This window comes from Nicotiana tabacum, chromosome 17 (assembly GCF_000715075.1).
Source record: "Nicotiana tabacum cultivar K326 chromosome 17, ASM71507v2, whole genome shotgun sequence".
NCBI classification, from domain to species: Eukaryota; Viridiplantae; Streptophyta; class Magnoliopsida; order Solanales; family Solanaceae; genus Nicotiana; species Nicotiana tabacum.
This window is the reverse complement of record NC_134096.1, coordinates 19442736-19514824: the sequence shown is the minus strand read 5'-3', so window position 1 is coordinate 19514824 and position 72089 is coordinate 19442736. Positions and strand designations below refer to the sequence as shown.

General features: G+C 37.2%; 2 long non-coding RNA genes across 4 annotated transcripts; one reads left to right on the top strand and one right to left on the bottom strand.

The window, feature by feature from the left end:
• Positions 1-25709: 25709 nt before the first annotated feature.
• On the top strand, positions 25710-28183 carry LOC107821847 (uncharacterized). The gene is made up of 3 exons (XR_001656254.2): positions 25710-25937; positions 26622-26676; positions 27944-28183. It is a non-coding gene; the product is annotated as an uncharacterized LOC107821847 (long non-coding RNA).
• A 6217-nt stretch (positions 28184-34400) lies between these two features.
• On the bottom strand, positions 34401-45775 carry LOC142171387 (uncharacterized). 3 transcript variants are annotated; one of them, XR_012700950.1, is made up of 3 exons: positions 45678-45775; positions 44966-45106; positions 34401-34576 (listed from the first exon to the last, which is right to left on the bottom strand). It is a non-coding gene; the product is annotated as an uncharacterized LOC142171387 (long non-coding RNA). The 3 variants fall into 3 exon arrangements; XR_012700951.1 differs by lacking the exon at positions 34401-34576 and adding an exon at positions 36119-36934; XR_012700949.1 differs by lacking the exon at positions 34401-34576 and adding an exon at positions 40444-41059.
• Positions 45776-72089: the final 26314 nt, after the last annotated feature.

Below are 72089 nucleotides of genomic sequence, written 5' to 3'. Positions count from 1 at the left end.
TTAGGGTAGATTATACGATTCTTTGTGCCTTGTTGGAATATGTGATGTTCTACTTCATGTTTTACTAGACTTCTGTAATAATATGGATATGAATTTCAATGCTAGAAACCATGATTTAGCTTATTAAAACTTGATTAAAGTTGACGGACTCTTTGTGAAACTTTTAAAGTGCTAATTTTTGTCTTTACTATACCTAATCACGAATACATGTCTATGACCGTAACTTTGAGGTACTTGGGTTCCATACTTGTGTTGAAAAGCATGTTTGAGCTTCTGTCGAAATACTTGAGAAATAGGATTCTTGAGGTTTATTAAATTGTTATTGGTTCTAGAGCTGTGATTAATGTTTATGTGGTGTATTTGCTTACCCACTCTTCTTGATGTTATTCATGCTTCCTACCTTGCTTTTCATTAATATACATGTGCTTGGTAAGGGGATTTCTCGGAGCCTTGTCTAGTAGAGTCCTTCTTATCGACGTGTTGTCGACCACATCTATAATTAGGAGGCTGCTTGGGCATTTAGGAATGTCACCCTTATTTGGTACTCCTGATCGTGCGATAGAGCTCAAGATAGGAAGCTGATTTCCTCCTCATGTCTCATTTTCCAGATGAGTAACCTACGCGTTCGAGGCAGCGGGGAGGGATTGAAAGAACCAGTTGCTAGGGGAAGTGTCCTTGTTCCTATTAATGTCACCTCGTTACCAGATCATGTGGTGAGAGAACCTAAAAAACGAAAGGGGGTTGTTTGTACCAATAAGCCAGAATGTTTGATTTATAAGAAGTGCCACTTGGGGACGTGTTGGATGACTCTTGAAATATGTTATGGTTGTTGAAAGAGGGGGCAGAAGAAGAAAAAATGCCCTAGGTTGGGTACACCTATCACGGTCAACCTGATATGCAGGAAGGAACATTTGGTGTCGTGTTATAAGTATGCTCAAGAGAGTGTTAGGGGTGGTAGGCTTGGGCAATTCCAAAGGCCCACATAGCAAACCGGTACAGAAATTGTTATTCTCGCCATGAAGGCCTGGGGGAAAGATAAGGGGGATGCTTATGATGTATGCAAAAGGGGTAACTATCAGGTCAGTGGGTCAAGTCAGTTTAGCGGACCTCATCCTCGTTGCGAGAAGTGTAGAAGATATCATTTGGGAGTATGTCACTATGGTACCAATATATGTTATGGATATGTATGAGATATCATTCAGGGGTATGTCACTATGGGACCAATGTATGTTATGGATGTGGAGTCGAAGGGCATCAATTAAGGTACTGCCCTGTCTACCTAAAATTACCAAGTAAGTCACTCCTTGCTATATCATTATGAACACCCCAAAATGTTTCCTTGTTATATGTACACCCATATTGAAGAGCCTACGTAAATATGGTCTTAACAAGACGGTGAATCACAAAGCATTGCATGTACTTACTCTTTGAACGAGACGCCTAATTCATGAAGCCTCTTTATCACAATTCTCTTACTTACAATCTCTTGAGGAATTGAGTTCAATAATGATTTCCTCGAATTGAGTTATAACCCTAGGCTAATACTTCTCACTTGCTTCCCTAGTGTTCTCAACAAGGGACTATACCTGATGAATTTCTTACAGAACCTTTTGATTCAAACGGATAACATCTGCTCACTTGTGCTTATGCATGCACCGTCGTAAAGTTTACCTATGTAGTATCAAATCCAATGTAAAGAAGCCTAGTGCTGAGATCCTTCTTGAGCCACTCTTTCTCTCTTTGGTGTATGTGGTTTCTATGGTTTGAATAGTCACTTTACGTCTTTGTGAATATTATCATGAAACCTTTTCACTGTCTAGTAACATGAGAGCATATCTCAGCGCCTATCATAGGTGTACATGTCGATTGAAAGGGGTCACTTGTCCGCATAAAGTTTCTCTGAAACTTGGGATCCTCACGAATTCGTCACAGGAAGATCTTTTTATTCGCCTATCTCAGTATGACTTTGATGTCCACTTAGATCATTCCGCAGTAAGTAACTCACTTTGTTCCTAGTATTGTAGTTGCCCATGAAGTGGCCTGGTATTGCAGCTTGAGAGTTATTATGGCATAAACATGTCTAGCTCATAGAAATATTTTCATTCTCTCTAACCAATACATGATTTCATCCCAATATTAAGATGTCGTAGCTACATGGTTTCACTCGTGTATGGTTGAAAGTTAAGTATCCTTATCGTGACCTTTTCCTCTCCACCTCAGGTGAATGTTTCATATTCTGACACATATCATGAGCATATTGATTTGAAAGACAAGTTTTTCATATCTCTAGTCCTCTCACATATGATCCTAAATATACTAAAAATTAGGTCAAATGTAGCTGGGCTTTTCTCCTAATATATTTGGAATTATGGGATGATAAACCTACCAAAATGAATATCTATGAGTCTCGTTTTTAATGCATTAAACCGTTCATCGATATGATATCGGAGTAGAGAGATATGCGTATTTTCTCGAGACCGCGCAAGCAAATTCCAATGGAACTCACTTAGGCTGTGGATGGCCCTTGAAACTTTTAAAGTGATTGGACGGCTCATTATTGGTCGTTTTCGACTAAGGACAGTTCCCATACTCTCTCAACACCTATCTTACAGTTCTCCAAGGTTCCAAGGTGGTTTTACCTAGACCTAACCTCAAAAGTTAGCCTAAGTGTAAAAACGAGTCATTATGGTGTTGTGATACCATTAAGGGTGCTTGTAAGCTAAGGTAAGCATTGGTTCAGGTTTGTTCTGACTATTTAAGGTAAGTATAACACCCTATTTCTTGTGCTTAAGATTATCTATGTGTTTGTCAAGTTATTTGGATGAAGATTTACATGATATCACTTAAAGTGGTATAAGAAGTTGTTATCTCTTATTGGACTATTTTTGAGTTATATATATTACTTCATATGGATGAAAATTGTGGGGAATAGCTTGGTTATAATGTTTATATTTTTGTTGTGCTTGTAAATATGTTGAGTATGTTAATGTTATAAATAGGAGAACAAGCGACCACACAATACCTAGAAGTTATTTATGTTATTGTTGTTGGATTGTTGGACTATTTGAGGGTAAATTAGAAGATGAATAGGAGGTTAGAAGTCCTCAAATTTTACTTAATATCATGTTGGACATGTTGTCAAGTTAATGAATGAATTACTTTAGGGTTAAAGAGTTCAAAAGGGATTCAATCTGAGCTTGCCGCTCGTCATTTTAAATAGTAGTTTTGTTGGTGACGTTTGCGCACTTGTTGTTGTGTAGATTGATTTGTGTTGTTGGGTGTTTTGTGGTGCTGAAAGTATATAGTTGAAGGTTGTATGTGTTCTTGTTGTTTTTATGGACTTGGTGAAAAAAAGGAAAAGAGGGAAGATGTTGCCCGCTTTAATATAAAATAATACATTTTTTGTAGTTTAATGATAGCGTTATTATCGTTGTTGTAGATTAAAGTGCGATGAGACGATTTCAACATGGTTATTGGACATATGGTAATAATGTATGTTAAGGCTAAATCTTTCCTTCATTTTGGCATGATCACGTAACTACACGCGTTTGGTAACGAGATATAAAGTGAAGTTCGTATTCCTAAATTTATGTACATTATCCTAGTCTCGTAAGTTATAATATTCTCCCTTATTGGGACTTTATATTCAGTTAAGTATTGTCTTGTTTTAGTGAAAGAGCAGAAAATCTACATATATACTCTATTGCAGTATTTTAACCACCACCGAGCTATAATCGATGGGCATGCCCCTATTGGGCAACCTCTAATCAGATGGTAAGTTATATACCGAGCCTACTATGGACGAGCACCTGTGAGCGAACCTAGAATGGTTGAGATACTGAGCCTGGTATGGTCGAGCGCCTATGAGCGAGCCTACTATGGCAGAGCAATTACACGTACTGTGTCTTATAGGGTCGGACATCTATTATACTTACTACAGTGAGAGAGTTAAGTCAGTATCAACAGCTAAGCATATTTTCAGATCATCTTTTACTCCCAGTTACTTTCAGTTATTATATTATCAATTCAGTTTCAGCTTTCACTTACACTCTTGCCTTACATACTCGGTATATTATTTCTTACCGACGTCCCTTTTGTCGGTTATGCTGTATTTTATGCCTGCAGGTCCTGATAGACAGATGGATAGACATTCCCAGTAGACAGAGCCAAATATCAGCTTGATTTGTAAGCTCCACTACCCCAGATTTACCAGGTCTAGACCTTGGAGTCTATTTTATATATACAGGTTTGATGGGTAGGCCGAGACCCTGTCCGGACCATGAGACAATTCAGTTATCTTTAGAGGCCTGTAGATGAGTCCTGTATATTTGTATATCAGTAGATATTCATGGCGGCCTCGTCGGCCTGCACAGTTATATATATATATATATATGAGATTTTGGGTATGTTTACCTCTCAAATGAGAGAGGCATTATTTTCAGATAATTCATAATATGGCCCCGTAAGTCTTGATTGGTATTGTCAGCTTGTAGGTAGGCCTCGTCAGCCTAAGTTGAAGGCTACCCCTCCACAGTTCACAGTTATAGAGTGGTACTTTCGGGCCGAATATGGCACTGGGTGCCGGCCACGCCTCCCCAGGTTTGGAGAGTGACAACAAGGTTAGAATTCTCGCCCCGTCTAGAGTCGTATCTCACTTATGGCTCAAGCCCCTGAAAGGAAGCTTTCTTCACCTACCACCTAAGCTACATAGGAAAGGGTACTGGGCATGGAATTTAAGAAAGAAATGAAGAATTTTGAACATATCATGTCATTTATGTGCTATAAGATTTTTCAAACCCATTTTTAAACGTGTCATAACATTTATATAGCCGTAAAAGCTTGTCATTAAGTGTAAAATGGAAAGCTTATTGTTTTCAAACTTAGAAAGCTATTGTTCTTTTTAGAGTGGGCTAATAAGGAAATATTGTTACATAAACTGGATGGAAGTAATTTATACTGATAGGGAGTTGAATTAACCTAGCTGATCAATAATCTCGCTGTGTTGCCTCGCGGTCTCCCCTCTCTGGCAACCTAGAAACAGAGTTTATGGCTATCTCGTTCGTCATTCACTGTGGTATCAGGACTGACTATAATAGTCTGGCTGATCTCTCTCATGCCCAGTCTAAAAAATGAAAGGAAAAAAAGACCTACAACACAGAATGAAGACTTCAAGAAAGATTTTCCATTTCTCGACTATGTTTTTTCTTTTAATCCAGGTCCACACGCAATGGACTTAAAGAAAAGGCTGCTCTATGTTATTTTTTTTTCCTTTCTATTTTTTCTTTGGGGCAGAGGATCGAATGACAGGAGTCCAACTGCTTCCACTTGAACAAACTTAAAAATTTTAATAAAGAGATAGTCTACTATTGAATTGAAGAGTTAGAAATTCGTTACACATCGTTGGACGTATTAGTTAAAGTCATGATGTTAAGTAATAGTACGACAATTATACAAACTTGACAGATTGAAGCACGCGTAAAAGCACAAATGAATAGGCCTCAGTTAAGTGGCTTCCAAATCGTCGGGATCGGGATAACCGATAAATTTGAACGATACAAAGAATATTAGCATCACCATTGGTCAAGAATAACGTGCACAAATCGACAATTAGTCCAAATTATTTTTTAATAAAAAAAGTGGCTTCCAAATCTAGTTGAAATTGTATATGTTGGGATATATACTTGTTCACCCTAAAAATCGGATAACAATTAAATTTGTAAAGGTTTTAAGGATATGTGATTTCACTTGGCACAAACTGAGAAATATGAGAATTGAAGTTAGAAATTAACTGTAAAATAAAGCAAACCGATATATCATGCAGCTTTGGCCCTTGAGCTAGGTTACCCTCAGACCAACTAAGTGTATTATTGAAGAGTAAGAATTGAACAACTGAATAAGAGAGCTTAGGAGAGAAAACGTAATATATTGTTTTGTTATGCGTGAATGTGATCATTACAAAATGATTGGAACCCCCTTTATATAGTAGAGGAGTTCTACATATGGTAAAATTCTAAATACAGAAGGAAATCTCCTGATTGGCTAATCAACCGGTCTTGACTTGATACATGCCGAGATCTCCGCCACAATCCTCGCCCGGTCACGGATTCCTCGGCTTTCTGTTATTCGACTTAGCAGGCTTCCTTCGATCTTGCTAGATCTCTATCCTTCTCGGTCTCGACCTTATCTGGTCTCGATCTCGATCGATCCCTGAATCATGAGTTAGGCAATATCTATTCATGTAATGATCCAATATAACTTGGGATTGAACCTCGGTCTGCCGCCCGGTCTCGATTAACCATCCCGATTTTGACCGTATACAATACTATTAACCAAGAATTTAGTTTAGATATAATATTTATTATGAAATAATTATTTATTTAGTTTTAATAAAGTTTTAAATAGATCACATATTAGCATGTGTCCTTTGCTTATATAGTAGATGATTTAGTGTATAAAGTTTAGCTTATACAAGGAAGATTAAATCATCGGTTCTTATAAGTATAAAGTTTGAGTTCACAATCTAATGATTGAATTGGGCAAACCATCATGAATGATTGTAGCACAAGATTAAATAAAATTTATCTTGATTATAAGAATGGTTTAATTCTAACTTCTTGTGCTAGTACATTTTGTATGTATTGAACGGACCAAGTAGATATAAGTATTTTATACTGACTTAATAAAATAAACTCTCTAGTCATTAAATGTACTTATACTCTTAATTTTGATATAATTATTACTAGCTGTGTATATTATTATTTTTTAGATTTATTAAAAGGCGAGATCCTTTCGTTGATCAATATGGCTGGTAAATTAGATAATAATAATGTACATTGGCAAAGTAATATTTAGTTAATAGAATCCATGCCTCGGTTTAGAGATTGATGATACACCTTTATGAAAGCTTATAAGTTTTCATGTGTAAACCCGGCCGGTAAATTTTGTATCCGACACATGAAATAAGTTAAGCGAAAGTCTAAAGAAAATAATTAATAAATTAAATTTTCAGTAATTTAATTTAATTTAATTGATTAGTATCTGAATCTTAACATGGGGAGTTAAATAAGATTTAATGGATAAATTTCGAAATTGAATAAGGAGTGCAATTATAAATTTTTAGTGGAATAATTCGTAATTAATTATGGTGGATATTAATTTCAAAAATTAGAAAATTAATTCCATAATTGAAAGCCTTGTTAATTAAATCATGTGGTCCCTGTTATGCCTAAATAATAGGAAATAAAGGAATTCTTTTTCTAATGGAAAAGAAACCCCAATAGGTTTTGAAAAAGCATTTTAACCCTTAAAAATTGTGCTATAAATACATAATATTTTCCAACTAGAGGAAGAAGACATGGTGGCCGAAATTTCAGTTATATTTTCCTAAAAATTTTGTATAACGACCCGACCGGTCGTTTTGAGTATTACAATTCCTTTTTCCCATTTATTGGTCAAATTTGGCTTTACAGTTGTTGTGTGACTTGCCGGGCAATTGGTTCGGGTCCAGTAAAGTTTTGAAATGAATTGGAATACTTAGTTCCAAGGTTTAAAGCGTAAGTTAAAATAATGACCGGATGTCAACTTATGTGTAAACGACCTCGGAATTTAATTCTTATGATTCCAATAGCTCCGTATGGTGATTTTGGACTTAGGAGCTTGTCCGAAAAATTATTTGGAGGTCCGTAGTGGAATTAGGCTTGAAATGCCGAAAGTTGAATTTTTGGGAAGTTTGACCTGAGGGTTGACTTTTTGATATCGAGGTCGAAATCCAGTTTCAAAAATTTTCATAGCTCTCTTATGTCGTTTATAACTTGTGTGCAAAATTCGAGGTCAATCGGACGTGATTTGATAGGTTCCGGCGTTGTTTGTAGAAATTAAAAGTTTCAAAGTTCATTAGGCTTGAATTGAGGTGGAATTCATGGTTTTAGCGTTGTATGAGGTGATTTGAGGGCTCGACTAAGTTTGTATGATGTTTTAGGAATTTTTGGTATATTTGGTTGAGGTCCTGAGGGGCTCGGGTGAGTTTTGGATGGTTAACGGATCATTTGTGGCCTTGGTGAGATTGTTGATATCTGTTGCTGCATTTTTTGGATTTTCTCTTTCGCGCGAGTGGGCCCTCGCGTTTGCGAAGAGGAATTTCAGGCAGGCAGGATTTACTATTTGCGTTCGCGAGGGGGTCTCGCGCTCGCGAAGGGAGGTTGGGTTGTGCATCACGTTCGCAAGCAGTGTCTCGCGTTCGCGAAGAGCAAATGTTGGGCAACACATTTTGTTCTTCGCGAATGCGAGGGACCTGTCGCATTCGCAAAGAAGAGCGGTCTGGACAGAGAGTTTAAGTTCTGAAAATCAATTTTTGACGGGAAGAGGAGATTTTCGGGATTTTTTCAAGGAAAACAACGGGGTAAGTGTTCTTAACTCAATATTGGTTAAATTACCCGAATCCATGGTTGTTTTTATCATTTAATTGGTGAATTGAGTTGGAAAGGTTTGAAAACACACTTGGTTTAAATTGAAGATTTGAGGGTCGAGTTGGGGTCATATTTTGGTAAAATTGGTATGGATAGACTTGTGGTTGAATGGGCTTCCGTATTTTGTAACTTTTGTCGAGTTCCGAGACGTTGGTCCCACAGGTAATATTTGAGCTAATGTTTGAACTTTTATGGAAAATTATTATTTTCTTATGGAATTAATTCCATTGAATTTTATTGACTGAAACGAATTATTTATGGCTAGATTCGAGGCATTTGGAGACCAATTCACGAGGAAAGGACATTGCAGAATAAGAATTTCACGGCTTGAGGTAAGTAACTCTTCTAATCTTGGAGTTGAGGGTATGAACCCTGAATATATGTATTTCGTGAAATTGTTAGGAGGTGACGCACATGCTAGGTGACGGGCGTGTGGGCGTGCACTATAGAAATTGTGACATAATTATTTCTGTGGAATTTTGTAGTTAAATGATCTTGCCATTTTCCATGCTGTTTTATGAGTTAAAGAAATTGAGTTGAAAAGCATATTAAAATCATGTTGAGGTTATGTGCCAGCATTATTGGGACCTGCAGAGGTCATATTATTGTAAATTATTTATTTTAATTAAAAATTCATACTAAGTCATATTTATTTCATTCCATATCATATCTTAGTCTCTGTTATTATTTATTGATACATCATATCATCATTTTGGGCTATTCTCGTGACATTGTGAGCCCATGAGAGAGAGCCTGGAGAGATTGACGACCGAGGGAGACAGAGGGCCTGATTATGAAGATATATATTTTTGGGATCGGGCTGCATGCCGCAGCAGGCCATGTTGGCTTTATATATATTATTCTATTGCATGTGAATTGGCCGTGCAGCATGTGAGTTGACCGTGCGGATCCAGATATTATTATAGCACGTGAGTTGTCCGTGCAACATATGAGTTATCTGTGCGGATCCAGATATGATATTATAGCACGTGAGTTTTCCATGTAGCACGTGAGTTGTCCGTTCTTATAGCGCTTGGGTTGTAGGAGCCCCTCATGAGTCTGTACACACCCCCAGTGAGCGCAACCGACTATAAACAGGGATCAGGCTGCACGCCGCAATAGGTATTGTATAGCGCTGAGTGATTGAGTGTGCTAAGTATAGTGAGAGAGAATGCGAGACAGTGAGATTGAGTACTTTGATAGTGTGAGTACATGAGTACAATCTCTGAGATACATTTCATTGACATGCACACATGACATATATGCATAGAGATGTGCTTTCCTCATGTTGTACGGTATCACATTATTCATGATTTCTCACACATATTGACAGATGGGCATAGTGATGCATTTGTTTTATACTAGTTATCTGAAAAGAAAATGAGACATTTTATTTATTATTGAAAGGATTTTAAAAAAATTACTGTTTTCAAACTTATTCATATTTTTGGTAACTTCGGTAAATGATTTGGGTTTTTTTCACTGATGTACTTGAAAGGCAGAACTATTTTCAGAAGTCAGGATTTAGATGAGCATTTATTCTTTGAGTTACTTTTGATATTACTTGTTTTATATTGTTATGAACCATTGTTGGTTATGGAAGTTGGACTCTGACCTTGGTACAAGCTCGTCACTACTTTCAACCTAAGACTAAGTTTGTTACTTACTCAGTACATGGGGCCGGTTGTACTGATACTACACTTCTGCACATTGCGTGTAGATATTGGCTGTCGTTGTTGATGTGTTCGATGGTTCCCGGATTTGAAGATGCACCTGTGTTCCGGTTGTTGCTGCCTCTTGTTCATGGTAGCCTTAGATTCATGAAAACTCTGTTTATGTACTTTCAAACAGATGATGTATTATTTCATACCAGTTTTGTATACTCTATTCTTAGAAGCAGTTCTTGGGGAAATGTAATGGTTTCATATATTTTTTTTAATAATTGTCTTGTTAAATTTCATTGGAATTGGATAGTGAACAGTTGGCTTACCTAACGGGTTGAGTTAGATTCCATCACGACTAGTTAGATTTTGGGTTGTGATATTTCACCCACATGAAATTGCTATTTTCGAATATTATTTGGGTAACATAGTAGAAGACCATGGAACGTTCGAGGATCATGATTGTGTGGGTGGTGGAGATTCCATTGAGAAGTTATGGAACTGAAGGCTCACGTGATAGAAGAGATTTGTTCACGCTTCAAGAGGTAACCCGTGAAACCCCGTATATGCTAGTTGATTAGATTACATGTGATTTTAATACTGGGATTGCTTTTGCTGCTTATAATGAACCATCAATTGGTATCAGAGCCCACTCACATCTAATTAGCTAACTAGGTTTTTCATAAAACAAGAATATTGCGTTTATGTGCTTTTTTGAATTACAAATATATCTTGTTTTCTGAAAAACTGTACTGCTGTTTTGTGAATTAACTGTGCAAACATTTTGGATTATTCTTATAATCATGATATATAAGTTCTTTATTGATATTTGATTGGTATGATGTGGAATATTTTTTGGTAAACCCTAGAAAAATGCAAAACTCGATTTTGACCGAATTGTCGGTGTTTTTGGAGGTCAACTAACTTGACGGATTTCAATTGAGCCGAAATTTGGTGGGTCCATTGAAAACAACGTGATGAGAAAACCTCATTGCTTTGTAGTGAATCATGTTGTTTTTCGGTGTTTTGTGATCGTTTGGATTGTGTTTTGGATGTTTTTCTATTTTCTGAAAATTATTTCTTAATAATTTTAACTCGTTTTTAATTCAATGGTGGTGGGGTGACCCCCCATTGTCTCCATGATTAAATACTAGTGATATAATAGGTTTACACGTTAACTATTAGTAAATAGATGTGTTGTTGTATTGAATTCAATAACAGAGGTGTAGGATTTTATTGACTAGGTCTTACAAAGTATACTTGCTATTGTGTGATAATATAATCATTTTGTAAGAAAGTGAAATCATCTGTTTGATATCCTGGTTGAATACTGATTGATGCATTTGGCATATATGTGCAAAAAAACTCAAAATTATGTTTATGTTTTCATGCCCTACGTGATAATTAGTTTTGGATTTTCGATGAAAATATTTTTCTCTGGTTGGAGGTTGTAATTAAGTGAAATATGACGATATTTTATTTGAGTTTTATATTATTGGCATTACTTTTAAGTTGTGGTCCATAATCTGCCATAAAATAATTTTATGAGCTACATGTATCTTCACTCGTAAATTGAGAATTTTGTGAGTAATAAATAGTTACCACTAAAGTGGTTTGTTTATTTGAACTCATGAAAAATTCTTAATAAATTTGTACATGTAAAATTATGTTTATTCATGGATTGAACATTATTATTTATAAGTAGGATCCACAAAATGATCTATTTATTTGAGTCATTAAAATCTGCTTAATGTACCATGTGAAAATTATCCTTGATAAATCTACATTAGTGGTGAAGGTTTTTAACTAGAAAAAGAGTTTTATATTTGGATACTAGTGAGACCAACTCCATCCATTAGAAGATATATTGGGGTTTTTGCCGAACGAGAGAAAATATAATATTTTAGGTTCTTGTGTGTTTAATAAAAGAATAATTTATTGCAAAAGGAGATATTATATCCTAGAAATAGGAAGAACATTATATATGCCTTGAGCTCATAGTATAATTATAAGGAGAATGGAAATTAAAATCATATTTATTTTAATTCATGAAATTGCTTAAAATGGTTATTCTCCGAGTTTGGTTACATGCTAGTGGTCATGAATTTGACGAACTCCGATTGACGTGAAACTTGGTAGGTTCATCAAAAATGATCTAGTGAGTAAAACTCACTACTATGCAATGAATTATGCTGTTTTTCGGCATTTTGAGGCCGTTTAGATGGGTTTCAAGCAGTTTATTAAATTGAATTTGTTATAAATATAAAAAATTATTCTTTATATCTCGGCTACATTTGTGTTAAATCTAGAATATTATGACACATGATGATTTAACTTGATATGATATATAGCAAGAATGCAAATCACATGGATTTCATCCTAAATACGCCAAAAATAATTTATTCGAATTTGGTCTAGTGTTTTTTTTGCGATCGTGAATTTCACGATCTTCAAATGACTTGAAACTTGGCAGGATCATCGGAAATGATCAGTTAAGAAGAACTTACTGCTATGTAGTGGATCACATCGTATTTTAACGATTTAGGATCGTTTAGATGAGTTTTCTTTGAGGTTTGGTGGATTAAAATGTGATTTACATACGAAAAGTTATTCTTTCTGTCATTTATGTCAAATCTAGAACATGGTAACACATGTTGATTTGATATAAATTGGTATAAGATAAGAATGTAAGTCATATTTTAAATTCTAAAAAAATGCTTAAAGTGGTAATTTTTCGAATTTGGTCGCAGTTTAGAGATTGATGATACACCTTTATGAAAGCTTACAAGTTTTTATGTGTAAACCCGGCCGGTGGATTTTGTATCCGACAAATAAAATAAGTTAAGCGAATGTGTAAACAAAATAATCAATAAATTAAATTATCAGTAATTTAATTTAATTTAATTGATTAGTATCTGAATCTTAATATGGGGAGTTAAATAAGATTTAATGGATGAATTTTAAAATTGAATAAGTAGTGCTATTATAAATTTTTAGTGGAAAAATTCATAATTAATTATGGTGGATATTAATTTCAAAAATTAGAAAATTAAATTCCATAATTGGAAGCTTTGTTAATTAAATTATGTGGTTCCTGATCTACCTAAATAATAGAAAATAAAGGAATCATTTTTTCTGGTAGAAAAGAAAACCCAAAAGATTTTGGAAAAGGGTTTTAACCCTTAAAAGTTGTGGTATAAATACATAATATTTTCTACCTAGAGGAAGAAGACACGGTGGCCGAAATTTCAACCGTATTTTTCTAGAAATTTCTCCCATACGAAATTGCTATTTTCGGATACTATTTGGGTAACACAGTAGATACCGTGGAACATATGAGGATCATGATTGTGCGGATGGTGGAGATTCCATTGAGAAGTTATGGAACTGAAGGCTCATGTAATAAAAGAGATTTGTCCACGCTTCAAGAGGTAACCCGTGAAACCCCGTATATACTAGTTGTCTAGATTACATGTGATTACTTCCGCTGCTTATAATAATCTATCAGTATACCGCAGAAACATCTTCCTGTTCATACATGTCACAGGCATGCTTAATTAATCAAGTGGTACAGGCATGCTTATTTAATAAAGTGGTACCGTAACATTTTTGGTTGAAAAATGGATTCCATGTATAGTTAAATTAGAATTTAGGACTTTAACTTCCATTTATATATATATATATTAGACTATTAGGTGATATAAAAGATAATCACTTCCTATAATAATAAATGGATTGGATAACCTGAAAAATAAACCCAAACAATAGAAGACACCAACCCCGAGTTTGAAACACGCTGACACATAATCGAATCCTCAGAACTGATTTCCTCTAAGTCAACTGAGTCACACAGACTGCCAAATCCAAAAGTAACACAATCTGAAATGCTCGCTCTGAAGGAACCTTCTGCAAATCCGAAGTTGTTTCCTTGCATCTCTCTAATACTGCTATGTAAAATCATTCTTGATATTGAAGTACCGCAAATCCGGACAACATTCACTACTGATCTTGAGCTTTAAACATACACATATCCGAAAATTCTCAAATATCACATACGAATATCAAACTCATCAGAACATTTTTGGTAGTTACCCACCTCGCTCTAAATCATCCCCTATGAAACCTTTCTCAAATCATAGCCACTATGAAACCTTTCTCAAATCATAGCCAATCTACAAGCATATCCTCATCTGAGAACTAATATAACACATGAACGTGCAATCCGATCGTCAATAGAAGGCTCCCCTACTTGGCTCGAAGCCATATAACACATCGTCTATAACCTATAGCACCCCTCCTTCGTAACTACCCCACTTTCACACTGTTAATCATCTTAATACTTCGTAAAATTATGTAACACTAGTCATAAAACACTCCGAAGACTCTTCCGAGCGCATACTCATCCTCGCAATAGTCAAACAAACTTTCCCAAATGCTCTGAAATGGTAATATATGCATTCCACCGAATGTAAACCATATACGAAACACACGAACTAAATTTATCACGTAGGATATAACCCACTAACCAGACTCAAATCAATACCTTACTATGATACCACCATAGTCACAATAACTAGCCAACCAACCAGTCTTCCCAAGTCCGTACTTACCAACCAGATACAAAAATCTCCTACGTACCACATCGCGCATACTCCCAAGACTAGACAGCATATCGCGACGATAATCAAGCATCCATAATCCTTCGTAGTTCATCTACAACATCACAAATCATCGGCGCACAGTTGATACCGAGTGCCCAACAACGCATACGAGCGAATAGGAAGAAATCAAAGATATAGGCTCCAAGTTGAAAAAACGCCGAATGATGAGGAAAGAAAGAAAGGAAGTTTCCTGGATGCCTTGTAGCCTCTCGATGATAGGTATGGACGTCATTATACATATCCGCAAGACTCTATTAGATACTTGCTCATGACTCGTGGAACCTACGAACCTAGTGTTCTAATACCAACTTGTCACGACCCAAAATTTAACTAGTCGTGATGGCACATAATCCAACCCGCTAGGTATGCCCAATAACAGTCAACATAGTTCTAAAAAAAAAGGGGGAACAACAAATGATATAACTTAATTCCATACAATATCCCAAAGACTAGTAGTACAAGTTATGAGCCACTAAGACTGGATTTTTACAAAAACGTGTATGAAATAAATACAATGTCTATTTGAAATATACATAAACAGAATCTAAGTCTAAAACTACCCACGGATAAGTGGTAGCTAACTCCAAAGATCATGTACATCTTTGGTGCCAGCTCCCGTTATCCACCGCATCTCAGCTCCAAGATCTGCACGCAAGGTGCAGAAGTATAGTATGAGTGCAACCGACCCTATGTATCCAGTAGTTATCTTGATTAACCTCAGTGAAGTACTGTTGAGGCTTTTTATTAAAAGATACTGATTGATATAACCTGTACAGTAGATTTGTAATAGAAACAATACTAGAAAATAATGGATACTAGAACAAATATGCGAAGAAGTAAATTATTACTAGAAGAAATCACCGTCAATTTTCTCGATATCACAAGAAATCCTTTTCTTAAAGAAATAACTATAAAAAAAGTGGTAAATTGACAAACTTTCATAGATTGAGGAATGTACTCAAGATATCAAATCAAATGGCATGACAACACCCTTCGTACATTTATCTCATCCTCACTAGATATATAAATGTATGTCAAATCAAATGGCACAGCAGCACCCTTCATGCATTTTTCTCATCCTTACCAAGCATATATATAACGGTACCAACTAGGCCAAAGAAACGCCAACAATAGTAACTATGAAGTAGAGAGTACACAAATAGCAACAATAAACAACAAATAAAAGGAACAGATAGAACAATACCAAATAAGGAAAAGGAAAGAATGTGACAACCACATGCAAAATAGAAAACATAGGCTCAATAGTAACAAGTCAAGATGGAGGCATAAACATATATACAAAGAAAGATATCATAATATAATGTATGTCTCTTGTCCTCGCCTGCACGGAAACACACTTCGTGTCATGAACACATGATAAAATAAAAACAATGGCATGACATCACTCTTCATTCTTTTACTCTCGTCCTCACATGATAATGTAGATGAAATAGCACGGCATCACCCTTCGTGCTTTTACCCTAGTCCTCACATGATAATGTAAATAAAATGGCACGACATCACCCTTCGTACTTTTACTCACGTCCTCATAAGATAATGTAAATGAAATGGCACATCATTATCCTCCGTGCATAATAATGTATATGAAATGGCACGACATCACCCTTCGTGCTTTACACTCTTGCTCATATTATAATGTAAATGCAATGGCACAGTATCAGTCTTCCCGCTTTTACTCTCTTCCTCACCAAGTACATGCATATCAATGACAAGCAAGGTAGGAAGCATGATTAATATTAAGAAGAGTGGGTAAGTAAATACTTCACGTTAACATCAGTCAAGCTCTCGAACCAATAACAATTCAATGAACCGCAAGAATCCTATTTATCATGTATTTTGACAAAAGCTCAGAATGCTTTTCAACACAAGTATGGAACCCTAGTACCTGATAGATACAGTCATAGAAATGTATTCATGATTAGGTATAGTGATGACCGAATTTAGCACATTAACAATTTCACAAAGAGTCCTTCAAAATTAATCAAGTTATAATAAGCTAAATCATGGTTTCAGCACTAAAATTCATATCCATATTATTACTCAAAGTCATCAAAAAGTCAACGCAGGCCCGTACCTCAGAACACGATGATACTTATGAATTCTGATAACCCATTCGAATACGAGCCCAACCATACTAATTTTACTTAAATATGACTCCGAATCAATGTTTAAAACCCAATTATTCAATTTAGAAAAGTTTAGACAAAAACCCCTAATTTCTAGTTTTGGATTCATCAAATAAAATGCCAAAATCTAAGATGGAATCATGTAATATAATCAAATCTAAGTAAAAAATACTTACCCCAATCTATGTGGTAAAACTTCCTTTCAAAATAGTCCAAATCAGAGCTCCATAACTCAAAATATGATAACTCAAGGTCCGAAATAGAGTACTTCTAGTACCCTCGCGATCGCAATGCACAAAAATGAACTCAGACAAAAATACGTTTTGCGTTCACGGCATTGACCTCACAAACTCGATGAATACATGCACCACAATTACGCGAACACGTCCACGACCTCGTGAACGCGAAGGCAAAAGTCCCCAGCTCCCAGATGAACCGCGATCGCAAATCATTACCTGCGAACGCGTTGAACAAACCCCTCAACCCTTCACGAACGCGCTTCTCCTCCCGCGAACGTGATGAATACATAACTAGAAGCTCCCCAAAAGTCTACGTGATCGCGTCCTTACCTTCATAATCACGAAGAAGGCTTGAAACACCAGAAAACCAGTTGTGCCAAGCATGAGGAATAGGGTCCGAAATCAATCCGAGATTCACCCGAACCCCTAGGGACTCCATACAAATACACTAACAAGTTCCAAAATATAAAAAGAACCTACTCAAGGCCTCAAATCACATATAATAACACCAAAACCATGAATCACACCTCAAATCAAACTTAATGAACTTGTAAACTTTTAACTTCTAAAACGCGTGTCAAACCATAACAAATCAACCCGGAATGACCTCAAATTTTGCACATAACTTACAAATGACATAACAAACCTATTCTAACTCCCACAACAACAATCAAAATCCTATATTATCAAAGTCAACTCCTAGTCAAACTCATGAACCTTCCAAACTATAAAATTGCCAACTTTTGCTAATTATGGCCAAAACCTTCTAGCAACCTCCAAATGCCAATTCGGACATACGCCTAAGTCCAAAATCACCTTCCAAACTTAACGGAGCTAACAAAACTCTGATCCGAGGTGAAATCCATAAAAGTCAAACTTGGTCAACTCTTCTAACTCAAAACTTTCGTGTGAAGAATCATTCTTCCGAATCAATCCCGAACAACTCAAAAGCCAAAATCGACCATACAAATAAGTCATAATACACCATATGAAACTACTCATGACCTCAAACTACCGAACTGAATTAAAATGCTCAAAATGACCGATCGGGTCATTACACTGTTGGAGCTTCGGTTCAAGTGATGAAAATTCGAACATAATCTTATAAACTTTTAAAAAATGCACATGAATTGAACGTGCATCAATGTGAAAAAGTTGGTAATAATAATATTATTTGGAGTGCTATAATTTTTTCACATCACATAAAGGCAGAGTTTCTATAGATATTTTCGTGTATGAGAGATGTGAAGATATTTTCGTGTATGACTTATATGACTCCTTCGAGTTCTTTCTTCTTGCGATAACTTATATGACTATAGTTACTTTGTTTGTGGAAACACTCATATGTATATCACCATTGTTACATCCTTGAACGGATGTCGACTGGAATATATTCATATGCTTTCACAAAAAAAGTTAAATGTATCCCAATCATTTAATTATATACTTTTGTTGTCTATCTAAAAATATTATTTAAGACCCATTAGCAGTAATAGCTTCCTTTCTATCTCTAAATATTCCTCTGCAAGACGCAAAATTAATTTCTCTATTAGACTTTCGGATCAAGAGATAAAAATTCAAATATAATCTTATAAAATGTTAAAAAATGCACATGATTTGCACGTGTATAAATGTAATATTAATGGTAGTAATAATATTATTTGGAATGCTATGGTTTTTTCACATTACATTGAGGCAGAGATTCTACAGACATATTACCTGTCAGATCTAACAAAAGCCGTCATTGAGCTTATATTACTATTTTGACGTTGTTATAGTATTTTTTTATTACTTTATCTTTGTATTCATAGTCTCCGCCATTTGAAAGGAGGAGCAAGATGCTCCTCTAGAGGCTCATGATGTTTTTCAAGATGCGCATGATGCTCATCCAGATGTGTATCGTGCTCCTCCAGAGGTGTTTTTTTTGTGGAGAGGAATCTTGAGCTTGATGTCATACACATTCACACTAATTTCATCTTCTTATAAGAGATGTGAAAATATTTTTGTGTGTGTTATGTGTCAGGTCGATTATGACAATGGAGGCTCCTACGAGTTCTTTCTTCTTGTGACCACATAAATCACCAAAGTTGCATCCTTGAATGGATATCAAATGGTGCTTTTCACTCCCCTTTGTTGTTATGACTATAGTTCTATTCCCTCCGTTTCAATTTAGATGAGCTAGTTTAACTAGACACGGAGTTTAAGAATAGAAAAGAAGACTTTTGAAACTTATGGTCTTAAAAGTTTAAGGGGTAAAAACTTTGTGGGGCCATGATATTTGTGTGGTTATAAAAGCTTCTCATTAAGGGTAAAATAGGTAAAATGAAAAGTTTAAAGTTGAATTATTTCCAAATTCAGAAATGTGTCATTTATTTTGGAACAGACTAAAAAAAAAAGTAACTCATCTAATTTGAAACAGATGGAGTATTATTTAGGGAATATATTCTTATGTATATATCCAAAGAAAGTTAAATGTATCCACTCATTTAATTATGTATTTTTGTTGTCTATTTGAAAACTTAATTAAGACCTCTTAGTAGTAACAACTTCCATTCAATCTCTAATAGTTATGCTCCAAAGATACAAAATTAATTTTAATGTTGGAGCTTCGGTCAAAAAAAATGAAAATTCAAACCAAATATTATAAAATTTTAAAACATGTACATGATTAATGCATCAATGTAAAAAGGATACTATTAATAATATTGTTCAGACTACTACAATTTTTTCATGTCATATTGATATTCTCACGACCTAAAATCTCACTGGAGCAGTGATGGCCCCTAAAACCGTTTGCTAGGCAAGTCAACAATGAAGATGTGAAAATAAACTTCAACAACAATAAGAAAATAGTCTCAAAAAGCAGAATAACATAAATAACTAAAACTAAAATGGTAATATAACTGAAAACCATCCAAAATCTGGCGTCACCGAGTGCATGAGCTCTATAGAGTACTAAAAATAAAGTCTAAACAAAATACATTACTATTTGGAGACTAAACAACAAGAACATAAGATAAAAGAGGGGACTTCAAGGCCTACGAACAGAACAACAGTTCTACCTCGAAATCTCCAAGGAAATCCGGATACAGGTCACTGGGAACCACCACTACCGGTAACAGCTGGATCTGCATATGAAATTCTGAGTGTAGTATGACTACAACCGACCCCATATACTAAATAAGTAGCAAGCTTAACCTTGGCTTGAAAGAAGTGACGAGCTTGGCAACTCCGATGCTCATCGTCAACAATCAACAACCACAGTAACATCATAATAATGGAAAAAAGAAAAGCAACTCAAATAATATCAGGTTCAACTCTATCACAATAAAGAGGAGAAATAAACATGACTTTCAAGTATATCAGTCAAGGCATCAACTTTTCTAGAGAAAGCACCTAGATAGGAATTTATCCAAGTAAACTGCGATTTCAAGATCTAAACATCAAATACAAATAGCATGAGAAAAATATAACTCTATGCTTGCATGACAAGTAAACATACCAAAATTAGCATCACAATTTACTCATTAAGTACATAAACATCTCAACACATTAATAGTGCTTGACACATGTATCCCTCAATCATACTCTCAACACTCACATGGTACTTGGCACAATGCCCCTGAATCATCACACACACGCTTAGCACCGTACAAGTGTCTAAAATTAGTCCCTCACTAAACACATACCATGTGTGTACACTTACAAGGCCCAAATTAACATGGGTTATCACTTGACTCTGGAGGAGCGGATCCTAGCCCAAGCGCTGATCGGATCAAAAGTCAACGATCAATATCATTCAGCCTAATATAGGGCCTTGACGCAAATATCACCTCACAATGAGTATCAACACGGTTCTATGGCCCAAGATCAGTCACCAATCCACACAATATGGCTTTATGGCCCAAAATCAATCATCAATCCTCTCAAGTCTGAGTATACCAATATCTAACAATACCGTAATCAAAATACCGCACGAAATATACCAACATACCACAACTCAGCTCAAACTCGTATTAAACATACAATGACACTAATAACATGTGAGATAACATAGAAAGAGTGCACACAGATAGATATATAACACACTTCTATAATATCACGATTGAATAATATGACTACGGGTACGGTAAATAGATCAATATAGAAAATATAATCCTACCATGTATCAAACAGATAAGTAGATATTCTAGACATGATTTTCAGCATGGATAATAGTTCACGTAGTCAAACAAGTGGAGAAAATATGGTATCGAAGTGGCATGATAACAGACAAGGAATATATAATAGCCTAAAGTCTACCCGGATCATGAATAACTACGAAGCATACACATGTGCTCGTCTCCTTGTATATGTGTCACCCCATACATATAACAAACATCATAGCCCCTGGGGAAATACCCTCAATCCAATACTAGTCAAGATACATACCTCGAACGAATATTCCAAGGATCCATTGCCTCTAAAATTAGCCTCCGAACGGGTCAAATCTAACCAAAAGTAACTCAATAACGTCAAAAAGGTTATCGGAATCAATTCCAAATACTAAAGCTTCAATCATTAATCAATTACACAAAGTCAACCAAAGCGTCAATTAGGGCCCACTTTCTGGAACTCGACAAAACTCACAAATTCCGACTACTCATTCGAATACGAATTCAAATATATAAGTTTCATCCAAATCCTACTTCAAATGGGGATTCAAATCTCAATTATTCACTTTCACAAATCTAGCACAAAAACCCCCCAAATTTATTTTTCAAATCACATAATCTATGTGTATTAATCCATGGGAAAACAAGACATATTATCAAAACTAAGTAGAAATCACTTACCCCCAAAGTTGTGATGAAAAGCTCCCCCAAAAAAGCCTCTAACAAGCTCAAAAATTCAAAATAGTGAAAATAAGCTAAATCCTCTAAATATATTCTCCTTCCAGTGATTCCACATCTGCAGAACACTTGGTCACTTCTGCAATGTTGCATCTGCGGCAAAATCCTTGAAGATGCGAGAACCACTTAACAAGCCGGCCTTCGCTTTTGCGACAAACTTCCACATCTGCAGATGCACTTCTATGCAAACACCTCGTACAAGCTGCCCCGCAACCACAAAATTTCAACACAACTGCGATCCACTTGGGCCACCTCTCTTCCCACTTCTACAAACAAAATACCGGACTTGCAGCACGCAATTGCGATGCACCTGGCTATAGGGGTGATGCACAAGATCCATGCTTTAATTAACCAATATAGCCTAGAACTAATCCAAAATACACCCGAGCCGCCCTGGGACCCCATCCAATTATACCAACAAGTCCGAATACATTATCCAAATTTCTCTACGTGCTCAAAGAACTGCGAATAACATTAAAACTATGAATCGATGATCAAAATCAATCTCTTAAGTTTTAATCTTTTCAACTTTGCCAAACATGTCTGAATAATTCCTAAACATTCTGTATTTCAACCACACTTCACACACAAGTTGCAAAATACTGAATGAACCTATTCTAAGTTCCAAAATAATAATCTCAGCCTGATATAATCAAAATCAACTCTCGTTAAAACATATGAACTTTCTAAACCTTCAATTTTCCAACTTTAAGCAATTAGAGCAAAAGCATCTTAAAAACCTCCAAATCAAAATCCGGACATACTCATAAGTAAAAGATTACCATATGAACCTATTGGAACCATCAAATCACCAATTCGAGGTTATCTATTCGAAAGTCAAATATGGGTCAACTCTTACTACTTAAGCTTCCAACAATAGAACTAAATATTCTAATTCACTCTCAAACCTTCCCAACTATCCTCGTAAGTCACAAAATACAAATAAGCATACGAGAAACATCAAATAGAGAAACAACTTACAAATATATAAAAATGACCAGTCGACTCGTTACATTCTCCCCTTCTTAAACAAACGTTCATTCTCAAATGGGTTTAAAATCCTACTGGAATGTAAAAAGAGTGAGGATATCTTCTTCGCATATCATGCTCGGTCGTCCAAGTTGCCTCGTCGACTTGTTGAACTCTTCACTAGACCTTCATCGATGCAATATTTTTAGACCTTAACCGAACTTGCCTACCAAAAATGGCCACCGACTCTTCTTCATAAGCTAGATTCGCATCCAATTGCACTGAATTGAAATCCAACACATGTGACCGATCCGCATAATACTTTCAAATCATGGAAACAAGAAATAACAGATGAAGTCCAGGCAAGCTAGGTTGTAAAGCAAGTCTGTAGGCCACCTCACCAATTCTCTCTAACCCCTAAAATGGACCAATACACAGAGGGCTCAACTTGCCTTTCTTCCCAAATGTCATCACGCCTTTGTAGGTGAAACTCAGAGAAGGACCTTCTCACCCTCCATGAAAGCTACATCAAACCTTCCTATCAGCATAACTCATTTACTTGGAATACGATGTACGAAGCCGTTCCTGAATCAATTTCACCTTCTCTAAAGCATCACGAACTAAATCTGTACCAAACAACCTAGCTTAACCGGGATCAAACCAACCAACCAATGAATGAAATTTCCTCCCATTCCTCATACAGAGCCATCTAGATACTCAATTTATAGTTGTTATTATATTCAAAATCCGCTAATGGTAGAAATTGATCCCACTGGCCTTCGTAATTGATAACACATGTTATCAGCATATCCTCCAAAATTTGAATAGTCCGCTCGGTTTGTCCAAACATCTAAGGGTGAAATACAGTGCTCAGCTCAACCTGCGTGCCCAAATCATGCTGAATGGCTCTCCAGAAGTGTGATGTAAACTGAATGCCCCGATCTAAAATGATGGAAACATGCATACCATGCAAGCGGATAATCTCTCTAATGTAGGTCTTAGCCAACTGTTTTGAAGTGTAGGAAGTCATGATCGGAATAAAATACGCAGACTTGATCAATCTATCCATAATGACCCAAACAACATCAAATCTCCTCAAAGTCCATGGCAATCCTACCACAAAGTCCATAATAATGCACTCCCACTTCCATATCGGTATATTAATCTTCTGAAGTAAACCACCCGATTTCTGATGGTCATACTTGACCTGTTAGAAATTCAAACACCACGACCCATGCCCAACAATGTCCTTATTCATCCTCTATCACCAATAATGCCACTTTAAATCATGATAAATCTGTGTAGCACCAGGATGAATAGAATACCGCGAACTACGAGGCTTTTCAAGAATCAACTCTCTCAAACCATCCACATTAGGAACACAAATTAGACCCTGAAGTCGCAATACACCATCATCACCAATAGACACCTCCTTAGCACCACCTCGCAACACTGTTTCCTTAAGGACAAGAAAATGGGGATCATCATACTGACGAGCCTTGATGCGCTCAAGCAAGGACCATTGCACAACAACACAAGCGAGAACCCTGCTAGGCTCGATAATATCTAATCTCACAAATCTGTTAGCCAAAGCATGAACATCCATAGCCAAAGGTTTCTCCACAACTGGAAAAAAATTCTAAACTCCCCATACTTTTCTCCTTCCTACTCAAGGCATTTGCTACCACATTTGCCTTTCCTAGGTAATACAAGATAGTGATATCATAATCTTTCAACAACTCCAAACACCTCCGCTAGCTCAAATTCAAATACTTTTGCTTGAACCAATATTGAAGACTCCGATGATCAGCATAAACCTTACAAGACATGCCACACAAGTAATGCATCAAAATCTTGAGCACAGAACAATAGCAACCAACTCAAAATCATGAAAAGATAGTTCTTCGTATGGGGATTCAATTGGCATGACGCATAAGCAATCACCTTATTGTCTCGCATCAACATACACCTAAATCTAACGCACGAAGTATTACAATAGACAATATATATCCCTGATCCTGAAGAAAAAACCAAAATTGGAGCAACATTCAAAGCAGTCTTGAGATTTTTAAATCTCTCCTCACACTCGTTAGACCTTCTGTGTTACATCCCGTACTTTTGTACTTTGAAGTGTGTCATTAGCGAGTTAACTTAATCCTGTAGAGAAACACCATTATCAATTTCATAAGTGTTTAAAACCACGTATAGCACATTGGACGGTTTAGAGGTTAAATGAATCGAAAAAAATAAGTTTCGTTCGAAAATCGGCAACTTGGGAACGTTATAACCCATATGTTTGGGGTAAGACTAGGAGTTTTTAACATTCTAAGAAGTTTATGTTATGAGGTATTTTAATCATATAATCATCGTTTGTTAAGTTTTTAAGTTAAGCAAGTTGTAAAACAAAAGTCGACAAAAGTTATCACAATTTACGTTCATAAGTTTACTTAAATTTGGGTGTAATATCATTGAGCTTTTCTTCAAATATACTTAGAGTTGTTAGGTAAATCCACCCACAAAATTCAAGGTCTATGAGTCTAATTTCCAACTCATTAAATTGATTATTGATACAACATTAGAGTAGAGAAATATTTATATTTTTGTGAGACAGCGCAGGCAGCACCCTTGGGAGCCACTTTAGGTGGTGGAATTTTCTTGGTTCTATTTAAAGTCGGGGCCCTTCTATTTTGGGTCATTTTTAACCATAGCGGAACCTATACAACCCCTAAACTCTCTCTAAACATTCCCCAGGATTCAAGAGTGAATCTAAGGCCAAACTACCCAAGTCTATCATCAAAAGTCTCATTAAACTAGCGGGGAGTGCTTCTATAGCATTGCTGTTGTGTTGAGGATTCCTTTAAGTTAAATAAATATTTGGTTGAAGGTTATTGTTTCTGTTTGAGGTAATTATTTTCCTCTTCTACATGGATTTGAGTTCATACAAGTTGTAGCTAGATTGTTTGGCTGAGAACTTGTGAAATAAATATCGGAAATCGTATATGATGTAGTTGTGAGTTGTTGGACTGTTTTGAAGTTGTTCTAAGTTAATTTGTTGCTTGTTTTCGAGATTTAAGGTAATACTATCTATATTATTCATGTGTATGATTTAGTTGAGGTTCTGGTTTTGTTTAATTATTGAGAAGATACGATATGTCGGCTAGAAGTCGTAAACTAGTTGTTGTGCTATGTTATTGGGGCTGTTCTTGTTGTGTTGATTTGCTTGACATGTGGTATATTTGAATTCATGTATTTTTAATGTTGTTACCAGGGTGATAAGGGAGATATGCTTGAATAATTGCCGTAGAAACAGTGTAAAGCAAGCTTGTTGCTCATTAGTTAGTTAGGATGTTTCTCTTATTGATATTAGTATTGTTTTATTTGTTGTGTGACATGTTGGGACTAGTTTTGTGGTGTGGAGGTGGTGGAGATATTTATTTATTTGTATTTATGTGCTATTGATGGTTTTATGAGGATTATACGGGAGTTAGGTGAAGATATATGTAGTAGAATCATGTATAGAGCGGATTGCCGTCTGTCGGTTAGGTGTTATGTTTCTCTTCATTAATAGTAATATTTTTCTTATGTAGCATGATTTGTGGAGAATTATGGTTCCGCCAGTTCCATGGAAAGGTTGACTTAGAGGTATGTAAGGTTATTAGATATCCTCTTCCTTAGCATGAATCTATAGTAGGTCTCCCTCAAGAAGTGAGTTCCAAAATGAAATGCTTATAAATGTTATACTCGTGTATTAATCATCTTTCTATATTCTTAATTCATGTCGCCCTGATAGAATGTGTTTCATATAGCTCTTCACAACCCATGATCTTTTTCAGAGAGTGTAATTGAGCTGTAACGTTTCCCTCGTAAAAACCTCCTTGGTATAACGACTATTAATGCGAGTTATTCTACCCATGTGCTAGCTAGATGCATACGTTCCTTATTTGAGGTTTCCCCAATGTCATGAGTTCCATATGTACAGTAGTAATCCCTGTTTTTTTTTTTTTTTTTCTGAAAGTGCATATGAACCACGACGGCTCCCTCGTACATATATAAAACCGACCACCGCTAAGGGTTGCTTAACTCATGCCTTTAGTTGCTCGTACATGTCTTAACTGATAGCATCTTGGTAGGTTCAATTTCAAATGTTTGTTAGTAGGTTCTTACCCTATATAGAAGGTGTCTATGAGCTACAATGACTTCCTTATGAAGACTCCGCTATCATGACGACACAAGTTGGCATTATGCGAGCTATTGGTTGTAGACGATTGTAGAGATGATGGTATTTCCTTTTGTTGATAGTTATTTCTTGTAGTATGATTTGATGACCTTAGTAGAAGTAATATGAGAACTCTACTTTTTGATCCATGTTGTTGGTACAATAGATACGTACATCGGAAGGTCAAGTGACCTGGTAGTGCAGGAGTGCTAGCCTGATAGATAAAGGATACACTATTCCGAAAGTACCGTTTACTGGTTGGGTATGAGATGATAGTACCGGTACCCAAGCAGGGAAAGTAAAGACTTATGAGTTTGGTAGCTAGCATATACGTACGAGACGATATGAGTAGTTAGCATTTAAAATTTATGTGTTCGTGCGACTAATGTATGATAGACTAGACATGGTATGAGTTGTGAGATGTTGTTACACAAAGTTCAGGAAGACAAAGCAACAGAGAAATGCTACAGGTCCCATTTGGTAAGACTATGGTATATGGCTTTCTAAACTTATTGTATGGTGTGAGCTTTAACCTCCAAGTGATCTTGACCCTTGTTTTATGCGGTTATCTTACCTCATCACTATTTTTTTTTATTACAGTACTTATTTATGATTATTTAGTTGCCTTACATACTCGATACATTATTTCGTGCTAACGTCCCTTTGGCCGGGACACTGTATTTTATGTTGCAGGTTTGGGTAGGCAGTTTGACGGACCCCTAGAGTAAAAAATTTCAATTCCAACTGTTGATCGATAGACTCCATATCATCCACAGTGAAGTCGAGGCTAAAGGTCCTTATGTTTTGATTTTATATATAGACTAATGGGTATGTAAGGGCCTTGTCTCAACTATGTTATGTTAGTTAGATACTTTTAGAGGCTTTTGTGGACCTATGGATACCTATGGTCAGTTACAGAGGGTTAGTCAGAAGTGTGTAAACCAAGGGGCCGTATATATATATATATATATATATATATATATATATATATATATATATATATATATATTTATATATATATATATATATGGTATGTTTATCGGGTTTTTTATGGAATGGTCGTACGCATACATAAGACATTAGATGCATCTCCACCTTACCTATGTTGGGGTGTGACAATCTGAACGGAACGCTCTTCTGAGTCAACTTGGTCAATGGAGTGATGATAGTAACTAGTCAAACCTAAGAAACTCGTGCTCTTTATTGTGGTAGAAGGTTTGGGCCAACTCTGAGCTGCCTCAATCTTCTTCGGATCTACCTTGATTCCATAATTAGATACTGTGTGGCCCAAGAATACTATTGAGACCAACCAAAATTCACAAATAAAGAACTTAACATGCAACTTCTTCTCCCTCAATTTCTGAAGCACAATCCTTAAATGCTACTCGTGCTTCTCCCTACTATGGAAATATACCAAGATATCATCAATGAGTACATTGACAAAAGAATCCAAATACGGCTAGAACACACTCTTCATCAAATGCAACCAAAAGACATCACCAGAAACTCATAATGCTCATAACGAGTCCTAAAAGTTGTCTTAGGAATGTTTGAAGCCCTTATCTTCAACTAGTAATACCCCGATCTCAAGTCAATCTTTGAGAACACCCTAGTGCCCTGAAACTGATCAAATAAATCATCAATGCATGGCAGTGGGTACTTGATCTAGACAGTAACCTTGTTTAACTACATTTAATCAATACACATTCTCATGGAACCATCCTTCTTCTTCACAAACAAAAGCGACGCACCCCGAGGTGATATTATATTGACCATATAGGTCATTTTGAATTTTAGCTCCCTATTTCATGATTGAGACCATTCATAGCAATATTTGATGATCTATGACTTGTGTGTGTGATATGTTTCGATTTTTAGAAAGTTTAACTCTGAATTTTCAAAGAAAATTTGAATTTTGAACCCCTCCATTCCAACCATGGCAACTCCGGCATAGCCAACGTCATGTTCTTAGCGTGATAATCAAGAATATCATGGTACGAAGATAGCTAATCCGTACCCAATATCACATCAAAGACTACCATATCTAATAATAGAAAGTCCGCTCTCGTCTCAAAAACACATATAGTGACCATAAAGAACCAATAAACGTTATCCACCACAATAGAATCCCTAACTGGTGTAGATACATGGAAAAGGGTAACAAGCGAATCATATGGCATATTCACACAAGAAGCAAAGTATTATGACATATATGAATAAGTAGAGCCAGGATCAAACAATATCAAACCTTCCACGGGGCACACATAAACAATACCTATGATAACTGCATCAGAAGTGACAACCTTGGTCCTCCTTGGGAATGCATAGCATCTAGCTTGACCTCCACTTGACTGAGCTCCTCCTCTAGGACCACCACGTCTTATATGATCTCCACCTCGAACTGATTGAGCGGTTGGAAATAGGTGCAGTATTTCTTGATGTTCCCCAAGTCCCCACACTTATAGCAACCTCTGCCCGGAATGACTATGTGGCATAAAACAGACCCCGTGAACAAGAATATCCACCAAAAAAAGTTGGTATAGATAAACTCTAAATAATTGGAGCACGATGAGAAATCTCTGCTATAAGTGCACTGAATAAATACTGCACTGGAGCTCCTCGACAAGGTGGTGGTGCATGATAAGATGGCCTCCTAGAATGGCCTCTCCCAAATTGACCTCGGCGTCCACATGAGGCACCACTGAAGCTACCTGAATGTCGGGACCTCTTTTCCCTGCCTTGCATCATCTCTCTAGTCTCATTGCAGATGCGCTAAATACGATGTTCTATCTCCACATCCTAGTGAAATGAAGCCTCGATATCTGCCTCCCTAGCCATAGCGCAAATGCCGTGGTGAATACCATCAAAGAATCTCTTCACTCTCTCCTCATTAGAGAAAACCAAAATAGCAGCATGTCACGACCCAAATCTCAACATGTCATCGTGGCGCCTATCACAAAACTAGGCAAGCCGACAATCACAAATAACTATACATTTTGAATTGAAAATATGATGAAATAAGTTTAACAGTGACAATTCTCATAATAACCGATAAGAATATACCGTGACTCAATAAAACTCCCCAAAATTCGGGTGTCAATGAGTACATGAGCTACTAAAATGTCAACACAGTCAGAACTGCTAATACAACTGTCTAGAAAGATAGAACAGTGCTAAATAAACTAAAAAGAAGGAGAGTCGAGGTGTGCGGATGCCAAAGCAGCTACCTTAAAAGTCTTCAAGCAGATGAAGCTCCAGATCTAGCAACGCCATGTCTGGATACATATGGATATGCACACGAAGTGCAAAGTGTAGTATGAGTACAACCGACCCAATTTACTCAATAAGTAACAGGACTAACCTTGAGTTAAATGCAGTGATGAGCTCAGAAAGGTACAGTCAAATCCAGATAATAACAATGCATATATGACACAAAAATGACAGTAATAACTCAAAGAAGATCTCATAATCAGTTTGGAAACAGTATAAAAATGTAGACATGCTTTCAAGTTTTTAATTGTTTGAGCTCAACACGGATAAAATATGCCAAGTATGACCAATATGAGGTATGTTACATCTCGATATCTACATGTCAAATATGCATGTCAATTGTAATGCAACACAGTGATAAGGCCATATACTCATACTCTCGGAGTATTCAAACTCACTCAGCACGCTCAATCACTGAGCACTCCCAATCACTGAGCACTCTCAATCACTCAGCACTCTTAATCACTCAGAACCCACACTCAGCACTCGTCGATACCTGCCCTCACTGCTGGTATATCAGACTCTAGAAGGGCAGATCCTACCCAAGTGCTATTATAAGCTAATAATGGCATGCTGCGGTGCGCAACCTGATCCCATCATGAATCAATAAAGCCTACTGCGACATGCAACCCGATCCCATAAATATCACTCACAATCAGGCCCTCGCCCTGTAACATCCAGCCGGTCATTTTGAGTATTATAGCCCTGTTCCCCCATTTATAGCCTATTATGTGTTTGTTTGCTATTATGCAACTTTTCGGGATGATTGGTTTGGTTACGTGGATGTTCAGAGTGAGTTGGGACCCTTAGTCCCAAGGTTGGAAGCCTAAGTTGAAATAATTGATCATATGTTGACTTAGGTGTAAATGGCTACAGAATGGAGTTTTTATGGTTCCGATAGATCTGTATAGTATTTTTGGACTTAAGAGTGTATCCGGATAGTGATTTGGAAGTCCGTAGATGATTTTGGCTTGAAACGGTAAAAGTTGGAAAATTAAAAGTTTGGAGAGTTGAAAAGTTTGACCGAGAGTTGCCTTTCTGGTTACCGGGATTAGATGTTGGTTTCAGAAGTTGGAATAGGTGCTTTGTGTCATTTATGACATGTGTGAAAATTTTGAGGTCAATCAAAGTTGATTTGATAAGTTTCGGCATCGATTGTAGAAGTTGGAATTTATTAGTTTTCTGTAGGCTTCAGTTGGGGTGCGATTCATGTTTTTGATATTGTTTGATGTTATTTGAGGCCTCGAATAAGTTTGTATCATTTTTTAGGACTTGTTGGTATATTTGTTTAAGGTCCTAGAGGCCTCGGGGATGATTTGGATGGATATCAGATTGGATTTTGACTTAGGAGAATTTCTTAGCTGCTGATGTCTGGTGCGATCGCACCTGCGGAGGATTGGTCACATGTGCGTGACTGCAGAAGAAATCCAGTGGTCGCAAGTGTGGTTTGGGAGAAGTTGGGCAGTGGTCGTAGGTACAAAAAGAAGGCTGCAGGAGCGGATGCGTTTCTGCGCATTAGGGTCCGCAAAAGCGGAGTTGAGCTGTGTAGCTGGTGATCACAGAAGCGAAGGTTTTGTCCGCAGATGCACTCCCGTAGGTGTAAAGAGGGGGACCATAGGTGCGCGGGGTTGGGTGTGTAGTGTAATTCCGCATGTGTGGATGTTTTACCGCAAAAGCGGCTAAAAGGTCTAGAGAAGTGAAAAGCCTGGTAGTGCATATATTCGAAGGGTTTCAACTTTTTATTCATTTTGGACTTTGAGAGCTAGGATTAAGATGATTTTAGAAGGGTTTTTGCTGGATTTTTAAAGGTAAGCAACTTTTAGTCATTTTTACCTAATTATATTTATTACCTATCGAATTTCCCACCTAGTTTATGTATTTTTAAAAAGAGAGTTTTGGGCTAGGGATTGGAGAGTAAGAATTGGGGATTTGTGTGATGATTTGGTGTAGGATTTGAGTAATTTTGATATAGTTGGACTCGTGGTTGAATGCGTGATCGGATTTTGTAACTTTTATTAGATTCCGAGATGTGGGCCCGGGGGGTTGACTTTTTGAGTTGACTTTTTGACTTTTGATTAAGAACTTAGCATTTTCATATGGAATTGATTCCTATAGTTTGTTTTGATAGTATCAAGTTGTTTGTGGTAAAATGCAAAGCGTTCGGAGGATGATTCGCGAGGCAAGGACTTATTGGAGTAGAGAATTGCACGGTTTGAGAAAGTAACACTTCTCAAATTGATTCTGAGGGTATGAATCCCTGAATTATGTGTTATGTGATTGGTGTTGGGGTGACGCAAATGCTAGGTGATGGGCGCGTGGGCGTGCACTGTAGGAATTGTGACTTGGTTGATTCCGTGGAACTGTGTAGTCAAATAATCTTGTCATTATCCATATACTCCCCATGTGTTAGAGAAATTGAGTTGTGATTCATGTTAAAAATCATGCTTAGGTTATATGTTGGTACTGTTGGGACCCACAGAGGTCGTGTTATTGTTGAGTTATTTGCTTAATTTGCAATTATGTACTCAGTCACAGCTATCATTTGTATATCATATCTCAATTCTCTTGCCATTTATTGATACATCATATCATCATTGTTTGGGTTGATTATCATGATACTTGTGAGCCCGAGAGACTGGAGAGATTTATGACTCTGTGAGGCTGAGGGCCTGATTGTGAGGATGTTTATGGGATCGGGTTGCACGCCGCAACATGCTTTATTGATTCATGCCATGATTGGCTTATTTTAGCGCTTGGGTAGGATTCGCCCTTCCAGAGTGTGACTTACCAGCAGTGAGCGCAGGTACCTAGTGAGTGCGAGTGTCGAGTGCGAGTGCTGAATGACTGTGACGTTGAGTGACCATTAGGATTGAGTGATTTGAAGGACTGAGTGCATTGATACTCTGAGAGTATGCATATGACTTTATCTCTGCATTGCATTACAGTTGGCATGTATAATTGACATGTAGAGATAGAGATGTTTCATTCCTCATTTCAGTCACACTTGGCATATTTTATCTGCTTTGAGCTTAAATTGTTGAACATGAAGCATGTCTACATTTCTGTATTGATATTTCTATATTTGGACTGTATCTATTGAGCTCGTCACTGCTTTCAGTCCAAGGTTAGTCTTATTACTTATTGAGTACATTGGGTCGGTTGTACTCATACTACACTCTACACTTCGTATACGGTGGTTGCTAATATTGGAGCTTTATCAATTCGGATATTCTTGAGGTAGCTGCTTTGGTGTCCTCAGACCTTGACTCTCCTCCTTTATCTTTTAGTTTTATTTATATTGTTCTACCTTCCTAGACAATGTTTCAACAGTCAGACCATGTTATTGTATAGATTCTCATGTACTCAATGACGCCCGAATTTTGGGATATTTTATATTGAGTCATTGTATCTTTATATCAGTTATTTTATAAGATTTTACTCTTAAGATCATTTTATAATGTGTGGTTTATTGTGATTGTCGGCTTGCCTAGTTTTGCGATAGACGTCATCACGACATGTGAGATTTGGGTTGTGACACGGCCTTACTCAGTCATAAATCTTTCCAGTCTCTCAGGCTCACAAAACTCATGCCAATCAGCCCAAAACAATGACAAATGATGTAACAATGAATGATAACAAAGACTGAGATATGATATGCAAATGATGAATGCAACTGAGTACGTAGCTACAATTTAAGCCAATAACTCAAGAACAAAAATGACCTTCGTGGGTCGCAATAGTTCCAACATATAGCCTAAACATGATTTCTAATATGAATCACATTTCACTTTCTCTAACACATGGAGAATACATAAATAATAACAATATTCGATAACTACATAGTCCCACGGAATCAACCGAGTCACAATTATTATGGTGCACGCCCACACACCCGTCACCTAGCAAATGTGTCACCTCAACACCAACCACATAACATGTAGTTCAGGGATTCATATCCTCAGTATCAAGTTTAGAAGTATTACTTACCTCAAATCACGCAAAATCCCTACTCCAACAAGCCCTCGCCTCGCGAATCGGCCTCCGAACGACTCGAATCTAGCCACAAAGAACTTAGTACAATCAATACAAGCTATAGGAATCAATTACATATGATCAAGCTAAGTTTCTTAATTAAAGTCAAAACGTCAAACACAGGCCCATATCTCGGAATCCAACAAAATTTACAAAATCTGAACACACATTCAATAATGAGTCCAATCATACCAAAATCACCCAATTCCGACCACAAATCGACACTCAAATCCTCAAATCTTACTCTCTAATCCCTAGTAAAGAATTCCCCAAATTCCACCTTAAAAACACAAAATCTAGGTGGAAATATTCAATGGGTATTCAATATTAATGAATAAAAATAATTAAAAGTGGCTTACCTCTTGAAATCTAGTGAAACCCCTCTAAACAATCGCCACTACCCTAGCTTGCAAAGTCCAAAAATAAGAAAAACCTCAAAACCCTCGATTTTCTTCTTCCTAGGCATCTTCGCACATGCAGACTACCAGCCGCACCTGCGGCTCCACTTCTGCGGAAGAAGGTCCGCTCCTCCAGAAGTCATTTAAGAATGCGACCAGCCGCACATGCGACCCAAAACACGCAACTGTGAGACCGCTTCTGCGGTCCGTGCTTTGCTTCTGCGCATCCGAGCCTACAGATTCCAATCTGCTTCTGGAAGGCTAGCCACAACTATCAAACTCTGCATCTGCAGAGACTCGTCGCATCTGCGGGCTCGAAGATGCAAAAACTTCCTCGCACTTGCAACCACTGCCCAACACCCACAAGACTGCTCCTGCGACCCATGATTGCTTCTACGATCGCGCACATGCGACCAATCCTTCGCAGGTGTGATCGCACCAGACCAGCAGCAGATGTGCAAGTCTAAGTCCAAATTTCAATCTATTAACCATCCGAAATCTACCCGAGGCCCCTGTGACCTCAACCAAATATACCTACAACTCGTAAAATATTATACGAACTTAGTCGAGGCCTCAAATCATGTCAAACAACATTAAAAATATGAATCACACCCAAATTCAAGACTAAGGAAACTAATGGATTCCCAACTACTACAATCGATGCCGTAACCTATCAAACCAACTACCAACTCTGATTGACCTCAAATTTTTCACACAAGTCATAAATAACACAACAGACCTATTCTAACTTTTGGAATCAAAATCCGAGCCCTTTAACAACAAAGTCAACTCTCGATCCAACTTCACAACTCTCCAAACTTCAACTTTTTCAACTTTCGCCAATTCAAGCCAAAATCATCTACGGACCTCCAAATCAATATCTGGGCACACTCCTAAGTCCAAAATCACCATACAAAGCTATCAGAACCATCAAAACTCTATTTTGGGGTGATTTACACACAAGTCTACATCCGATCAACTCTTTTAACTTACGTTTCTAACCTTGGGACTAAGTATCCCAACTCATTCCGGAACATCCCCAGAACCAACCCCACCACCCCAAAAAGTGACATAACAACAAATGAGCATATAATAAGCAATAAATAAGGGAACTAGGCTATAATACACAAAATAATCGGTCGGGTCATTACACAGCATGACGGGACAATTCGTTAAATATTATCTCATAACTTGTAACTAATATCTAACCCTAATGAAGATACTCAAACTATCTCCTCAGCTCATCTCTCCTAGTGTGAGGCACAAAATTCTCCAAACGATCCTGGAGAACTTAGCCAAAGTAAGAGTAGGGAAACTAATTGCCCTGCCCTACTCATATGATTAGCACCACCTCTTGGTTAGCCTTCTAAGCTAAAACATGGTGAAATACACTCTGTTGTACTCCACGAGTCTGAGATTCGAAAGAATCTCACAGAAATCATTTAGGAAATCCTGGGGATCAGTTATAGGTCGATGATCAAAACACAGAGGATCCATCCTCCGGAAACTCTCCAACATCTTTTGCTTACCCCAAACAAAGGAGGCTCAACAAAAGGTCTGACAACAACTACTGGTTGCGGTGCAATAATTGGGACCACTCTCGGTGTCTTAAAACCTGGATCACCTGCTTGGGGGTATGTAGCTTGATTTTACACTCGGTGCCCAAATGGAGAAGTAGCCAGTGCAGTAGGAAACACCCCGTCCTGAGCCAATCTCTCGAATAAACCAACCATAAGGACCAAATCGTCCTAAAAACTATCATAGCAAATAAACCTTGGGGAACCTGAGATGGTCCCACCAGCTTCACACAAATCTAGGCCCGCTTATCCACTAGAGTAAGTGGTGGATTCCCAAAAGGTGCTCTGGCATGCCCTCTAGTTGGGGATATGCTCCACCTCTAATCGCGCCCCCTGGCCCTATCTCTCGTTGCTCCAGCTCTAGTGACGGTCTCCTGATCTCCAACTGATGCATGAGTCCTTACAATCTATGAGAGAAATAAAAATACATGGATTAGACTTGGATCAATCAAATCGCACAATATGGACTGAAAGAAAGGGAACTTTTCATAATGCCACATAGCCTCTTAAAGATAAGTACAGACGTCTCTGTACCAATCCTTAAGACACTACTAGGCATGCTCATGACTCGTGAGATCTAAGTAACCTAGTTCTCTGATACCAACTTGTCGCTAACCTAAAATATCATCGGAGCTGTGATGGTGCCTAACCGGTTGATAGGTAAGTCAACAATGAATATGTGGAAATAAATTTCAACAACGATGAGAAATAGTCTCAAATAGCGGAATAGCATAAATAACTAAATCCAAAATGATAATACAACTGAAAATTACCCAAGATCTAATGTCACCGAGTGCATGAGCTCTATAGAGTACTAAATACAAAGTCAAAACGAAATATAATCATGTCTGGAAGACTAAACAGTAAGAACATAAGATACATGAGGGAACTTCACGGCCTACTAACAGAACAACGGTACTACCTCAAAATCTCCAAGCAAGCTGAGATACAACTCTCTAGCAATCACCACTATCAACAATACCTAGATCTACACATGAAGTGTAGAGTGTAGTATAAGTACAATCGACCCCGTGTATTCAGTAAGTAGCAATCCTAACCTCGGCCTGGAAGCAGTGACGAGCTTGGCAAGTCCGATGCTCATTTTCAATAGCCAAAACGACAATAACAACATAATAATGGTAAAACATAAAAGAAGTTCAGATAATAGTTGGTTCAACTCTATACAATAAGAGGATAAATAAACATGATTTTCATGTATATTAGTCAAGGCATCCACTTTTCCATTGAAGTAACCTAGACAAAGATTTATTAAAGTAAACTTTAATTTCAAGCTCTAAACATCAAATGCCAATTATCATGAGAAAAATGCAACTCTATACCTGCATGACAAGTATACTTGCCAATATCAACAACATCACAGCTTACTCATCAGGTACACAAAAATCTCAGCATATTCAGAGTACCCGGCACAAGTATCCCTCAATAATACTCTCACTACTCACACGGTACCTGACACAATGCACCTGAATCATCTCTCTTTCCCTCTCTCTCTCTCCTCTCTCTCTCTCTCTCTCTTTCTCTCTCTCTCTCACTCTCTCTCTCTCTCACACACACAAACACACACACACAAAATAATATATGTGTACCTGACAAAAATCCCTCACCAAGAACATACCATGTGCCTGCAGTCATATGGTTCAAAGTAACATGGGTTATCACCTGTCTCCGGAGGGGTGAATCCTAGCCCAAGAACTCATCGGATCAAAAGTTAACGATCAATATCACTAAGCCTAATATGGGGCCTTGATGCAAGCGTCATCTCATAATCAATGTCAATATGGCTCTATAGACCAAGGTCAATCATGAATCCGCTCAATATGGATGTATGGCCCAAAATCAATTATTAATCCTCTCAAGTCTTAACATACTAACATCTCAGAGTACCATAATCAAAATACTGCACAGAATATACTAGTATGCCATAACTCAGCTCAAATTTATGTCACGCACAAAAGGATACTAATAACATATGAGATAACATATAAAGAGTGCATAGAAATAGATATAACACACAGATATAATATAATGATTGATTAATATGACTAGAGCTAAGGCAAATAGATCAATATAACAAAAATAGCCCTATCATATCTCATATAGATAAGTAAATAATCCAAACATAATTTCTAGCATGGATAATAGCTCACGTAGTCAAACAAGTGAAGAAAATATTGTATCAAAGAGGCATAACAAACAAGACATATAATAGCCTAAAGTCTACCCGGATCATGAATAACTACAGTGCACGCATATGTACTCATCACCTTGCATATGAGTCACTCCAACATATAGCAAATATCATAGCCTGCGTAGAAATACCTTTAAGCCATGCCTAGGTAAGAAACAACTCAATAACGGCAAACAAGGCTATAGGAATCAATTCTAAATAATAAATCTTCAAACATTAATCAAAAGTCAACTCGATCTCGATCCTCGAAATATAACAAAACTCATAAATCCAGACAACCCCTTCGAATACGAGTCCAAATATACAAGTTTCATCAAAATCTAACTCCGAATAGGGGCTTCAAATTTCAATTATTCACTTTCAAAAACTTATCACAACACCCCTTAAATTTATCAATTAAATCCCATCATCTATTTGTAATAATCTGTGGAGAAATAAGATATATTATCAAAATCAAGTAAAAAATCACTTATTCTCAATGTGGTAATGAAAATTTTCCCAAAAATTGCCTCTAACCGAGCTCCAAAACTCAAAATAGTAAAAATAAGCCAAACCGTCGAAATATATTGTCCTGCTAGTGATTCTACATTTGTGGACCACTTGGTTGCTTCTACAACATTACATCTGCAGAAAAATCCTCGTTGTTTTGAGAAGCACTTAACCAGCCAAACGTTTCTTCTACGACATACTTCCGCATCTGCGGATGCGCTTCTACAAAAACACCCTCGCACAAGCGGCCCCGCATCTATGAAACTTAAATGCATGTGCGATCCACCTAGGCCATTTAGCTTACAACTTATGTGAACAAAATCCCACACATGCGGCAACATAGGCAGTGGTGGAGCCAGAATTTTCATCAAGGGGTGTCAAAATATAAATAATTAGATACATCGAAAAGTCAAGGGAGTCAACGTATAGTAAATATATATAAAATAAAAACTTTCTCTTGCAACATAGTGTAATTTTCCGGCGAAGGGGTGTCGCTTGACATCCCTTGGTTCAATGTGGCTCTGCCACTGACAATAGGTGCGATGCACCAGATCCCTGCCAAAATCCTTCATGCTATAATTCACCAACATAACCCGAAATCAATATGCAACATGCTCGAGCCCCTAGGACCCCGTCTAATCATACCAATAAGTCCGAATACATTATCCAAACATATCCAAATGCTCAAAGCACTATGAATAACATTAAAACCAAGAATCGATGATCAAAATCGATCTCTTATGTTCCAAACTTTCCAACTTCGTCAAACATGTCCGAATCATGCCTAAACATTTCGATTTCAACCAACCATTACACACAAGTTCCAAAGCACTACACAAACCTATTCCAAGTACCAAAATAACTATATGAATATGATGTTATCAAAGTCAACAATCGGTCAAACCTATGAACTTTCCAAATATTCAAGTTTTTAACTTTCGAAAATTAGAGCCAAAACATCCAGGAACATCTAAATTCGAATCCGAACATATGCCTAAGTCCAAAATAATCATACGAACCTATTGGAACTATCAAATCTTCAATCTGAGGTTATCTACATAAAACACAAACCTTGATCAACTCATACTACTTAAGCTTCCAACAATAGAACTAAGTGTTCTAATTCACTCTCAATCTTTTCCGAAACCAAACCATTCATCCCCGCAAGTTACAAAATATAAACAAGCATAGGGGAAGCATGAAATATGAAAACGGGGCTCAAATATACAAAACAACTAGCCGAATCATTACAGATAGAGTTTGTGTAGACAGATTACTAGTCAAAACCGAAAAAATCGTCATTGGGCTTATATTACTATTTTGGAATTGTCATAATATTATTTTTTTTACTTTATATTTTCTTATTTTCCACCATTACTATGAGGAGCATGATGCTCCACTAGAGGCTCTTAATGCTCCTACGCAGGCTCATGATGGTCATGTAGTGGCTCATGATGCTCTTGTAGAAACTCAGGATGCTCTTCTAGAGGAGTAGGATACTCTTCGAAAGACACTTTCTGTGGAGAGGTATTCTAAACCTTGTGTCATACACATTTTCCATTGATTTCATATACTGATGAGAGAAGTGCAGATATTGTCGTGTGTGTTATATGTCAGGTCGATCTTGACGGAGGAGGATTACTCCCACGAGTTGTTACTTCTTGCAGCCACATATATCACCATAATTGCATCCTTGAACGGATGTCGACGGGTGCTTTTCGATGTCGTAGTTGTCGCTATGACTATAGTTCCTTTGTTTGCGGAATATATTCATATGTATTCATCCAGAAGTTCAATGTATCCCAATCATTTATTGTGTATTTTTGTTGTCTACCTGAAAAATTAATTAAGACCCCTTAGTAGTAGTAGCTTCCTTTCTATGTCTAGTAATTCTACTCTAAAGACGCAAAATTATTTTTGTTATTGGGGCTTCGATTCAAGTGATCCAAACATGATCTTACAAAATTTTAGAAAATGCATATGATTTGCACGTGCATTAATGTGAAAATAATAGTTATAATAATATTATTTGAAATGCTATGATTTTTTTCTTGTTACATTGAGGCAGAGGTTCAACAAACAGGTTACTGGTCAGGTCTACAAAAGCCACTATTGAGCTTATATTACTATTTTTACATTGTCGTAGTACATTTTTATTACTTTATCTTTGTTTTCTTAGTCTCCGTCGTTATAAGGAAAATTATGATTCTCCTTTAGAGGCTCACGATGCTTCATAAAGAGGCCCGAGATGCTCATCTAGATGTGTATGATGCTCTTCCAGTGACGTTTTTTGGAGAGGAATCTTGAGCTTGGTGTCATACATATTCAGGCCGAGTTTGACGGTGGATACTCCTACGAGTTTTTTCTTCTTATGATCCCATGTACCACCAAAGTTGCATCCTTGAATCGATACTAACTGGTGCTTTTTATTATCCATGTTATTGATATGACTATAGTTTTATTATTTAGAAAATATATTCTTATGTATTTATCTAGAAAAATTTAATGTTTCCCACTTATTTAATAATGTACTTTTGTTGTCTACAAGAAAAATTAATTAAGACCGCTTAAAAGTGACAACTTTCTTTCTATCTCTAATAATTTTGCTCCAAAGACGCAAAATTATTTTTACTATTGGAGCTTCGGTCCAAGTGATAAAAATTCAAATCTAATATTAGGGGTGTAAAAAAAAACCGATAAACCGCATCAAATCGATAATCCGAGTCAAACCTGAAAAATAAATCCGATGTGGTTTGGTATTGGAAAATAAAACCCGACCATAATTGGTTTGGTTTGGTTTTAACTTAAAAAAGTCAAACCGAAACCAAATTTTATATAATTTTTTAAAATATTTTATACATATAAATATTTATTGTAATGTAATTTATAAATATTTCTTAAACTTTTTCACAGTTTTATCTTTTAAAGTATTATTTCAAGTTTAAACTTAACATTCTTGAATGATATATAAATTTTAAAGCCCATAAATATAGTAACTCAAACAAAGTTCAAATCAATACTAATGCTAACAAAAGAAATTCAATTCAAAACTAGGAATCATGATAGTGTTGGATAATTATTTTAGTTTACATTGGTTTATAATGAAAATGCATAACTTAGTTTATCTTTTTCTTTAGTGCTTAATTATGTAATTAATATTAGTACTTATTAGCTATACTTATTTTAGCATGACCTATATAGTATTTTTAGATTATGTTAATTCTCATTATGGCTTATTAATTAGCAATATTTATTTTATGCAATTTTATTATTTTATCTTTGTTATTGAGTATTTTAGTATAATGTTATGACTTATCTCATATTATTGTGTTAATTTCTTGAAAAATACATTATATAGTTGTAATTTACTAGGACTTAAGAAATATTTGGAGCACAAGTTACATATTTTATGCTATGAAGATTTTACCAGGAAAAAAACCCGAAAACCCGAAAAAATCCGAAAAACCGAGATTGAAAAACCCGACTTTGTTGGTTTGGTTTGGTTTATAACTTTAAAAACCCGATACCATTGGTTTGGTTTGATAATTGAAAAATCTGAACCAACCCGACCTATGTACACCCCTACCTAATATTATAAAATTATTAAAATGCACATAATTTGCACGTTTATCAATGTAATATAATGCTATTAATAATATTATTATAACTGCTATAATATTTCCATATCATATTGATGCAGAGTTTCTGTAGACAAACCTAAGCCTTATGTCATATACATTTCTATTGATTTCATCTACTGATGAGAGATGTGCATATGTTGTTGTGTGTGTTATATGTCAGGTAAATCTTGACGGAGAAGGAGTACTTCCATGAGTTGTTCCTTCTTGCAGCCACATATATCACCTTAGTTTCATCCTTGAACGGATTTCGGATGGTGCTTTTGTCTATCTTTGTTGTCGCTATGACTATATTTCCTTTGTTTGCGAAATCTATTTTATTTGTATTCATCCAGAAGTTAAATGTATCCCAGTCATTAATTATATACTTTTATTGTCTTCCTAAAAGAAATAATTAAGACCCCTTAATAGTAGTAGCTTCCTTTCTATCTCTAACAATTCCACTCTCAAGACGCAAAACTATTTTTGTAATTGGAGTTTCGATTCAATTGATGAAAATCAAAATATAATCTTATAAATTTTTTAAAAAACCATATGATTTGCACATGCATCAATGTAAAAGTAATGGTAATGATAATATTATTTGGAATGCTATTATTTTTTCACGTTACATTGAGGTAGAGATTCTACAAACAGATTACTAGTTAGATCTATAAAAACTGCCATTGAGCTTTTATTACTATTTTGACGTTGTTGTAGTATTTGTTTATTTCTTTATCTTTGTATTCTGGCATCGCAAGGAGGAGCATGATGCTCCTATAGAAGCGCATGATACTCATCCAGATGTGTATGATGCTATCCTATGAGTTCCTTCTTTTTGTGACTACATATATCACCAAAGTTGCATCCTTGAATAAATATCAACTGGTACTTTTTACTATTCCCGTTGTTGTTATGACTATAGTTCTATTATTTAGGGAATATATTCTTATTCATTTATTTAGAACTTGAAAAAATTAATTAAAACCCCTTAGTAGTAACAACTTCCAATCTATTTCTAATAATTCTGCTCCAAAGGCGCATAATTAATTTACCATTAGAATTTCGGTCCAAGCGACAAAAATTCAAACCTAATATTATAAAAAAATTTAAAACGCACATAATTTTCACGTGCATCAATATAAAAATAATGCTATTAATAATATTATTATAATGATCCGACAGATCATTTTGTATATTTGAGTCGTTGTTTCCCTATTTGATACTTTCCGTATGTGCATTTGTTATTATGTGATTGCGGGGATGGTTGATTTGGTTTCGGAAGGTTTTGGAATAAATTGGAACACTTAGTTCCAATGTTGGTTTATAAGAGTTGACCAAGGTTTGACTTTTATATAAATGACCTCGAAATAGTGTTTTGATGGTTTCAATATGCTCGTATGGTAGTTTTGGACTTTGGCGTATGTCCGAAATTGGATTAGGATGTTCGTATGTTGATTTGGCTTTAATTGGTGAAAGTTGAAAATTTAAAGGTTGGGAAAGTTCAAAGGTTTGACCAGGAGTTGACTTTAAGGCTATCGGGGTTGGATTGTTGTTTCAGAAGTTGGAATATGTTTGTTATGTCATTTGGAATTTGTGTGTGAAATTTAGAGTGATTCCGAGTTCGTTAGACGTGGTTCGTTATGAGTTTTGAAAGTTGGAAGTTGATTAGTTCATTAAACTTGAATTGATGCGCAATTCGTAGTTTTAATGTTAATATGTGTGATATGAGACCTCATGTAGATTCGTATTATATTTTGGGACTAGTTGGTGTATTAGACATGGTCTCGGGGGCCTTTGGTAAGTTTTAGATAGGTTTCAGGTCATTTGAGCTTGGTTGGACAGTTGAAGTTTGCTGGTGTCTGGTGTACTTCGCAATTGCGGAGTAGGTCTCGTGATCACGACGGCTTACTTTGGGCAGAGGAATATTTGTTCTACGAATTCGCATTGGGGGAGTTGCGTTCGCGATGTTTTGGAGATTCGTGGCCTTTGCGTTCGTGGCCTGGGCGTCGCGTTCGCATTGAGAAAGGTAGGCTGAAGGTTGGCAGTTAAAATAAAATATGTTAAAAAAAAATGATAACTCTAGCAGTTATAAATCAAGAAAAATATAATAAACACATTACCAATCTTCTTCGATGAGCCGCCATATTAATTGAACCCCCCGTGTGCACAGAGCCACCCTTATCGGACATACGGGCTGCCCTTCCCTGGCGGCTCTTCTTCTCAAATTCCGGAGATTTCCAATATTCAGGAGTGCATCTGATCTAACCAAAGACAACCAAACAAAAAATCACAATTTACATTTAAAAAATCAGTTTTTTTACAAACAATAGTCCTGTTGAACAGCATCATTAGAGCACCTCCCAATGTCATGGTCATCGGGTATGTCAATATAATAAGATGACAAAGCAGAATTATACCAGCAAGTAAATGTATCCAACAATAGTTACAAGCACATGTATCCAATATCATTATAGCATCGCTAACCAAAATGGTAAATCTCGTTGATGCATTGCTGAAAAACTTCAAATCATAATCCAATATCATTATAGCATCGCTAACCAAAATGGTAAATCTCATTGATGCATTACTACTAGAAATTCGAATCTCGTTGAAGCACCAGAAATCTCGTTGACGCATTACTACTAGAAACCAAACTCAACATTCAAACCTAATTTTTTAAATTTTTAAGACGCATTAATTTCTTAAACCTAGGGTTTGAAACAGTATAAAATCCCTAAAATTCGAAGTTTTTTGGGGGAAATCAAAAACGAAAAAAGGAGATCGATCGGGTGAGTGAGTGTGTGTGTGAGAGAGAGAGAGAGAGAGATTTACCTGGGAATGGAGTGAAAACTCTTTGTGCGTGAAGTGAGAGAGACGACACAGGGGGCCTAAGTGAAAACCCTTTTCTAAATAGACCAAATGAAAACCTTATGTGAATGAATATATTAAGAGAAAAGTTATAAAACGTTAATAATAATAAGTTTTCCACTACTGCCGTGGGAAAGTTCTGCGGGAAATTTTTTCTATAATTATAAAAATAATTAAAAATTTAAAAACTTTCGTACACACTGAGGCTGTGGGAATATTTTAAAACTTTTTTTTATTTGTTGTTTAAGTTCCCACTATCTTCTCTGGGAATTGTTTTTTACTTTTACATAATTATTTTTTAATAAATTTTCCCACTGAACCAGAGGGAACTAAAATACACGCATTTTTGCGCCACCAATTTTCCACTGATAGTCAATGGGAAATGTTGTATATTTTTTCTCGAACGGATATTTTAATTTTCCCATTGCATTTCGGTGGGAATTGCCAATAACAATTTTTTCGTGGGAAATTTCGGTGAGAAAATGTTATATTTCTAGTAGTGACGGTTGGAGCTGCTGGTTATGCTTCGCGAATGCAAAGCTTGGGTCGTGTTCACGAAGTGTATCACTGTGCAGAGTTTTAAAGACTTGTATTTCGGGACTTAGACCCATTATTTTTTATTTTGAGCCCTACAATTGGAGAGAGGGTGATTTGTAAAGGGATTTTCACACAAATCAAGAGGGTAAGTGATTAAGACTTGATTTTAATATTATATTTTATTTATCCATGTATTATTACATATAGATTATGGGATTTGAAGGTGAAAATTGGGAATTTTTACTATGGTTTTGGGAGGGTGACAAATTGAGATTTGAAGTCGATTTGGAACTTATATATTTGGACTCGTATTCAAATGGATAATCGGGATTTGTAATAGTTATCGGGTTCCGGGTGGAGAGCCCGGGTTCCAAGGGCAATTGTGCCAGGCACTATTCATGTGCTGAGATATGGCATACTTGATGAGTTATATTGCGATATTGCTGATTCTAGCATATTTACTTGTCACGCAGGTACTAGGCTGTGATTCATCCTTATGTTTGCTGGTACTAGATGTTTTTATTTACTATGCTGGACTTGGAATTATTGTTAAATTGATAACACCATATTTAAATGACTTCTATGACAGAATTCATGCTTTAACTGTTATTCTTGAAAAGCATGTCTATTTTTCTACTATTTGTGAAAAGGTTGAAGTTAATATTGCTTGAGCTACTTTTCTTTGTCGTTATTATTCTGTATTGTTGTTATTAGTTATTGGTATTGAATGTTGGACAATTGCCAAGCTCTTCACTGCTTTCAGCCTGGGGTTAGGCTTGTTACTTATTGAGTAGATGTGATTGGCTGTACTCATACTATACTCTTTATTTTATGTGTAGATCCGGGTACTGCCGATAGAGGTGATTGCTAGTTAGAGACACCAGTATCAATTCATGGAGATTCTACGTAGCTGTTGATTCTGTTCGCAAGCCTTGAAGTCCCCTTATGCTTTGTTAATGTTATCACTAATTTATCTTTCAGACAGTTCTGTATTTTTGATTAGACACTGTATTTTAATTTCGTAGTGCTCATGTGCCTACTGACACCAGATTATGGGATTAATTATATTACGACTTATGGCTTCAGTTGTTTATGATTATTTTTGTTGGTGTGACTATTTTATTCTGTTATTTTAATTTATTGTTGTCATTTAAGTTGTTGGCATTTTTAGCAAGAGGTATTAGGTACCGTCACGACTCCGATGGAAGTTTGGGTTGTGACAAGTTGGTATCAGAGCACTATGTTACTTATGTATCACGAGTCATGATCAAGTCTATTAGATTCTTGCGGATAAACAAGGGGACGTTTGTATTTATCTTTCAGAGGCTACAAGATTGTTAGGAAACTTCACTTTCTTTCATTCTCTATTTTGCGGGTTTTTATCCTTAAATCCTTTATTTTTCTATTTTCTCATAGATGATGAGTACTCAATCATCAGGTGTGTTGAGCAAGTTCTCGTACCCCTAGCTAGGGCCATGAGGGGTCGAGGCAGAGGTAGGGGCGGATCACGTACCATAGCTAGAGCCCCTGCTTGTGCAACTGCTGTTGAGCCACCGGTAGTTCCTGTTGAAGAGCAGGTGCATGATTATGTGGAGCAGGAGGTACCAGCTCAGGTTCCCTAGGGCTTATTTGTTTGACTAGCTATTCAGGATGCCTTAATTCACATGGTTGGTTTGTTCAAATGTTTGTCTTGGGTTAGGGTATATTCTACTATGCTAGCTACTTTCGAGGTAAGGGGCTGAGCGCAGACTCCAGCTACCCGTACCCAGAGTAGGTGGCACATGGTTATCAGACTCCTACAGTGTTACCGGTTGCGGAGTTCAGCTTACTATTGTCGCGCAACTTAAGGATAGGCCCACGATGTCTGATGATGAGCTGAATAGGTTAGATAAGTTCATCAAGTTACATCCCCGTCACTTCAGTGATATACCTTCCGAGAATGCCTAGGGATTCTTAGATCATTACCATGAGATTCAGTGCAACTTGGTAGTAGTTGAGTCTAATGAAGTTTACTTCACCACCTTCCAGATGCAAGGTCCGTAAGAAGTGGTGACAAGTTTATGACATGGGTCGATTAGCAGGATCACCTCTTCTCACATGGGCTCAATTCTCTAGTCTTCTTAGAGCATTTTGTGCCACGCACCAGCAGAGAGGATCTGAGGAGGTAGTTTTTGTCTCGTCATGTTATTGATTTTGTTCCCACTAAGGAGGAGAGATTGATGAGATTCACTGAGGGTCTTCACCCTAGTATTTTCCTTCCTATGGCTAGAAAGACCGAGGCCAGGACTTCGTTTCATTAGGTGGTTGAGATAGCGCATAGTGTGGAGCGCATCCACATCAAGACTAGAGAGATGATGTTGGGTAAGGAGGCCCCGTATTTCAGGTAGTTTCAGTGGTACCTCATCTGGAGGTCGAAATCGATTTGTGAGAGGCCAGTCTAGTTGGGCAGTTTATCATTCACCACCACCCATCCAAGGAGCTTCAGTGCAGTCTTCATTCAGCACACCCCTAGATTAGAGCTCTTACCGCACTCCATCAGTTCAGGGTTCATCGGTACCAGGTTCTTGTATAGACTATTTTGGTTCACAGGGTTTGACTTAGGCCTTACAGTTATTTCAAGTCAAAAGTTGCTATGAGTGTGAGGAGTTGGGCCATCTCAGGAAGTATTTCCCCAATCATCGCAGAGGTCCAGTGCAGCAGGGAGATCAGACTATGATTCCTGTACCAATTGCTACACCACTCTCTCAGCCAGCTTGGGGTGAATGTCATTAACGACGTGGTCGTCCTATAGGGGGAGCTTAGATTAGTGGAGGTCATGCCAAGTGTTATGCTTTCCCAAGTAGTACCAAGGTTGTCTCTTCTGATGCAGTGATTATAGTTATTATTTTTGTGTGCCACAAGGATGCTTCGCTATTGTTTGATACAGGTTCTACTTATTCATATGTGTTATCATACTTTGCTTCTTATTTGGATATGCTTCGTGGTTCTCTTGATGATCCTGTGCATGTGGCTACACCCGTTGGTGATTCTATTATGACAGATCGAGTTTATCGGTCGTGTGTGCTCACTACTTGTGGTTTAGAGATCAGCGAAAACTTCTTATTGTTAGATATGGTGTATTTTGATGTGATCTTGGGTATGGATTAGCTATCTCCGTACCATGTTATTCTTAATTGTCATGATAAGACCGTGGCGTTGGTGATGTCAGAGTTTTCGAGGTTGGAGTCGAAGGGTTCTCTTGGTTTCACTCCTAGTAGAGTGATTTCATTCTTAAAGGATTAACAGATTGTTGAGAAGGGATGTTTGGCGTATTTGGATTCTGTCAGAGATTTTAGTGTTGATACTTTTATTGTTGAGCCTGTTCTTGTAATGAGGGAGTTTTTCGATGTGTTCCCAGCAGACCTATTGGGCATGCTACCCGACAGGGATATTGATTTCGGCATTAATTGTGTACCGGGCACGCAACCTATCTGTATTCCTCTGTATCATATGGCTCCAGTAGGGTTGAAGGAATTTAAGGAAAAATTACAAGAGTTTCTAGATAAAGGGTTAATTAGGCCTAGTGTTTCACCTTGTGGTGCGCCGATGTTGTTTGTTAAGAAGAATAATAGGTCTATGAGAATATGTATTCACTATCGGTAGCTAAACAAAATCACCATCAAGAATAACTATCCACTATCACACATTGATGACTGATTTGATCAGTTTCAGGGTACCAGGTATTCTCGAAGATTGATTTGCGTTTGGGATATCATCACTTGAAGATCAGAGCTTCAAGCATCCCTAAGACTGCTTTCTGAACTCGTTATGGGCATTATGAGTTATTGATGATGTCGTTCGGGCTGACTAATTCCCCAACAACCTTCATGCATTTGATGAATATTGTTTTCAGTCTATTTGGATTCTTTAGTCATTGTGTTCATTGATGATATATTGCTGTATTCCCGTACTAGGGAGGACCATGAGTAGTATTTGAGAATCGTGCTCCAAACTTTGAGGGAGAAGAAGCTATATGCTAAGTTCTCCAAGTGCGAGTTTTGGTTAGACTCAGTGGCTTTCTTGGGTCATGTGATATCTAGTGATGGGAATGAGGTGGACCCGAAGAAGATTGAGGCAGTTTAGAGTTGGTCCAGACCTTTTTCCACTACAGAGATTAGGAGCATTTTGGATTTGGATGGTTATTACCGTCGCTTCATAGGGGGATTTTCATCTATTGCACCCTATTGAGCAACAATCGAGTATTCTGATTGATTCGTATGAGGCCTTATATGGGAGGCGATGTCGGTCTCCGGTTGGTTGGTTTGAGACGGGTGAGGCTAGGCTATTGGTCATAGATTTAGTTCGTGATGTTTTGGAGACGGTGAAATTAATTCAGGAGAGACTTCACACAGCTCAATCCAGGAAGAAGAGTTATACTAATAGGAAGGTTCGTGATGTGGCTTTCATGGATGACGAGAAGGTTGTTCTTCGAGTTTCGCCTATGAAGGGTGTGATGAGATTCAGAAAGAAGGGAAAGTTGATCCCTCATTATATTAGTCCATTCGAGATGTTGGAAAGATTTGGTGAGCTTTCCTACAAATTTTCTTTGTCACTCAGTATATTGAGAGTTTATCCAGTGTTTCGTATTTCCATGCTTCGGAAGTATTAGGAGGATTCGTCACATGTATTGGATTTTATCTCGGGGAATTTGGACAAAGACTTGACTTGTGATGAGGATCCAGTGACCATCTTGGATAGGCAGGTTCGGAAGCTAAGGTCAAAGAATATTATATCAGTAAAGGTTCAGTGGAGAGGTCAGTCGTTCAAGGAGGAAACATGGGAGGACGAGCATGATATGCAGAGAAAATATCCTTACCTTTTTTAAATCCCAAGTATAATTATAGACTCGCTTGAGGATGAACGTTTGTTTAAAAAGGGAAGAATGTAACGACTCAGCCGGTCATTTTGTGTATTTTAGCCCCCATTCCCCTATTCAATGCTTTCTGTATGTTCATTTGTTGTTATGTGACTTGCGGGGATGGTTGGATTAGTTTCGGGAAGGTTTTGGAGTGAATTCGAATACTTAGTTCCAAGGTTAGAAGCTTAAGTTATCAGAGTTCACCATGTTTTGAATTTTGTGTAAAAGACCTCGTAATGGTATTTTGATGATTTCAATAAGTTCGTGTGGTGATTTTGGACTTAGACATATGTCCGAAATTGGATTTGGACATTCCTAGATTGATTTGGCTTTAATTGGTGAAAGTTTAAAATTTTGATGGTTTGGATAGTTCATAAATTTGACTGTGAGTTGACTTCAAGTCTATCAGGGTAGGATTGTTGTTGTAGAAGTTGGAATAGGTTCATTATATTATTTGTAACTTGTGTAAAAAAATATGGGGTGATTCCAAGTTAGTTAAAAGTGTTTCGGCATAAGTTTTAAAAGTTAGAAGTTGATTAGTTCATTAAGCTTGAATTTAAGTGCGATTCGTAGTTTTGATGTTTGTGTAATTTGAGACATCAAGTAGATTCGTATTATATTTTAGGACTTGGTGTGATTGGTCGGGGTCTGGGGGACCTCGAGTGAGTTTCATATGGGTTTCAGGTTATCTAATCTTGGTTGGATAGCTTAAGCTTGCTGGTTTCTGGTTTGCTTCGCGATCACAGAGCAGGTCTTACGATTGCGAAGGCTTAATTAGAACAGAGAAATTTTTGTTTTACGCATTCGTGATGCTTTGGTGATCAGTGGCCTTCGCGTTCGCGACCTAAGCATTGCGTTCGCATTGAGGAAGATAGGTTGGAGGTTGGCAGGCTTTTCTGCTTCACGTTCACGTGAAGGCAATCACATTAGCGTAGGATAGTGGGAATATGTGCTCCGCATTCGTAGACTGGGGGCCCGCCTTCGCGAAGAATTATTTCAGGGCTGGAGCTAGTTGTGCTTAGCAAACACGAGGCTTGAGCTGCATTCGTGAAAGGTATCACTGGGCAGATTTTTAAAGACTTGTATTTTGGGACATAGACTCTTTTCATATTTTGAGTCCTAGACTTGGAGAGGGGCAATTTTTGAAGGGTAGTTTCACATGAAGAAAGAGGATAAGTGTTTTTTTACTTGATTTTAACATTATATCTTGTTTACCCATGGATTATTACAAATAAATTATGGTATTTAAAAGTGAAATTTGGGAATTTTAACCATCGTTTTGGGAGAGTGAAAAATAGAGATTTGAACCTTGATTCGGCGTCAGATTTGGATAAAACATGTTATTTCTCCCAAGCGCATGCAAATATACGTGGTCGTACAAGTAATATAGAATTGTAAGTACAGATATCATACCTACAAGGACTTGTCATTAACTATCTACTAAATTAAACTAGACAATCAATCTATTCAATCGATTTTCTGAAGATTATTAACTACAACTAATCTAGAGTCAAAAACCAAGAAATTAAAGAAAACAAGTCGGCAATATTAAAGACGGATTCGATGAGAAACGATATTCTAGAGCTATAAGTTAGCTAACAATCCTATTGAGTCTTCCACTCAAATTGTCTAATAAATTTATTTGGTTTATTAATTGACATGGTTAATATTACTCGTAGTATTCTCCCAAATTACTACTCGCCTATTCAAGCTAACATAACGCTTATGTTCCTATGGAATTAGGATTAACAAGAACGCACTAATAATTCCCGTATAATAACCAAGCAAGGCGATTAGGTATATCCTTATTCTAACCGCAAATCTGTTCCTGATGCTCGAGTTCAAGAACATGCTCTACTCAATCCTATATGTAATCTAGAATTCCCTCTTTCTATTTCAATCTTAGATTCGTAGATAGTATTCAATTAGTGATTAAGCAATCAAATAATTAAGCGCAATATTGAATAAATAAACCAATATCATAAAATAATAAAAATAATTCAAGCTTCAACTACAACGTTCATGTAGCACCCAAAACTCTAGAACTCATACACTATGAAATTAAAGAAAGAGAAGAGAAGAAAAACTACTTGAAAGCCTCCTCCAAGCGCGGTGTATGTTCTCCCCTCCAAAGTGACCTGTTCGCTTCCCAAATATATGTTAGATCCCCTCCAACTTAGGTTTAGGACCCTTTTTATACAATTTGGGACTATGTAGGATTAAAATAACCTTGTCCCGAGCTTACTAGTAAAAGTCCCTGCCGTCCAGGGAAGCACATCGCGCTGACCCTGATGCATATACCGGTACGCTTTTCATCTCAATTCCTTCTACTTTTTTGCGTTGCATCTCTTATTCTTTTGTAATCCACTTGGGGGACAAACACCAAAAGGTGTCCCCCCTTGTCTCTTTATTTTTTTATTCGTTTAATTTCCTTTCTTTTTTTCCGTATTTTATTTAATTTTGCTCCAAATCTCTTCATCTTCACACCGCTTCAATCGTACACAGTTAAAATATAATATTAAGCATAAAGTAATACAATTAGTACTCAATAAACGATTAAAAGTATTAGAATAGGAGGCAACAACAGTTAAATATATGCATTTTTGGCTGAACATCTCAACCCCACACTTAAACTATTGCTCATCCTCGAGTAAGCATTAAAACCACTCTCAATAAATTAAGCCTAGAAATACCACCACTTCGGTTGATACTAACAATTAGGTCCTATAGTAACTCAAATCATCAAATATACACTTCTTATTCATCGTATAAGATATACAAATCACAAACAAACAACAAACTTCTAACCTCCTAATATCAGAGAGGGATTCTAACTCACCAAATTTAAGCTCGCTCACCTATTCTTTCAACTAAAGCTAATAACATCACCTATCTATCATAAAACCAGTGGCCTCACAAAAATAAATAGTCCATATATTCATATTAAAGAATGAATATAATTTAAGGACTTAACATCAAAGAACAATTGTCGCACTCACAAACAAATTCACATGTATGCACAAAGAACCATAGGCTTGCCCATTATGTACATCTCTACTAATAAAGTGTGCTCGAATAGAATCAAATAGGACTTTAACGGGTTGTAATGTTGGCTAGGGGACGGGTAGGAGAACTATATAATAGTGACTTACACTTCCCTAAGCACTTTGCACGTTTAGATTTCATCACCCATTATTTTTATCTCTTAATTTTATTTTTCAGCACTCTCTTCATCAATTAGTTCACAAGTATTTCCCTCATATCAAGAAAATTTCATTTTTTTTTCAAAGCAATTTTTTTTCCATTCTCTTTTTTTCATCATGTCATATTTCTTTCAAGAGGGTCTTTTCATTACTTGTCTGCTATCATTGTTGTCATGACCCAAAATCCGTTAAAGGTCATGATGGCGCCGGACATCACTGTCAAGCAAGTCAACACTAAATAGTTAATTAAATTCTCATTTTAAAATTTTTAAAATCGTAAATTTACTTCAATTTATTTAGTAAAAAATAAATTTACAGAATAAATAACAATGTTTCCAATTCCAATATTGAACATCCCATAATCATCCCAGAACCCGGTATCATAAGTGCATAAGCCTTTTTTAGAAATTTAAAATAAAATACAATAACTGTCCGGAATATAAATTTGGACAAGAAAGAAAAATACAATACTCTGAAGGAGACTCTGCTGGCTGCGGTGCGTCGTATAGAATGCAGCTCACCTAAGTCCCCGCCATAATCGCGCCTCTGCGCCCACAAGGCTGCTTAACTTATGTGTGCCTGCACAAAATATGCAGGACGTGTAGTATGAGTACGTAAATCAATGCGTACCTAGTAAGTATCCCGCCTAACCCCGAAGAAATAGTGATGAGGGTCGACTTCGACACTTACTATGGGCTATAAATAGGATATCAATGATATAATTAAGTATGTATTATATGAACGGTTGCAAGCTCAATATTTTGAAGTAAGTAAGCAGTTTTATCATAATTAAGAAATCTCCAAATTCATCTCCTATTATTTAACAATTTAACTCAGGCCGAGGAGGCAATATCATTATTTAAAAATTTCAAGGCAAGCAATACAAGCATGCGCAAATCATGCTGAGGTCGTACGGCCCGATCCAACAAACATTTAAACTATACACTGCCAGAGGGTCGAATGGAAAGAACCATAGATGCATCTATTTACTACTGAGGCGCTCGACCCGATCCACAAATAACAATTATTTTCAAGAAAATACAAGTTTCTCATTTACAGTCAAGTATCTCATACAAACCTTCAAGTAAGTGAATTTAACATTATACAATTCTTTTATCAATTTCTATCATGACTAAGTGATTATAATAGCAAGTAAGGGCACAAACATTCCAATTATAGCATGATACGGGTCCTAAACTACCCGGACAATAGCATCATAGTAGCTACGTACGAACTCTCGTCACCTCGTACGCACGTAGCCCCCACAATTAGGTACAAACATTTATTTAATTCACCTATGGGGTTAATTACCTCTTACAATGTTAGAAATAAGACCTACCTCGCTCTGAAGTTTCATAACCAGCTCCCAAGCCATTCAATCAACTCAAATCGATGCCCAACGCTCCAAAACTAGTCAATAAGTAAGAAAATCCATAAACATATACTCTAATACTCATTATAATCCTATTTATCATAATTCCCAACTCCGTTCGGAAAGTCGATAAAATTACCCTCGGGCCCACGTGCCCGGATTCTAAAACTTTTCGAAGATAATTATTACCCATAGTCTTATGAACTTAAATATATGATTTATTCCAAATTTCATGCCCAAAATTCGTGGCAAAAATCCAAAATACCAAGTTCTAGGTCTTTCTTCAAAATCTCAAATTTCTACTAGTTTTCATATCTAAATCCGTATATAAACCTTGTATTTAACTTGAAATAGGCGGGAATCACTTACCTTGACATAGATGATGAAGTTGGAGCTCCAAAATCTCTCCAATACCGGCTCCCATGGAGGAAATTAAGTGCAAATGAGCCAAAACCTCGATTTTAAAAGAACACTGCCCATGTCTTTCCCCTTCGCGATCACGGAAATCCACTCGCAATCGCGAAGGCCAATCAACAGCTGCTTAAAGCTTCCCTTTCGCGAACACGATGCCCAGAACGCGATCGCATAGAACAACTTTCACCAAATGGGATAGCTCCATTAATACAGCGCGCTCGCCATAGCCCCGACACGAACGCGAATAATCTCCCGCTCGACCCTCCGCGAACGCGAACCATTTTACGCGATCGCGTAGAGTAAAAATCGCACCAGTCCACTTAACCTTTCACGATCGCGGCACTTTCTTCGCGATCGCGGAAGAGGAAACCTGATGCACAGAAACCAGCAATTCCTCAAAGTCCAATATTCGTGCGAACTCAATCCGAGACACACACGAGGCCCTCGGGACCTCAACCAATTATGCAAACACATTCAAAAACACATTACGAACTTAGTCGAGCCTTCAAATCACATCAAATAACATCGAAATAATGGATCGCAACTCAATTTAAGCTTTATGCACTTTAAAATTTCAACTTCTACATTCGATACCGAAACCTATCAAATCACGTCCGATTGACCTCAAATTTTGCACACAAGTCACATTTGACATTACGGACCTACTCCAACTTCCGGAATCGGATTTCGACCTCGATATCAAAAAGTTCACTTCCGGTCAAACTTCTCAAAATCCTTCAAATTTCTAGCTTTAGCCAAATGACTCCAAAATGACCTACGGACCTCCGAATCCACTTCCGGATGCGCTCTCAATACCAGAATCACCATACAAAGCTATTTCCAGACTCGGAATCCCAAACGGACATTGATAACATTGAAATGCATTTCAACCCAAATTTATGAAATTCTTCCAAAATGCCAACTTCCTCAATAGGCGCCGAAACGATCCCGGGTCATCCAAAACCCAATCCGGACATACGCCCCAGTCCGAATTCATCATACGAACCTGTTGGAACCTTCAAATACAGATTCCAAGATCATTTACTCAAAATTGCAACCTTAGTCAATTTTTCCAACTTAATGCTTCCGAAATGAGAGTTTTCTTTTCAAATCAACTATGAACTTCCGAAATTTCAATTCCGACCACGCGTACCAGTCATAATACCTGAAGTGAAGTTTTTCATGGCCTCAAACTGCTGAATGACGTGCTAGATCTCAAAACGACCGGTCGGGTCGTTACATTCTCTCCCACTAAAACATACGTTCGTCCTCGAACGTGCTAAGAACTGCTCTGGGGTTATCCGAAATCATTGTTTAATACCTCGTGCACTTACCTGTGCTGCCATAACTCAGTTGAGCACACTAGCTTGAGCCAATATGAAGATTCTCCCTTTTTACTTAGCCAAATAAGCCTTAGAGTCCAATTCCAACATCCGAAATTCTCTGCCAGGCCTGTTCCCATCATACGAACACCGCATCAGTCACTACACGATGCACTGATACATGATTGCATACCTTTACTGAATTCACACTATGTACTGCATAACTCACATGACCATAATAACATCCTCTAATAACAATAGCCGAAATTTCATGAAGATGATGCTCACAATGCACCTCATGACATATATAAGTCTTGTTCCAACTCTTGCAATACCTCCACGACGGAAGAGATGTGTAGAAATTCATAACCAACTGCAGAGTCAACAAATCATTGAATCTCTCCCTTTGACGAGTATCATCACCCCATTATGAACCAAATATTGGTATTTTCTCTTTAATATACTTCATATAATCTGATCGCACTAATCCCAGATCTAAAAATCTCGTCTCACCAGTATAAGCTGCTCAGGCAACAAACCACCCTAGACATGACCAAAAGTCTCATATGATGCCGCAATGTGCCAATAAGCTACAAACTCAAACGTGATACATAAGGAAAATGAACTCTAGAAAGGATTACTCAACCCGTGTAACTAATTAAACAATTGAAAAGGCGTTATGAACCTTCCTCAGGAAATGAGAAATAAAACACACAAGAACAGATATAGGGAACTGTACTCGACATCACATTGTTGTGGGGCACAACCCGATCCAAACAACATGCCTGTGGCGGCGTGCCACCTGATCCACACATAAACTCTATATAAGGACATACTTACCGAGCTAGAATGTTCATTATTACAAAATAACCGAATATCGGCCACGCGCACGCTAAGTGCATAATACCATCCCTGGGGAGACAGATAGTGCCATACGCTGCAAAAGTCAAGCACAACTAAGGTGTGATATATGATCTGAATCTCGAGAGCCATCCTGCTCACATAATATCATCACTACGCGGAACCTCAACCCATAGGAAATTTATCAAGTCATTTCAGAATTCTCACGACACAATATAGTATTACATGAAATAGCAGACGACGAAATAACATCCAACGTCCGAATACTCCTCCATAAGGAGCGCTAAGCTAAAATGAACACATCTAGCCCGATATAAAGCCCACAATCATATCTAGATCCATCCACGGATCTCATGCTGATTCGGATCGCATCGTACTAGACTAATAATATTTCAAGGGTTCATAATAACCCTTTTTCCCTACAACACACAAAAACAACCATCATATCCGGAACAAACCTCCACAGTCCACAATCAAATGAACTGAGCGCCCTCCAAACTTAAATTCTCACATGAACAATAATACCGTAATATTCATACTTGGTTCCAATCTTCGATCAATCAAGTGACTACATGTCACACTTATACAATCTTCCCGTGGAACGTGCTCCCACGACTTTTCGCACTAGATAACAAGTCTGCACATTCATACCACCGGCCGTACAAACGCTGTAAAGCAAATCAAAAATCCGAAATCACTACTCAAAGCCTCTTGCACAGGACACCGATATCAGGTGACGCTAAAGACAATATCAGCTTACTCTAACCATATGAATCATTTCCCGCTCATCCAAGCTCTTGACATTCTTGTCGACACCAAACTGCAACCTTGATCCTCAACTTTCGAATCCCATGCCGATCACTGCACTTAATCATGCCAATGCGCAAGAGTGCAAGAATTTCATCTTAACTTCCGAACTATTAATAAGGTAAACACTTCATCACATATAAACCTTTTACTTAACTCATTCTAAGAGAACCATCGCAACACGCGACTGAATCCTCGTATCCGCAGAAAATACTAACCTCAAGTAGTCGTCTAAACTACCATTAACCCCTCCGGGATCCATCTGCACATAACAGGCCATAATACTTGAAAGCCTCCAAATAAGATCGGTTACGGCGACCGTCAAACCTCGCACGTACCGTCATAAATCACATGAACGACCCAACACACTTAAAGAGCTGATCATTGCCATCATTATGCCAATTCAACCATTGCTAACCAAACCCAACTTCTCCTAATTTACTCTGGATCTTCCTTAGAAATAACAACAACTCCTTTATCAATATAACAAACTCAATCCACATTCATCCTGAGTGACCCCATTTCACGAGACCACATTTTCCCCAAAACCCACGAACCATTTCATACCCTCCTTGTGCGCATAATCGCGTCTTCAACTGATACACCCATTCTGATGATTCTTCTATAAATCCAAAGTTACATTCTCCCCTTCCTCTCATGATTCCCCGTAGACCAAAGATAACACAGAACACTCCAAGCTCCTTTATCATAATCCGCTGCAGAAGCTCGATATTCAACCATACTATGGACTAGAAATCCTTAGGCACCACCCTTAACTTTTGAATCCACTAGGACTGTTATTGAGAGTCACCCACTCTGACTTAGTCTCGAATATAATCAACTCCAAGGCTCTGCTAGCACATGAGCACCCTCTCAAGGAAGAACCTAGCCGAATTATCTTCTTTGTAACTTGCCTCTACACGAAGCATAAATCCTGAATCTTCCCAAAGCCTGAGCATGAATCGATAAGTCCAACTATAGCACACATTCCTCAAATCGCTTGCTCAAATTATCACTAATGTTCTCTTTCCTTAGTCGTAATAACCCATCAATATGCCGATAACCAGAAATCTCACAATAAGCCGACCATGCAATCCAACCGTAGGCGGTGGAACTCTCCTAGTTAGCTTGAAGCTACCATTGCGTAACTCTAGAACTGCCAAGATTCTTTCTTCGTCATTGAACTGATCTTGCACAACCAACTTGCCAAATTCCTCGAAATCTTTCCATTTGACCTTTCATGAACACTCTGAATCACTAACCACATTTACATATTCGACCTCTTATCGGATAACCAGTAGAATTCTTTTGTGACAGCCCCATCAACACCACGCAGCCACTAACCTGCTCACAACAGATAACCCACCTGTGGAAATTCCATGCCGATGTTATCCACTGCCACTATACTAGGTACAATAACTACAAAATCAGTAACCCATCCTGAGCTCGTGCTCAATCACCAGCTGTACAGGTCCGTTCACTCCTCATGGACATTAACTAAAGGTGCGACAATAAATTCCAATCCAAAGTCATGTTGTATCGTTCTTCATATCAAGCAACTCCCTCCTGTCATACCCATTCTTCCTCAATATAGCAACCAATATTCCAAATTAAGTTCGTAGACCCAATCACCGTCCACCATCATTCCCAAATCACTCTAAACATTCCTCAAGGCGTGTAGCTATCCTATCACAGAACCCACATGCTAGTTTGTCACTCTCCCACTTTGGTCAAACTCACTCCTTTAAGTAACTACCTGACTCTTATTTCTCACGCTTGGCCTTCTATAAGTTTATCCACTGCAAGGCACCTCCCGCATGCCATTCCTCATTATTCGTTGCCCAGTTGTTGCCTTAAATCAAAATCTACCTCTGTAGCACTTGAACCGATAGATTGCTACCAACTTTAAACCTTTTCGAAAATCATCTTTCTCGAGCCATCAATACCAGGAATGCCGATTCAATCATGAACCCCTGCATACTGCGACCTCTGACAGCCGCTTTCTCTGTAGCATTTATAATACTCTGCTCCAAGGCGAATTGAAGGAAACCATAACACTAGCAAACTTAACACATTATACCCAATCAAGGACGATGATGCCACATCACAGGCGAAGATTCCACCATGCTCAAAAATATCGAGTCCTGCTACTCGATCAACCCAAGTCTGAACATTCTTGGTTTGATTGCCTTTCCTCCGTCGGAAATAAAATACTGAATCTCTGAATCATGCACTGAGTAAATCTCCTTTCAAGTCATTCACTGCCTCGACACATAGGCAAGCATCCTACCATCACATCAATACTATGCGATAACAACTCATGAGCATCATAGCAACCTGTGCATAGCCTCAAAGCTCTTAGAAGTACAGCTACTGAGCTGAAATGACAGAATAACCTTCTACAAGGCGACGACAATAGCCCAATCAATTACGCAGGGAGAAATATCCCGCACCACATCTGTAGTACCATTACAATTCCTTAATTCCCGATTTATAACCAGCGCTTCACGTCGCATAAGATTGAATGGGAAAGAAATGAAGGCATAAGCCTCAAAGGAATCAAATCGCACGATGAGGAATCAAGAAGGGGAGTGATCCTAACATCCTAACAGTCATTTAGCCTCTCGAAGATAAATACAGACGTCTCTGTATCGATCCGTAAGACTCTACTAGACTCGCTCATGACTCGTAAGACCTACATGAACCTAGTGCTCTGATACCATACTGTGACGACCCAAAATACGTTAAAGGTCGTGATGGCGCCGGACACCACTATCAGGCAATCCAACACTAAATAGTTAATTAAATTCTTATTTTAATATTTTTGAAATCGTAAATTTACATCAATTTATCTAGTAAAAGATGAATTTACAGAATAAATAACAAGGTTTCCAATTCCAATATTGAACATCTCATAATCATCCCAGAACCCGGTGTCACAAGTGCATGAGCCTTTTCTAGAAATTTAAAATAAAATAAAATAACTGTCCGGAATACAAATTTGGACAGAAAAGAAAAATACAATATTTTGAAGGAGACTCTGTTGGCTACGGTGCGTCATAAAGAATGTAGCTCACCTAAGTTCCCGCCATAATCGCGCCTCTGCGCCCACAAGGCTGCAAAACATATGTTTGCCTGCACAAAATGTGCAACAAGTGTAGTATGAGTACGTAAATCAACGCGTACCCAGTAAGTATCCCGCCTAATCCCGAAGAACTAATGACGAGGGGTCGACTTCGACACTTACTATGGGCTATAAATAGGATATCAATGATACAATTAAGTATGGATTATATGAACGGTTGAAAGCTCAATATTTTGAAGTAAGTAAGGAGTTCTTTCATAATTAAGAACCTTATACAACTCTTTTATCAATTTCTATCTGGCTAAGTGATTATATTAGCAATTAAGGGCACAAACATTCCAATTATAGCATGATACGGGTCTTAAACTACCCAGACAATATCATAATAGTAGCTACGTACGAACTCTCGTCACCTCGTACGCACGTAGCCCCCACAATTAGGTACAAACATTTATTTAATTCACCTATGGGGTTAATTCCCTCTTACAAGGTTAGAAAGAAGACTTACCTCGCTCAAAGTTTCATAACCGGCTCCCAAGCCATTCAATCAACTCAAATCGATGCCCAACGTTCCAAAACTAGTCAATAAGTAAGCAAATCCATAAATATATACTCTAATACTCATTATAATCTTATTTACAACAATTCCCAACTCCTTTCGAAAAGTCGATAAAATCACCCTCGAGCCCACGTGCCCGGATTCCGAAAATTTTTGAAGATAATTATTACTCATAGTCTTATGAACTCAAATATATGATTTATTCCCATTTCCATGCCCAGATTTCGTGGCAAAAATCCAAAATACTAAGTTCTAGGTCTTTCTTCAAAATCTCAAATTTCTACTAGTTTTCATATCTAAATCCGTATATAAACCTTGTATTTAACTTGCAATAGGTGGGAATCACTTACCTTGACATAGATGATGAAGATGGAGCTGTAAAATTGCTCTAATACCGGCTCCCATGGAGGAAATGAAGTGCAAATGAGCCAAAAGCTCAATTTTAAAAGAACACTCCCCAGGTCTTTCCCCTTCGCGATCACGGAAATCCACTCGCGAGCGCGAAGGCCAATCAACAGCTGCCTAAAAGCTTCCCTTTCGCGAACACGATGCCCAGAACGCGATCGCATAGAACAACCTTCACCAAACGGGCCAGCCCCATTAACACAGCGCGTTCGCGATAGCCCTGACGCGAACGTGAATAACCTCCCGCGAACGTGAACCATTATATGCGATCACATAGAGTAAAAATCCCACCAGTCCATTTAACATTTCGCGATCGTGTCCCTTTCTTCACAATTGCGGAAGAGGAAACCAAATGCCTAGAAACCAGCAATTCCTCAAAGTCCAATATCCGTCCGAACTCGATCTGAGACACCCCCAAGGCCCTCGGGACCACAACTAATTATGCCAACACGTTCCAAAACACATTACGAACTTAGTTTAGCCTTTAAATCATATCAACTAACATCGAAATAATGGATCACAACTCAATTCAAACTTTATGAATTTTAAAATTTCAACTTCTACATTCGATACTGAAACCTATCAATTCACGTCCGATTGACCTTAAATATTGCACACAAGTCACATTTGACATTACGTACCTACTCCAACTTCTAGAATCGGATTCCGACCCCAATATCAAAAAGTCCACTTCCGGTCAAACTTCTCAAAAACCTTCAAATTTCTAGGTTTAGCCAAATGACTCCAAAATGACCTACAGACCTCCGTATCCACTTCTGGATGCGCTCCCAATACCAGAATCACCATACGGAGTTATTCCCAGACTCGGAATCTGAAACGAACATTGATAAAATTGAAATGCATTTCAACCCAAATTTATGAAATTCTTTCAAAATGCCAACTTCCACAATAGGCGCCGAAACGCTCCCGCGTCATCCAAAACCCGATCCGGACATACGCCCAAGTCTGAATTCATCATACGAACCTGTTGAAACCTTAAAATTTAGATTCCGAGATCGTTTACTCAAAAATGCAACCTTAGTCAATTCTTCCAACTTAAAGCTTCCGAAATGAGAGTTTTCTTTTCAAATAAACTCTGAACTTCCGAAATTTTAATTCCGACCACGCGCACTAGTCATAATACCTGAAGTGAAGTTGCTCAGTGCCTCAAACTGCTGAATGACGCGCTAGAGCTCAAAATAACCGGTCAGGTCGTTACAGCTGGTCTTTTTTATTATCACAGCCAAATAACATTGCTCAAGAAAGTAGGGTGCAAAAACTAGGGATTCAACAAAAGAATCATGACAAAAATATGGCTTCCAAACAAAAGGCTACATGCTTAAAGGGCTAACTAGTGGTATAATATCTGAAAAGACTAAAATTCACAAGACATAATAAAGAAAGTCTATTATCATCTTCTAAACAAAGCAACACTTTTATTTTGCTTCAATAACATGCAGGGCAAGTTCTACACTAAGATGCAAAACATGGAATATATGTAAGAAATCCTCAACCCATATGGCACAAGTATCAATCAAGATGGATCAATTCTACTCTAAAATAGAAAGGATTATAGCGAACGATAAAATAAGAATAAGCTATACATAGAGTCTCAACCCTGAGCTTAGGTGCCAGAAAGTATGCTATTTTATTTATTACTCAAGCACTCAGAGAAAAGTACTACTCAAGCTCATGCCTAAACATGCTAGTATCAAACAAGCCACAAAAGTCTTTTTTTCTTCCTCTTCTACTACCCCTAAAAGGTTCTAATCCTAAAAATAAACAAATTTACCCGGTTCAAGTTACATTCCCTCGAAATTGCTCTAATACCTGCTCCCATGGAGGAAATGAAGTACAAATGAGCCAAAACCTCAATTTTAAAAGAACACTCCCCAGGTCTTTCCCCTTCGCGATCACGGAAATCCACTCGCGAGCGCGAAGGCCAATCAACAGCTGCCTAAAAGCTTCCCTTTCGCGAACACGATGCCCAGAACGCGATCGCATAGAACAACCTTCACCAAACGGGCCAGCCCCATTAACACAGTGCGTTCGCGATAGCCCCGACGCGAACGCGAATAACCTCCCGCGAACGTGAACCATTATACGTGATCGCATAGAGTAAAAATCCCACCAGTCCATTTAACATTTCGCGATTATATCCCTTTCTTCACAATTGCGGAAGAGGAAACCAAATGCCTAGAAACCAGCAATTCCTCAAAGTCCAATATCCATCCGAACTCGATCCGAGACACCCCCAAGGCCCTCGAGACCACAACTAATTATGCCAACACGTTCCAAAATACATTACGAACTTAGTCTAGCCTTTAAATCATATCAACTAACATCGAAATAATGGATCACAACTCAATTCAAACTTTATGAATTTTAAAATTTCAACTTCTACATTCGATACCGAAACCTATCAATTCACGTCCGATTGACCTTAAATATTGCACACAAGTCACATTTGACATTACGGACCTACTTCAACTTCTAGAATCGGATTCCGACCCCAATATCAAAAAGTCCACTTCCGGTCAAACTTCTCAAAAACCTTCAAATTTCTAGCTTTAGCCAAATGACTCCAAAATGACCTACGGACCTCCGTATCCACTTCTGGACACGCTCCCAATACCAGAATCACCATACGGAGTTATTCCCAGACTCAGAATCTGAAACGAACATTGATAACATTGAAATGCACTTCAACCCAAATTTATGAAATTCTTTCAAAATGCCAACTTCCACAATAGGCACCGAAACGCTCCCGCATCATCCTAAACCCGATCCGGACATACGCCCAAGTCCGAATTCATCATACGAACCTGTTGAAACCTTCAAATTCAGATTCCAAGATCGTTTACTCAAAACTGCAACCTTAGTCAATTCTTCCAACTTAAAGCTTCCGAAATGAGAGTTTTGTTTTCAAATAAACTCTGAACTTCCGAAATTTTAATTCCGACCACGCGCACTAGTCATAATACCTGAAGTGAAGTTGCTCATTGCCTCAAACTGCTGAATGACACGCTAGAGCTCAAAATAACTGGTCAGGTCGTTACAATTGGTCTTTTTTATTATCACAGCCAAAGAACATTGCTCAAGAAAGTAGGGTGCAAAAACTAGGGATTCAACAAAAGAATCATGACAAAAATATGGCTTCCAAACAAAAGGCTACATGCTTAAAGGGCTAACTAGTGGTATAATATCTGAAAAGACTAAAATTCACAAGACATAACAAAGAAAGTCTATTATCATCTTCTAAACAATGCAACACTTTTATTTTGCTTCAATAACATGCAGGGCAAGTTCTACACTAAGATGCAAAACATGGAATATATGTAAGAAATCCTCAACCCATATGGCACAAGTATAAATCAAGATGGATCAATTCTACTCTAAGACAGAAAGGATTATAGCGAACGACAAAATAAGAATAAGCTATATATAGAGTCTCAACCCTGAGCTTAGGTGCCAGAAAGTATGCTATTTTATTTATTACTCAAGCACTCAGAGAAAAGTACTACTCAAGCTCATGCCTAAACATGCTAGTATCAAACAAGCCACAAAAGTCTTTTTTTCTTCCTCTTCTACTACCCCTAAAAAGTTCTAATCCTAAAAATAAATAAATTTATCCGGTCCAAGTTACATCCCCTCGAAAAGAACTGATGCAAAAAGAAAAACCAAGGGGGATTATTATCTAACTAAAACTAAATATAACAAAAAGAAACTATTTTTGAATTTTTTTTGTTGGACTTTAATCCCCCAAGTAAGTTGTCCACAAAATTCATCGCTGGGAAAAGTTCAAGTTTTCTAATTATTTTTTTAAAGTTTTGTTATTTTTTCAATTTTTTTACAAAGGTCACAGCACTAAGAAAGAGTACTACAACTAAGCTAAGATATCACACAAAAATTACCCCAACAATCTCCTCACTCCACACTTAAAATTGTGCAACGCCTCAATGCACACTATAAATAACAAGAGGGTAAAAGAGATTCCCTGGTAGGCCAAAGGCCAAAGTATTAGCAGCTCGTGGGATGCTCAAAATTCTCCCAGGTATGGTCCTTTGTGCGGGCACCCCACACTTAGTTCCAACCACCTGCTCGATATTTCACACGCCTAATAGCTTTGATTCCATGCTCCTACTCTTACAAAACACAAAAATAACACACAAAAAACGAATAAGAATATAAAAAAAATAGTAGAATTGGGTTGCCTCCCAACAAGCGGTTGATTTAATGTCATGGCACGACTCCATTACTTTCACCACTTTTCCTTCCACTTTGAGGATATAAATTGTGCACCCAATTTTGCATCGATTTTTCTGTCATGTTCCTGAGGCGGTGGTATGAATACAAAAGAACCAAGTAAACAATATCGCATCTTGCACTTCTTGTCTTTTAAGTGAGGGATGTCATTTTGACACTTTGGCATCGCAAATTTCAGAATGTATGCACTTTATTCCCCATCGGTTGACTCCTCCATAAGCTCGAATGGATCAATTCTCATGTAACTAACCAAAAACAATATTGAAAAATGGTAATGCTCTCCAACTCTAGAATCGCTTCATTTTTGACATCCTCACTTTTGCACACTTCCTTAACCTTGGCACCATTAATAATATTTTGGTCGAGTAGTTGGAATTCCTCTTTCCATTCCACAAGCTGGCCAGTATCCACAACAATTGGTTGTAGGGCATTAGATGCCTCAACCTTTTTATTCAATTGAGCGTGCAAGTCATGGATATCTGAGCCAAATTGGTCTATCTCTTGTCTTTTCTCACTTCTTCATTCTATCAGTTGTTCTACCATATTTGAAAGGCCATTACGGAGAAATTCATGAAATTTTATTAGTTGAGGTTGTTCCTCTTGCCAAGATTGTCTCACTATATCTGCTTCTTCAAATTTATCTTCTTGTGGGAACTCGCAATTTTCAGTCAATTCTTCTACATTAGCCTTCATTATCATGATTGTTGCACTAATTCTTTGTATAGCCTTTTGATTTTCATCTTGTTGCTCGACTACTTGTCTCACCATGTCCATAATACGGGTAGCATGTTGCATATCCTCCACTTCATTGCTTCTATCAAACTCACAAATATTATTAGAAATATCATAATAAGGGCTTAGAGAAGGGTAAAAAGAATTAGGACAACCATCCCAATGGCCACTTTTACAACCACACACATTAAAAAAATTTCACTCATAAGATTGAGATTCACAATTTTACCACAAGTGTAGTCTCCACAATATGAACAGGGATCACCAAATAAGAATAAGCAATATTCTACCAATTCTCATTCCAAGATGCCATGTAAAAAAACAAAATAATGAAGTACTACACTAAACTAAAATTAAAAACTTGAATAGGTAAAAAGTAAAAGTCTATTCTAGCAAAACAGTCAATTTCCCCGGCAACGGCGCCAAAATATTTGTTGCTCCCAAACACACATGCAAGTATACGTGGCCGTTCAAGTAATATAGGATTGTAAGTTCAGATATCATACCTACAAGGATTTGTGATTAACTATCTACTAAATTAAAATAAGATAATCAATCTATTCAATCGATTTTCTAAAGATTATTAACTACAACTAATTTAGAGTTAAAAACCAAGAAATTAAAGAAAACAAGTCGGCAATATTAGAGACAGATTCGATGAGAAACGATATTCTAGTGCTATGAGTTAGATAACAATCCTATTGAGTCTTCCACTCAAATTTTCTAATAAATTTATTTGGTTTATTAATTGACATGGTTAATATTACTCCTAGTATTCTCCCGAATTACTACTCGCCTATTCAAGCTAACCTAATGCCTATGTTCCTATGGAATTAGGATTAACAAGAACGCATTAATAATTTCCGTATAATAACTAAGCAAGGTGATTGGGTATATCCCTATTCTAACCCCAAATCCGTTCCCGATGCTCGAGTTTAAGAACTTACTCTACTCAATCTTACATGCAATCTAGAATTTCCTCTTTCGATTTCAATCTTAGATTCGTAGATAGTATTCAATTGGTGATTAAGTGATCAAATAATTAAGCGCAAGATTGAATAAGTAAACCAATATCATAAAATAATAAAAATAATTCAAGCTTCAACTACAACACTCATGTAGCACCCAAAATTCTAGAACTCATACACTATGAAATTAAAGAAAGAGAAGAGAAGAAAAACTACTTGAAAGCCTCCTCAAAGCGTGGTGTGTGTTCTCCCCTCCAAAGTGACGTGTCCTCTTCCAAAAATTATGTTAGATCCCCTCCAACTTAGGTTTAGGACCCTTTTTATACAAGTTGGGACCGTATAGGACCGAAAAAACCTTGTCCCGAGCGTAGTAGGAAAAGTCCCCGCCGTCCAGGGCTAGTGAGGCATCTCTTATTATTTTGTCATCTACTTGGGGGACGAACACCAAACGGTGTCCCCCTTGTCTCTTTATTATTTTATTCGTTTAATTACCTTGCTTTTTCTTTCGCATTTTATTTAATTTTGCTCCAAATCTCTTCATCTTCATGTCGCTTCAATCCTACACAGTTGAAATATAATATTAAGCATAAAGTAATACAATTAGTACTCAATAAATTGGTAAAAGTATTTAAATGTGAGGCAACAACAGTTAAATATATGAATTTTTTGATGAACATCTCAACCTCACACTTAAACTCTTGCTCGTCCTCGATTGTGCATTAAAACCACTCTCACAAAATCAAGCCTAGAAATACCACCACTTCGGTGGATACTAACCACTAGGTCTTATAGTAACTCAAATCATCAAATATACACTTCCTATTCATCGTACAAGATATACAAGTCACAAACAAATAACAAACTTCTAACCTCCTAACCTCAGAGAGGGACTCTAACTCACCAAATTTAAGCTCGCTCACCTACTCTGTCAACTAAAGCTAATAACACCACCTATCTATCATGAAACAAGTGCCCTCACAAAAATAAATAGTCCATACACTAAAATGAAAGAATGAATATAATTTAAGGACTTAGCATCAAAGAACAACTATCGCACTCACAAACAAATTCACATATATGCACAAAGAACCATAGGCTTGCCCATTATGTACATCTCTACTAATTAAGTGTGCTCGAATAGAATCAAATAGGACTTTAACGGTTGTAATGTTGGCTAGGGGACGGGTAGGAGAACTATATAATAGTGACTTACACTTCCCTAAGCCCTTTGCACGTTTAGATTTCATCACCAATTATTTTCATCTCTTAATTTTATATTTCAGCACTCTCTTCATCAACTAGTTCACAAGTATTTCCCTCATATCAAGAAAATTTCATTTTTTTTCAAACCAATTTTTTTTTTACATTCTCTTTTTTTCATCATGTCATATTTTTTTCAAGAGGGCCTTTTCATTACTTGTCAGCTATCGTTGGTCGCAATTCTTCATTTAATCATCCCTTTTTTCAATTTTATCAATTAATATCACAACCAAGGAACATTTCTCAAGAAAGTAGGGTGCAAAAACTAGGGATTCAACAAAAGAGTCAAGACAAAAATATGGCTTCCAAACAAAAGGCTACAGGCTTAAAGGGCTAACTAGTGGTATAATATCTGAAAAGACTAAAATTCACAAGACATAACAAAGAAAGTCTATTATCATCTTCTAAACAAAGAAACACTTTTATTTTGCTTCAATAACATGCAGGGCAAGTTCTAGACTAAGATGCAAAATATGGAATATATGTAAGAAATCCTCACCCCAAATGGCACAAGTATCAATCAAGATGGATCAATTCTACTCTAAGACAAAAAGTATTATAGCGAACGACAAAATAAGAATAAGCTATATATAGATAAACAACCTTGAGCTTAGGTGCCAGAAAGTATGCTATTTTATTCATTACTCAAGCACTCAGAGGAAAGTACTACTCAAGCTCATGCCTAAATATGCTAGTATCAAACAAGCCACAAAAGTATTTTTTTCTCCCTCTTCTACTACCCCTAAAAAATTCTAATCCTAAAAATAAACAAATTTACCCGGTTCAAGTTACATCCCCTAGAAAAGAACCGATTCAAAAAAAAAACCAAGGAGGGTTATTATCTAACTAAATCTAAATATAACTAAAAGAAAATATTTTTGAAATTTTTTGTTGGACTTTAATCCCTCAAGAAAGCTGTCCACAAAATTCATCGTTGGGAAAAGTCCAAGTTTTCTAATTATTTTATTTTAATTTTTGTTATTTTTTCAATTTTTTTTACAAAGATCACTACACTGAGAAAGAGTACTACAACTAAGCTAAGATAGCACACAAACATTACCCCAACAATCTCCTCACCCCATACTTAAAATTGTGCAATGTCCTCAATGCACACTATAAATAACAAGAGGGTAAAAGAGAGTCCTTAGTAGGCCAAAGGCTGAAGTATTATCAGCTCATGGGATATTCTCCCAGGTATGGTCCTTTGTGCGGGAACCTCACACTTAGTTCCAACCATCTGCTCGATATTTCACACGCCTACTAGCTTTTGATTCCATGCTCCTACTCTTACAAAACACAAAAACAACACTACAAAAATAACACGAAAAAAAAGAATAAAAAAATAAAAAGAAATAGTAGAATTGGATTGCCTCCCAACAAGCGCTTGATTTAACGACATGGCACGACTCAATTACTTTCACCACTTTTCCTTCCACTTTGAGGATATAAATTGCGTACCCAAGTTTGCATTAATTTTTCTGTCATGTTCCTGAGGCGGTGGTACGAATACAAAAGAACCAAGTAAACAATATCGTATCTTGCACTTCTTAGCTTTTAAATGAGGGATGCCATTTTGACTCTTTGGCATCGCAAATTTCAGAATGTATGCACTTTATTCCCCATCCATTGACTCCTCCATAGGCTCGAATAGATCAATTCTCATGTTACTAACCAAACACAATATTCAA